At 43.9% G+C, this 72,089-nt stretch overlaps 1 protein-coding gene and 1 pseudogene across 2 annotated transcripts; both read left to right on the top strand.

The window, feature by feature from the left end:
- The first annotated feature begins 27,953 nt into the window (after positions 1-27,953).
- Positions 27,954-28,109, top strand: LOC145714075 (large ribosomal subunit protein eL39-like; annotated as a pseudogene).
- Positions 28,110-43,951: 15,842 nt separating this feature from the next.
- CCDC160 (coiled-coil domain containing 160) lies at positions 43,952-52,981 on the top strand. Of its 2 annotated transcripts, none has more exons than XM_081794322.1 (3): positions 43,952-44,132; positions 46,072-46,129; positions 51,938-52,981. In XM_081794322.1, the coding sequence occupies exon 3, from the start codon at positions 51,962-51,964 to the stop codon at positions 52,928-52,930; it is 969 nt and encodes a 322-aa protein (XP_081650448.1). In that variant the 5' UTR covers positions 43,952-44,132; positions 46,072-46,129; positions 51,938-51,961; the 3' UTR covers positions 52,931-52,981. The 2 variants fall into 2 exon arrangements, with proteins under 2 accessions (XP_081650448.1, XP_081650447.1); XM_081794321.1 differs by lacking the exon at positions 43,952-44,132 and adding an exon at positions 44,876-44,960.
- Positions 52,982-72,089: the final 19,108 nt, after the last annotated feature.

The following is a 72,089-nucleotide window of genomic DNA, read 5'->3' as shown; positions in this document are numbered from 1 at the left end:
TTCCCGATCACCTAGGTTCTACTACTGTTAACAGCTTGCTCTAGTGACTTAAGCCTACATCTATCCATCAATCAGCCCATCTTAATGTTGTATGCACTTCAAAGTAAGTTTCAAAATAAGCATTCATCCCTACATGCTTTCACATGCTTATCGTTAACTATTAGCTATTAAATTCAGTATTTAGTTTGGTTTTTAGGTAAATTCAACGTTTAATTTGGTTTTTAGGTAAAACGAACATATAGTGAAATGTGTGACTCTTAGGTGTACCCTTTGGTGAGTTTTGACAAATCATACACCCCATGGAGACCAAACCTCTGTGCAGGTAGAGAATATTTCCATAACCCCGGGAAAGGTCTCTCGTGCCCCTTCACAATTTGAAATGATACCTTAGTGATCATCTAAATACTTATACGTACTTTGATCAGTGGATCAGGATAGAAACCTCAACAACAGACATCTATTTCTATACTGGCATCGTTTCTAAAATGTTGCTTTATGTTTTCATATCTGTTAATGCAAGTTCCATCCACTTCACGATTCCTTTTTTCCACCCTATTTTCTTGACCGTCCCTCCATATTTATTCTTACAGATGAACTTTAGAGTCATTGTGAAGTTTGGAAACTATCCCTCCAAGATATTGGTTGGAATCGTATTAAATCTATCTGTGAAGGAGAAAGCTGCCTCTCTGTCTTATCCTGCTACTGCTGTCCCGATTCGAATCTTCAGGTCCCATCTGTAAAAGAGCCTCCTAGCTGGCTTCAGGCTCAGCGCTCACCAAGCCAGACCCTGACATTGCTGTCAGAGTGATCTTAAATGGGCAAATTTGGCTTATGTCACTTTTCTGCTTAGAACTTTTAAGTGACTTCCCTTTCTATTCAGAACAAGGCTCCGTGATTTGCTCCTAATCTACCTGTCCCCTCACACACACCAGACATTCTGAACCAAGTGCAGTTCTCCGGAGGAGCCTTGATCTGACCTCCTCCTTAGCTCTTTGCATAAACAACTCTCCTCCTAATAAAGACCCTTCTTTGGCCTTCTTGCTTGTCTTGGCTCCCCTCGGGCCCGCTCCCCTGGGAAGCACTTCCTGATCCAGCCACACTCCCAATCCCAACCTGGGCCCTGATCCCTGCTTGCAAGCTTCTCTTACCAAAACCTTGAGCAAGTCACTTCTTCCTGCGCTTTAGCTAAAATTTTAGCATTATTAGCTATTTTCCTATTTGTCCCTTGTTTCAAAGCTAAAATAAGCGAGGATTGCCAAAAAAGCAACTTCCAAGTCAACATATGTTTGGGCTAATTAAACCTATGCCACATCAAGTCTTCTGTCTAGGGAAAATTAATGTCCACACTGATGACCTTGAAAAACCGTAAGATATTAAACTACCCTCTGAAGCAAAGACAGAAAATATACTTGGTAGCATTACTTACTTACTGAACTTACTGCAATTCTTTAGAAATGAGTAAGCTATGCATGGTATATGAATATATTACTAATTTTGCCCACAACTAATGATTTCAAGTACCACTTTCCCCCAAATTGCTCAACAAGTGGATTAGGTGCAAAGCACTTTTAGATTTGAGACATGTCACTTTAACAAGGACAGATCAGAACTTTCAAAGCCAGAGGAGGCCCCAGAATCATCCAGCTCAGCCCTGACTTTAGTCGAAGGAACAGGGACTCTAACAGGGAGACTGGCCTACCCCTAAGCCTTAGAACACGGCCCCTCCACACATGCCCAGTGAACCACTAGAGACAATAAACTTGTATTATTAAAGCGGAGGTTTGGTGGTGTTAAGGATTATAACAAATAAGCTTTAATCCCCTCTTTTACTGAGCTACTTTATGAGAGGGGAGGGAGACCTTTGCTTTGCTGCCACATCAAACTTAACTATGATTAGGCACCAACAAAGTAGTAAGCATTAGACAGCACAGGAAATATCTGTAGAGTTCTTTATGCTTGTATAATTGCCTCAAGCATTAGTCACTTAAAAAAAATCACACACACATACTTAATACTGGAAGACAGACTTTACTACCGAAAGTCTCTTTTCATTAAGATTTCACTTCATCACTCAGAATTAAAATCCATCCCCCCAACCACTACCGCCAGAGAACGTACTTAACCTGCAGATCCTCGAGGTAGGCCGTTATCACTGCTTCTCCTAGTGAGAAAACGGAAGACCTAGGCAACTAGCTCAAGGCCAAAGTGCAATTCAGCAAGGGCCCCTTTTACTGATTACATTGGACCGCTGAAGGGTTTGAAAATCCAAATTCCACAGCAGCAGGAACGACACATACATTGACCCTCTTTACTTTGCCAGCATCTTGCTGCTGAGAACCAAAGATTGAACATGAAATTAATGTGCAGGCAACCGCCTTTGCGAACTTCATTTGCCCTGGAAGCGGAGGTCTCCGACTCTTTTTAAGCAGTGGTTCTCCAAGTGTGGTCTCCGGGCCGGCAGCGTCAGCACCTAGGTTAGCAATGCGGATCCTTAGGCCCCATCCCAGACCTGTTGAAGCTATCCTGGAAGGACTGGTCATCTGTGGTCATCTGTGTTTTAACACGTGCTAGAGTCTGAGAACCACTAGACCATCCAAACTGCCTGATCTAGGTGGCAACTGGCCGACTACATTGAGGACCGTGTAGTTTGTCAATATTCGCTCTTTCTACCTTGAGAGGTCTCAGACAGCTAACCAGCAAGGCGTGAGTCATTTCTGCTCAAGGTTAGTCACCCCACAGAGCCCCTGAACCCCAAAGCTAACAACAGGCTCGCATCCGGGTTTCCAACACATACTAGCCTCCAAAGCAAAGGCAGTAGCTCCCCATCCAATGGCCTTCATCAGAATCCCAAACCCTGTTTGACAAGTTCACTCTTCCCTCAAGTCAGATGTCAAGTGTGCCCAGCTCCTCAAGGGCAGGCATCCCATTGGTTCACGACTTTGCACCCCCTCATATGGATAAGCACACGTGCTTTCAAAATGAGCACATTTCATCCGAAATCTGTTAGCACAATCAAATTCCCAAAACTAGGGGTCTTGGTTCTTTCTGTAGATGCAACTTGCAAAGCAGCTATGCCTAACTTTTCCCTTAGGCCTGCCACCAGAACCAGAACCACCACCATCAGGAGATTTTTTTTTTTTAAATCCTCCAGCACTGTTAATCTTTAAAAAAAAAAAAAAAAAAAAGAATCCAATTTTGCAGATTTTAAAATCTCATTTATTTTGCAAGCTTGAGGCCCAATTACATTCAGTAACAATCTGATCATTCACCAAACTGCCAAAACACACACTTTATAATTGCAAACATTTTATTTAAAAATCTTAATACTGTTTTTTAAAAAAAAAAACAAAAACAAAAACCAAAACCCGAGATGCATTCCCAAACATTTGTCCATAGCAGTCACTCGAGAAAGGATTTTACCATCTTACTTCAGTACTTATGCAGACTGTCGTCAACAAAGGTCCTGCGGTTTACAGATGGATACCGTGCAATTTTTCTCCTATTATACTAATCAAAATTGCATCGTGATCCACCCGACAACAGCAAAACAGGTCATTTTTCAATTACCAAATATCGGAACATACAGCCTTTACAACCGAAAACGAGAAGACGATAAAATCCTCCTTTCTTCCACAGGCCGGGACAAGTGCAATACTTTATACAGAACACAAGTAATGCCACAAATCCCCACCCACGGATGAATGGGCACGAAGGCTAGAGAGGCATGTGTAGAGTCCCAAAGCCGTAGACAGCACACAGGATCACAATCAGTTTTGCATGGATTTGCACAGCTGTATGTACATATATCCGCTGAGATGCAAACCTGCAAAACTAACCGTAAGTGGCAGAGTCTTTCCGTATTCTCTCCATCACCGAGAGATTCATGATCCAAGAGTACTGGAAGTGCCCACACTACAGTAGAGTAAAGCCAAAACTACCTGCACTATGAGCACTTTGGTACCGCGAGGACCCGATCTTCTCCCTGGGACACAACTGTATGCTGCACACAGTCCCCACCGTCTGGCTCCCAACGAGCGATGAAACAACAAAGGACAAACCTTTTGGAACCTGTCCTGGTCAAGTGACTACTCAAGGCATACTTCTGAATGCGGAGTATGAGGCAGCCTGTGCCGGAAGGGGCATTTAGGGCAGTAGATTCTGAGTTGTTACACTAACTGCACTAGATGCACCTTAACACAAGACACACATTATGAGGAACAGCTCAAAAGCATCCACAACTTAATGGTGCACAAACGACAGTTCCCAGTGGTCATTGATTAAATCACCATGGTAATGTAAGAAGTGCTTGCATTGCAGTAGATCTCAAAAAGCTACCTGCACTGTAAGCACTTTTACATGGCCAAGGCCTATTCCTGGAGCAAAATGGTCTTCGGCGAGCTCTTCTTTCCCGTCCTCACAGATCTATTCAGACTCACCTAGTTCAAAAACAAACACAAAACACAAAAACAAAGAACACAAAAAAATTAGTCACCGAGCAAGGAACTCCTAGCCAAGATTCCTGGGACAAGCTTTTCTTGGGCTCCGAGAGCCCCAGCTAGGTATTGGGACTTGCGGCCAAATCCTGAGAAATATTAATAACCTGAATTATTCACACGGAGTCGAACACAAAGGACACTGGCAATTTCAGAAGTCCGATTCTTCAGTGTGAGCGGACTGTGGACTTTCCCTCACCATTTAAGAAAACATCTGCGGGCCCATTATATCCTCCCTGATTTTAGAAGAGGCGGATCCACAGCAAGATGCGTGTAAAAATCGGGGATTTGCTTCTGGAGGTAGGGCCTCTATACAAAGTGCGACTGTTAGATTAAATGCATATTCCCTGCCCCCACCCCATTAATAGAAAATGAGAGAAATTTTAGAGCTGCTTTAAGAAACCTAGCCTTCCGTGCTCTTCACATAATGCACAGATGGCCCCGAGATGTCACATTTTGATCTATTTCAAAGGGCTCTTGTTCTGTTTAAACATTTATGGACCCATTTTCTCCATTAAACCCAAAGAAGGCAGATTAGCTCTCCTCTCCTTCATGTCATTATCGTCCATAAGAAAACCTTCGCCCATTTTCAAGTGCTTATTTTGCCTAAGAACGTGCAGCAAGGAAGGTTGCCCCACCTCTTCCACGATGAGTGAGGTTTTGTCAAAAAAGGAAAAATCCAGAGACCCAAATTTGTAATAGGTTTACCTAATGAGGGAATTTTCCATGTAGGGCTTCCGAAATGGTACCTCATGTACCACGAATCTAGCGTTGAAAGCTCAACGGATTCATTTTAATTACATTTAAATCTAAAATCAATTTCCTATAGGCGAGGAAGGCTCAAGTGAATACGGGGGGAGGGGGGGGAGAGTAGCCTTTTCCCTCTTAAACTGAGTTTCTACTCCCACAAAGTTATTTCGTCTCCGTTTAAAAAAAAAACCAAAAAAACAACTACTCCCGACTGGTCTCCTAATGCATGGTATCTGCCGACTCTACTTGGCAAAACTGAGCCCCACGAGGGTCCCAGAGCGCGCCCTGCACACTTAGTACCTTTCTGGAATTAACCGGTCATCTGGTATACATCGCGCACGCCGGGGGGCCACTGCGAGCTCTTCGAATCGTAAAGAGAAGGCGAAGCCCGCAACACCGTCCACACGCGCCTCCGCGGACCCCCGGGCCCCTTCCCGCGTGTCGCACACGCTCACCTAAGGGCCCGGTTTGAAGGCCCGCAGCGCCCGCGCCCAGGGTGTGCTCCAGCTGCTCGCACCACGCGCTCCCGTCCTCGTGCTGCAGCCGCCGCCGCCGAGATTAAAGAGAAAGAAACAAAGCATCATGGGAAACGGAGTTCTCCATTCAAAGCACCAAAAACGCGCCAAGCCCACGCCTCCCTCCCCCTCCATTCCCGGGTTGGTGGGAGAGAAGCCAAGGGGGAGGGGAGTCCTTTTCTCCCTCCACGTGCACCCCCTCAGCCTGCGCGCCCCCCCCCAGGTCCTCCGGGAGCCCAAAGGTCAGCGACGGAGGAGAGAGGGGCCCCCCCCCCGGCTTCCCGCGCGCTCCCCGCTACCCCTCAACTGCGCTCTGCTACTTTGCTTTTCTCAAGTCCCGCCCGCTGTCCCCCCCCCCCCGCCCCGTCCCCTCCCACCCGGCAGTCAACTCTCCCCGCTCCCGGCTGCCCCCACGGAGGTCCCCGCTTCTGCCCGCGCCCGGCCCTCGCAGGTGGCACGCGCGGCGACCCCGCGCCGGCCCGGCCGCTCCGGGCGCCCGCGCGACACGCCGCCCGAGCGCTGTGGGGGCCGGGGCGAGCGCAGCCTCCCGCCGAGCCCGGGGAGGAAGAGGAGCCGGCAGACGCGTCCGGGCCACTCCTCGGGGCCGCGAGCGCACGCCTCACCCGAGCGCCCCCGTCCCGACGGCGCGGGCCACTGGCCCGGCGGCCACCACTTGAGGAGCGCTCCGTCCCCTCGGCCCTCCGTCCGAAGCTATATCCCTGGGAAAAGCCCGCCCCTCCGCCTTTAATAGCCCAGGGAAAAAAGCCCGCCCCCGCCCACCCGGCCGCACAGGAATTAGGAAACGGAACCCCCACCCCGCCACAGCGCAAACCCCACCGAATCGCAGTTACCCACGGGCCGGGCGCAGCCGGCATTTTCCCCTCTCCGCCCCGAGCTCCAGGCTTTAATTAAAGGAGCGCCCGGGCCGGAGCCGGTGCCACTGGCGCCGAGCCCAGGGTGGCGCGCTCGCCACCACCCCGTCCGCTCCGGCGGCGCTCGCCCCATCCCCCCACCGGAGACAGACGACGAGGCCCACGGAGCCGTGGGACCGGGGTGTCCCCCACCCGGCGCGCGCATGCGCGCCGCCTCGCCGCTAGACTGAAAGTGTTCCGAAGGCCCGAGGAGGAGAGAAACACATCCACGGCATTTCCACCGTAGGCACATGTGAAAGTTTTAACCTCTGGCACCTTGTGCTACTGTTAGGAGGGTTTCGCCTCTGCCAGGCGCCCCCCCCTCCGCCACTAAATCAGGGTTTCCTGGCAGGCATCGCTAACAGTAGCTGCCACCGAGTATACGCACGAATGCAAGGAAGATACGGTGCAATTATCTTGCTTTCTCTTCTCATTCCGCGGCTAATGAGAACCAATTGAAGGCGGACTACTTAAAGGCCAAAGCCCAAGTACACTGTGTGAAAAGTAAGACGAGGTCTCCGTTTCACAAGCACAATAAACATGGAACGGTGCATGCCAGACTTTGAGCACTGGGCAAAATGCAATAGTCAGACTGGATCTCCTCCACGTCGCAGGCGGGCACGGGCGCGGGAGAGAGTTTGGGGGGCAGGGGATAGTGCGGGAGAGGAGTTACAAATCGGAGGGGGCAGTGAGCGGGGGTCTGGGGAGGAAGGCACTGGAAGGCGAGCGGGGGTAAGGAGGGAGCGGGATGCCAGATGAAGCCGGATCCCTCCCTCCCCACTATTGTTACCGCGGGAGACTGTGGCAGCCCAAAGCCCAGAAGAGGACAAGGGCGCCATGTGACTCTCAACCTGGTGCACAGTAGTAGCTCAGGCAAGCCGATTACAAAGCCTGGCTCTCCCGCCCCTAGCCCGAGATGGAGTCCAACCTGAAAGGCCAGCGCCCCTGGGGAGTCAGCGGAGGACGCGACGCAAGACACACTCATTTCCCCAGCAGGAGTCACCGCTACAGGTGGGCTTTCTCCTCTTTTCATAAAACGCGCAAACGGACCTTGCAGCCCACCCTGGGGCGTCTGATACTTTCTGGAAACTACGCAGCCCGAAGCTTACCACCCAACCAGATCCCTCCTGTGTGATGGCACCGACTGCAATGCAACTTTCGACCTTTAATGGTAACCGCTGGCCGTGCAAAGAAGAGGAGGGGGAGGGAAGAGAGCTTAAACCCGACTTTAAGAAACATTGTATTAAAACAAGATAAGAACAGTACCTTTGAGCTCGAGCAAAACCTGGAGTAAAAAAAGGGTTTTTGCGAAAGTGGCGCGAAGATAATATCATGTGATCCGACCCCAGGGCGTCTCCTTCCCTTTTTGCCAAACTCCCCTCCCCCCCCCCCGAAAAAAGGGGGGTGGGGGAGTTACATCCGCTCCTCACAAACTATTAGCATAATTAATTGTGTCCTGCAGCTGCAGCCAGAGCTCCCGGTCAATGAGTAAACATATCCTCATCCTCTTCACCATCAGCACAAAAAGACCCATTACCCTGATTTGGGAAAATGTTCCCAAATAAATCTCATTATCATCAAAAGTCTTAATTTGGCATTCCGGCTCTATGTGTCTGGGTTGAGACGCAGAAGAGAGTCGGAAAAGATGAAATCATCCTATTAAAAGAGAACAAGCAGAAGAGTAGCTCCCCAAAAGTGAAATGTTTAAGTAGAGGCTTTCAAATGGAAGTACCATATTGAGGGACTTCACCAGCTTCAAATTTTCCAAAAGTTTTAAACAGTTCATTAAACAAGACATCCTCCCAGAGTCTTTCTACTCGCCCCCCCCCCCCCGAACTCCTACCCCTCCTCCCAGCCCTCCTTCCCTTTAAAGCCAGAACAATACCCGGAATAAGGTATTTTGAGATTGCTTTACCAGGATATTTTCTTGTTCTTAACTTTTTTTTAAAGGCTTGCAACATATAGAATGTCTGGATCAGGTTCCCAACTGGCGAAAATAATTTATTCCATCTCAGTACCTGCCTAACGCAAGGTAAAATTAAGAACAAGATATAGGCTATTTTAAAAATGAAGACATTTTGACACATGAAGTAATTTATTTTTGTCTTTTTTTCTTTTGGAAAAAAAAAGTGTAATCATCAGCCAAAATACCGAGACAATTAAAAAAAAAAAAAAAAAAGCTGAAGAACAAAGCATTTCACACACACACACACACACACACACACACCCAAAAAGTCAGAATAACTAACAGCTCAAAGAAAAGCACGTGATCCCTTCATGCTTTAAAACTTGTGGTCATGCTGAGGCTAAAAGCTAAGAGCTTGTGACCCCGCAACCCCGTCCCCTCCCCCAGACCACAGCCCAGGGCTTAAGGCTCCAGGCTCCCACCAGGCTCCTGCTCCGCTCCCAGTATTGTGAGACAAACAATACTTAGGCATTCTGCAAAATAAAGGAGCCACAACTCCTAGCCCCAGGCACATCATTTACGCCCAAACAGATTGGCCTGTGTGTGTGTGTGTGTGTGTGTGTGTGTGTGTGTGTCTGTGTATCTATATATATCATATAGAACATATGCTTACACAGAAGCCCAGATGTTCTATAAGAATGTGTGAGAAAGGTATCGAAAGTGGCCCGAGGGAGAGAGAACTTATCTTTTGTGAGCCTAAGAAGTCTCATCACAATTTAAAATTCTTGCCACTATTTTGAGTTTATAATGAATTTGAAAAGCAGATATCTTGTCAAGTATTCCCCCCAAGATAGAGACTTTGAGCTTTTATCTGCCTGAAGAGGGGAGGAGGGGCCCCTCTATATTGACCTCTAGATTTAATTGTGCCACACAAAGCGGCAATCCCAAGTAGTTTGGATTTTAGCACCTTTAAAAATGCTACCAGCAATTGACATTTTACCCAGTTGAGAAATCATTTCACTTGATTTAGAAATAATATTAAGTGGCTCTGTTAAACCTAATGATTGGTATCTTAGAACAAAAAGGTCCCCATGGAAACCAGAAAGTAATTTAAGAGTATTATGTTCCTTGCACAACTAGAATAGAGCTTTTGTTCTATGTGTATTTACTACTTTAAATTTTTTGGACTGCATTTGCAGTTGAGGCCTCTGACGCTCTAGTTGTGCCTGGGATCGAGAATTCAGTGTCCTCCTGCAATACGTGTTCTGTGACATTTGTGTGGTTCTGTGTTCATGTGTGAGTGTGCATGCCCATGAGGCCCAAAACAAAGCCAGCAGATGAGAACGCTCACTGAACACAATGGGGAAGCGTCCAAGGAGAAAATATTTCAAACGTTATTTTGCTATTGGATCCTAGAGCAGAAACTGTAATTTCACTAGATTCAGATAAAACTGGTCTTCACTACCTCTGTTTTTATAAAAACAATACGTATTCTTGCATTTACAAACATTTTGTATTTTCAGAAATGAATCAGTCTTGTTTGGAATGGCAGCAATATTAAGATCAATCAACCTAAAAGAAGAAGTTGGAGTATTTTTGTTTCCAAACCTCCATTTGCTTATGCAGACATGTCAGCAAAAAAAGGGAAAAGTTAGAGTTAATCAGGAACTTCTGAATGTTACTTGTTTTCAATAGCACATACCAACATAAATCAAGTAAATAATAAAGAACAATACACCTTCAACTAAATAGTGTCAATGTGAGTTAACTATCAATTTCAGGAGGTGTACCCCTTGGTAAGACGCAGAAAATTCCACTAACTGAACACGCACAGTTACTATAACCTGGTTCCAAAATGCAAAAAGTAGAAGTATATTTATCCCAATCTCAATTTGATCGTCATGAAACCCGATCAAATGGCAGCAAGGTGAGTGAGCTTTACTTCTATGAACTGGTCTTTGCTAAGCTTGATTTCTTTTTAAAGAGTAAGCACTTTCGTTATTTACAAACATTTCTTAGGTTTATTAGTGAGTTAGTCTCATTTTGAACGGCAAGAATAACTAAATTACAATAGAATGAAATTACATCTTACAGAATTCGGATGAAGTGTGTTGGTACTGACACTTAAAACAGGGAGGTAATTGGTTAACGTGCAGTGTTTTAAAATTTCACTGTTCTGTGGCTCTTTCCTACTCAGTAGTATGCTAAAACTGCATCCTCTCACTAACAAAGTATTTTTTACAGGTCAGATATTTTAAATCAAAATACTTATGCAAATATTGAACAGATATAAAAAGAGCCTGCCTTCCATCAGTAGAAAAAATTTTCTCAAATTAATCCTCCTCCTACCTTGAGAATAGACTCCGTAGACGTTACAGTGATTCACTATTAAGATTAAATAGTGTTAAAGGTATTTTTACACTCTGTTTGAAACACTTTGATTTTCCTGTTTATGTGACCTCAGAAGTGGAATTTCTGGCATTACAAACCATAAAATTGCTAGCAGACTGTAATACTATAATCAAAGAAAAAGCTATAAAACAAAAATGTTTTACACACATCACTTTTTTCAATTACTTTTCTGATTAAGTTTGTCCATCTTGGCTCCATTATACATTCCGACGTGGAAATAGTCACAATATGGAACGCAACCTCCACAAACGTGTCATCGTACCATTTTTTTCCAAAGCAAGCAAATCGTCGTGCTAAAGATGATCCAATTATGCAACCATTTTACATTAGTAAGCGTGCGATTTGAAATTGTCGTGATTAAGAAGCAAAAGGTCTGGATCACAAATATTCACTGCAAGTGAGAAAAATTGAAGTCATTCCATATTCTCTGTGCTGTGAGTGAACTAAAGCATGGTCATATCCTACGACCTATGTGGAAAGAGAACACAATGGTATGTTTTAGAGCTTCTCTCTCTCTCTTTTTTTTTTTCCCCTCTCCTCAAAGATAACGTTTATCCTCAGCTTGGTAGTCCTCTGCTAAGCTGAGAGATTCTCTTTAACTGTCTCCCGATTTGTGATTGCTGAAGGAAGTCGAGCTATTGTCTGGCCTTCTTCATGCTGAGGAGGAAGGCGCAGTGAAATGTGTTGAATTATCCAGATGCCTGAAAGGACTCCTCTGAAAGCTTGGAACAACCTAAATAACAGGGCGAACGCTCACTGTCAAAGAGAATCTTTCAACAGATACAGCCTACGGAGGACATCTACTTTAAAAATGAAAGAGAGATTTTCTTTTCTCAAAACAAATGTAATCTAGCTTACTTTTGAAATTTTTGAAAGGATGTCTAAGTCCACAGGAAGGCTCAGGATTTAAAAATCAAACATGGAAGGACGTAGTTTTATTTGTTTAAATCATGTAATTCATCACCCTCTTTGGAGCTCTGCGTGTATTTTTCTTCTTGCGGAAAAGAGTGATCTGTTCATATCATCCCACACTTTTGCAAGTCCTCATGAATTTGCTTGAAACTTTACTCCCTACGTTTAAAAACGAAGTCACATCCCTGAGACAAACGGCTCCTTTATAGCTGTTAGTGATCCCTTTTCTATAGCTGCTACTTATTAAAACATCTCTAAGAATTAAAACAGTTTGTGCGTGAGAAGATTAAAGCAAGGAGAAGATGTGGAAGTTATGATTCAGGTACGGGCTGCGTATTTGCGGAACTTTTTAGGTATCGCATTGATAAACTCGCTGAACTAAATAACATTATTGGAGGGTATGTTTTAAGCATTCCAGAACTCAAGGTTAAAGGAGCAAACATGATATGTTGGTATGTATTACCAAAAAAATACTGTATGGCAGCATGCTAAGGCTTTTTATGTTTTTTCTAATTAATTAAGTAGACCAAAGTTCAGTGTTTCCTTGGAGGATAGCAAGGCTAATAAACAAAGCCATTTTAAATATAGAGTCTGCTTGTTGATTTTGGAGGAACAGCAAGACAAATAATCCCAGTGAATATCTAGGGTTAAAACATATTTTTAGAATGTAATACTTGACTAATCTGTAAATCCTCTCATATTTGTTCCATTAGCAATTTTGCTTTAAAGATCCTTTAAACACAAGCGTGGAACCCACTAGATCTTGATGAACAGTAGTAAGTAGCTTCTTCACAGGAAGACTAAGACGTACACCTTGCAAATGTCAACAGCCTCCAGATCCAATTATACTCTTTAAGGCTTTCTTTAATTTGATCTGAAATCCAATTCGGTTTCTTCCTTTGCATATTTTAATCACGTTTTTTCAGTTGTCACACGTACACTTATTCTTCCGACATCGTAGCACTTCTTAGTGTATTTGGATGTTGCATCCAAATGTACTGGTAGCCTTATATTTATTCCTCAAGCCAAATTATTTTCAAAAATCTAACGTCTAAGGATAAGCGACAACCTAGAAATTAAATGGACCCCATCAGCTTGGTTAAGCACCTAACAAAAGCAAGACCAATTTTTATTTGCTGTAGTCCCACTCAACTAATTACCCCCTCCTCATTAAGCTTCAAAAGGCTTTTCTTTAAATAGTAGTTTATAACATCTTTAAGATCTGCTGGGGGAGGGAGGAAATGTCATGCATTGACTTGAGCTTTAAATGTAAGCCTAAAAGTTAAGAGAATACCTTTTATATTTTGGTTCCTAAACAAAGTGTCCTGCTTACACTTGTTTTGGTCAACAGTGCCTTGGTTTCCTGCAATTTCAACTATTTCATTTACAATTCAAACCCACCGTTCTTAAACTAATCTCTATATTTGATTAAACTCCAGTAACAGAGTTCCAAGTTTACACAAAAGTCTTAATCGTTAAGATATAAAGCTCTTGGCAAGTTAACTCTAAAGTTAAATAACTTGCCTAAGATGCCTCTACTAATTGCCACCTGACCGGAATAACGAAAACCACTATTTTGGGTCAATTTTGAAGGAAACTGAAGTAGCCCTTGACTTATTTTCAAACTCCATCTTCCCATGTGGCTGTTGGGAAAATTCAGTGACGTCATGTGTGAAAGCAGCAGAGTGATGAGCGTGCTGTGGTGCTTCCGGGCGTCAACCCACATTCTTCCTCTTTGTTCTTTCCTGCTGATGCCCTGTGCCTATTTTTCAGACTCCTTCCCAAGACCCTGACTTCTTACTGCCAGGATTTGGAGCACGAGAGTTGCAAGCAAGACAGTGAAGGACGGTTTGGGGGAGGCACGCTATCAAAACTGTAACGATCTAAGTTACGCTAAGTTACACATCCTCACACTTCAACTTCGGTCCAATTATACCAGCTGAAAAGACACATAAACTACCACCCTCCTACTCAAGTGTTCCGAGGAACCTGGCTGTCTGTGGCACAGGGAAATGGGTATCTGCTTTCCCACCACCCCCCGCCACACACACACACACACACACCCCTGCTCCAGACTGGGATCCCAAATCATGAAACCAGATAATGACCGTTTGACCATCCGAATGCAGCTTTCTGTTCAAATTCATAACCTGCAAACTGAAATGTTCCTGACGTGTTAATCGCCCCTCAGATTTTTCTTCAACTGTATAGTTAAGAAGGAGAAACACACTCGCTCTCTCTCTGATGCCTTTATATGTGCTAGCTTGACATTAAAAGAGCTGTTAATATTGTATAAACTGTTACACCATCCTCATCAGGTTTTATGGAACACCCCCCTCCATTTCCTTCATTCCACCAGGCATGTCATCAAAGGAGAATAAATTAAGTATTGTGCCAGAAAATGTGGTCTACTTTCTAAAAGGCATCTATCTCTAGCTTTCAGAAATGCCTCTCGGAATGAGCAATGTGGAAACAGTGTCCCCATTGTTGTATAGGAATGTCATGAATTGGATCCCCACCCCAGCCTTTTATAGGGAAAAAGAATAAAAAGCGTTCATCTGAGTTTAAAATTATCATATTTTATAGCATATGCTAACATGCTAATGAGATGAGGTATTATCGCATCTCTGCTGAGGCCATTATGGATAATTGAGCTTTGTCCACCCGCCCAACCAGATTGTAAACTCTGTGATGGTGGAGACAACTTCAACTTTGTAGTTTTAGGAGCCCCTTTCAGAGTGTGTTGACACTTCCATTGTTGGTCTAGTGACTAGGTTGAATATTTGTATTGGGGGACATCAGAAATGCCAGCCCTTTTCCACTTGGTAAACTCTATTTCAACACCAAGTGTTTACTAGCGTCCAAACACCGAATGGAAGGTACTAGATAACGTGAGCGATTCTTTAACTCTGTCGAAAAATATATAACTGAGAGATCAAGCAATGTTCCCCTAGGAAATAAAGAGAGGTCTAGGGAGTTTCTCTGTAAAGAGTTAGACAGCTCACAGAGAAGTTCCTTTTGGTGGTTTGGAATAGAAAGGGGTAGGAGAAGATTAAGGGAAGCCAGTTCAAAGTGTAAGAGAGGGGTTTTTGCATCTCAAAAGGGGGAGGGGGGGGGAATCTAAGAAGACCCGGGGCTGGGATTTTGGGCCTTACCCTTTCCCCTGACTGCTCGGTAAGCTTCCTCTCCCCAAACCATGTGGTGGTGTGGAAAGGGACCTGGAGAGAGAGAGGGTCAGGAAATTTCTGTTTCAGTCTGCGCTCTGTCACTAACTAGCTGAATGACATTTAAGCAAATCACTTACTAGATTACCTCTGAGGTCTCTTCCCACTCCATAAATCTTTGCTCTTTATCTCCTTCCCCCCTCCTTTATGTTCTTCCTTCTCCCCCCAACCCCCACCCCTTCTTCCTGGTCTTCCTTTTAACTGCAATAATAGTAATAATGAATTAGTTACCTCTGGAGAGAGAGCTGAGACAGTGTGTGGAGAATTAATGGAGACCTGGCCTTTTTATCTCTGGCGTGAACTTTTTTCTTTATTTCCGTGCGTTTGCTTTATTGATTGAATTACAATTTCTCATAAATTTTAAGGTGCTTTATTACATTTGAGTATTCAATAATCTGCCCAAAATGTTCCCCTTTTGTGGATATAAACGTTAACACAAAACATTTGGTCACAAAGAGTGCCGTAAATCAGGGATTCGTGTGGAATTATTCCACATGGACCTACCATATAGGAAAATACTGCACAAGAGTGAGCCTTGGAACCTGACTCTCAGGGTGCACCCTACCTGATCTTTTATGCTATGAATAAGGGTTTCCATTCATGTAAGTCAGCAGAAAGGTTCTGGGAAGCCCTTTGACTATGATTGTGTCTGAAGTGGATTCATACTTTACCTCCCGGCATGGACATGTGACTAGCAGCCATTTGGGCAGATCAATGGTCTCTGGTTCTCTCTCACTCTTGAAGGGCCATTTCGAGTTACGCCTCCCGCAGAAAGCCTTCCTGTGAAATCAGCACGCCGTGATCTCTGCCTTCTCTGAACCAGCACGGCGCTTGAATTCCATTTTGTTTAAACTGAGTACTTGGGTATTTAGAAAGAGAATAATGATTCGTGGCCTCTGCTTCAGAGCTGGACGTTTTCCAAAGCACATCTGTGTACCTACATTATTTTGTCTGATAGTCACCAAAACGTGGGAGGTAGGTGGTCGAATCTGTCCCTATTTCCGCTGGCAGAAGGCGGGACCTACAAATGCCACAATTCCATGCAATCTCTGTCCTGTGTGCACTTCACATTCACGAAGCCTGCTCCTCACTCCCACCTGGCCCTTGAGAAATGATCTTAGCTGCTCTCTCCCCTCCATCAGTTCCCTCAAACAAGGGATACCAGTACCCAAGATGCTAAATCTTTGGTGATTCTGTAGCTTTATCATTCATCAGCAGAATAGCCTGGGTAGATTTTTCACCGAAACTCAAAATACACTTATTTATGTATTGATTTTTAATTTAGAAATTTCTTTAAGTTTATTTATTTGGAGAGAGACAGAGACAGTGTGAGTGGGGGAGGGGCAGCAAGAGAGAATCCCAACTGAACCACCCAGGCACCCCTCAAAACAGATTTAATAATTCAGACCCCTCTCCTCAAAAAACACTCCAGGCAAAGTTAGGATGAACAATCTGTGACCTCGATTGAGGGCTTACTATGTACCATTACCACTCTAAATACTTTATATAAATATCTCACATCATGACCCTATTAGATAGGCAGTTATTAGCGTTACCCTCCTGTTCTAGATGATGAACTGAGGTTCTAAGAGGACACGTAATTGGACATGATGCAACCTGAGCTCCAGGCCAGGTGCTCAGTACTGTTTCAGAAATCTCCACTCGTGTCACAAAAGAGACCCAGCAAAACCATGATGGGAGCGTTTGGATTAGTAATCAGTTAATTCCAGTGTTAGTGCCAGCGATAGATTGTGGCTTCCTTCAGAGCTTCTGAGACGGAGGGAAATAGCGTTTTCTGGAACAGAGTCAAAGAGTGGTTTTACCCACCGATGAGAAACTTAATGGGCTAGAGTTTAAGGACAGGGACGGCTGGTTCCTTTAACACTTTTGAGCAGCGCTATCCCATAGAAAGATAATACAAGCCACACATGTGATTTTACATTTTCTTGGAGCCACATTACAAGAGTTTTAAAAAAGGATGAAATTAAGTTCAATAGTACATTTCATTCAACCCAAAATATCCAAAGCATACTCATTTAAACATGTAATCAACATAAAAACTAGTAAGGAGATGCTTTCCTTTTTTGTATTAAGTCTTTCAAATCCCATGTGTATTTCATACATGGTGCACACCTCATTTCAGACTAAACGCATTTCAGGTGCTCCACGGCACACGTGGCTAGCGGCGACCACGTTGGACAGCACAGGCTTAGGGGATTTGTGCTGCCTGCTGGCACCGACCAGTCTATTAATAGCACCAGCTACTCTGTCTCCCTCTTTCTTATTCATCGTCCACAGCGTGGCTGTTAGCAGTTACTATTGCTTTGCCAATGTTTCCAGGTCATCGAGCTATCTCCGTTGATAAAGGGTTCACTCCATATTCATCTTATAATAACAGCTAACATTTATTGAATGTGTATTATGTGCTAGGCATGCTTCTAAGTGCTTTTGCTTTATATATATAAAGTCATAAAATCCTCACGGCAACCCTATGAGCTGATCTTTTTACCATCTCCCCACTTTCCAATTGAGGAAACCAGAGTTATTTAACTGCCAGCCCGGGTTGGGGTGGGGTAGAGAGGTGGTTAAGCTTGCGGGGCTGGAATCATGGCTCCACCACTTAATTAACAGTTGTGTGGCTTTTGGCAGTTAAATAACTTTGGTTTCCTCACACACATACGCACACGCACACCCACACGGTATCAAACACAAACTATAGTGTTCATAAAAACCATAACATTGTAGAGCTAGAAGGGGTCTTAAAGACCATCTCGTCAACAAAGTGCAGCTCAGCACGGTGAGGAAGGTTACTCAAAGTTACAGGGCGGAACTAGAACCCAGATAAACTGACTCCAAGCAACTTAATGTCTACTAGATAACCCCTATGGTAGTGCTTCCTGCTTGAAACGCAGGATCCAACAGTGCAGCCCGTCTTGTCACTAACACACACTTTATCCAGTATTTATCTTCTCTGCCAAAATACCATGTTTTCTTGTGTCCCAATTTGCAAAAAGGCTTTTTAGAAACTTAAAATTGGAGAGCTCAGAGTTAAAATGGATTCCTCTTGCCTTACTCTGTTGTGCCTCTGGTTTAAGCATTTACATTGTTTTCTAAATGCTTCACCAAGCCAACAACATATCAAGTTCTTTAAGGATTGAGACCCTATCATAAACACTCATTGGAATTCCTACATACTGCCTAGTTCTTGAGACTAGATGTGTAATTAACAAAATTGAAATTGTACAATTATCAGTACGAAGAGGTTGAGCTTAGCCCTTTCGTTTCAAAGATTTATTTTTTCATGATGTTAAAACGGGCTCCTCGGAAAGCATTGTTACCAGCTTGACCTTTAGGATTAGTGCAGGTCATTATTTCAGCCAAAGGGACAGCAGTAACATCTCACCAAGATTCTTTCTTTCAGCAACAAACTAGCCACTGCTCTCTCCTCGGATCCTTCTATTTCAAAGTGGAGAGTCTGATGGTAATTTAAATGTTGAAATGTGTCCCACTTAAGTCCAAAACATACGTGATTTCGTATTTAACCCCCCCCCCCCACGGCTTTTATATATTATGTTTCAAAGTGGAGATGGCTGTGAAATTTGACCTCAACCTGACTTTTTAGAAGTGCTCAGAAAACTGTTCTTCTAACAAGCATGATGAGAGCCTGCTCTTTAATGATTTTTTTTGGCCTGCCTACATAATTTATTCTAAATCATTAAAAAATAAAAATAGTTTACAGTAAATAAATACTTGAGTATGAAAGAGGATGGTCTCACCCATTGTTGGATAAAGACTAAAAAGCCTACAAAGGCAGTCCCAGTGTAGAATAGTGTAGCAACAGCTTAATTCTCAGGAACTGTTACTTAACAGAACTTTAAAAAGAAAAATGACATATTCTCAAATTATTTATAAAATCATGCAAAAAAAAAAAAAAAAAAACACCCCACTTCAGGGACCATGGGAAATTAATTTTGTTCTCGCTTTTAACGTTTTCAGAGCCTACCTCAGTGAACAAAATGCTAAGTACAAAAACACGTGAATTAACATTTAGGTGGTTGAGCAAGACTCCTGGTTTTTGTTTATTGCTCTTTGATATTTTTTTTAGTAGCTCATTGTAAAAGCCCTGGGGCACACCTTCAGAATACATGAATAATGTCAATAATAACTAATACAGCCTGCTATGGAAAATACTCTGTTTTCAAAACCACAGGTTAGTTCCTGGAAGTCAGCCGGTCAGAGAAAGGATGTGGTGTAGCAGCAAGTTGAAATAGCTTGTACAACAAAGGAAAGAGATCTGGTGACTTCTGCCTCCCAGAGGGTGGAAATCGGAAAGAACTATACTTAAATAGCTCATTCAGAAAGCATCGAAGGTGAAAAATTCATCCCATTTTGAAAAGCTTCACTAATCACTTTTGGGAAATCAGGTGAGAAAGGAACTCCTGTATCAGGATAACACAATGAAAATAAGTGTTAACTCCGGATTCAACAAATCAGTCCGGTTCATTTTGCTTGTTAGATGGAGGGCATGGACATCACTTTTTGAACGAGCCCCCAAATCCCAGTTCTCATTGTTGTGAACTGAAAGAGTCATTGTAATTCACCTGGCTTGACAATTTCTGTGCAGCCGTGGCGTTCTGAAGCCAAATAAATTCCACAAAATAAACTCATCGCAGGCTCAGGAAAAGCAGCTCTTTTGCAAATACCTTGTGATCAGGCTCTAGGTCACGACCTGGGTCTTGAGAAACTTGAGTTAGTAGATGTTAGTTTTTCTTAGCTCTTTGTTTACCCTGGACTTAGACATTTTGTATTATTAAAAACCTGTGGCTTTTAAGGACATTCTATTTATCTTTCCAGGCTTTTTTGATGGAAATGCCTGGATTTTCTTGGAAACAGGGATTTTATTGTGGATTCCTGGTGCCCCTTGGAGAGGCTTATTTTTCTGGACAATAGTTTTCCTTAGTGTCACTACTCTTTTCATCTCCCAATGGTCACAAGCTCCCAAGGTCGAGAAAAGTGCATCCTTTTGTTCTAAGGAATCTGAAATTCCATTTTAAAAAGTGCTGCAAAAGGGGCACTCGGTTAGTAATTCAGGGCATATTTCCACCACATGAAGTATCCAGAGGGGCTGGAGACCTCAAGACATTTGGAGAAAAAGAAAATCCAACTCCATTCAAAGTCAAAGAATCCAGCAGGAGGGTTCATACTTTGATTATTGCCACTTAAGAGTTTTAATCTATTCTTATCTATACTCAAAGTATAGGCATGCTTGCCTTCATTAGAATAGGACCCGGCGAACGAACTTTGCATAAAGAAGTAAATTACCGTGGCCTCTGACATTAAGTGGGATTTTCATGGCGTGAAAAGTTCTGTTGCTGCAGAGGGCATCTCGCCCTCACTATGGCATAAACATGACAGTGTTTTGTGCGTTGATATGTGCTATTGGTGTATGTTAGTTTCATCAATAACCTCATCCGTCAGGGAAAAGTGGTCAGCATTTTTAGTTCAAATCCACACCACTAGCCAATAGCCGCATGAGCTATTGAATAGTTACAGTTTAATTAGCGAAAATTAAGCAACATGTAGTTACATATAACTAGTCACTTTCTGTTTTGGACAGTGAAGATATAGAGTATTTCCGTCTTTGCAAAACGTTCTGCTGGACAGCATTACTTCAGAGGGTACTTATTCTTTGCTATGAATCTTAATACCTGGCAGCAGAAAATGCTGATTATTGTTGTAGCTTGCCATTTACAGAAGCCCAGCCTTCTAGAAGATGAATGGCATCTCTTCTCCCCAGTCACAATGTGGAGAAATTCACTGAGGCGGGTAATTTGGTGTGATTTTTAAGAATTCTGAAAATTTCCCTCAAGAGTTGTTAGTTACTCTAAGCTATAATTAAAAACAAACAAACAAAACCCCTCAGCGCCTCAGTGCCATCCAGCTTTGACTAAGCAAAGAAGACATGTGGCTTCCTCTATTATTTTTTTCCTAGCCAGGCTGTGCAGAACACTGTAGAAATTGTATTTATGCACATAAACATTAAATGCACATAAAATTATCATTGAAGACCGTTAAGGGAAGATGTAATGGTAACACGTTGTAAAGAGATTGCTGTTCAAAAATCCATGTGATTCTGTGTGTGTGTGTATGTGTGTGTGTGACATTTAAAGATTTTATCTTCAGGTAATCTCTACACCCGACGTGGAGCTGGAACTCAAAACCCTGAGATCGAGAGTCACATGCTCTACTCCACGGCCCAACTGGCTTGCTCGGGATTCCTTGAATCTATATCATGCTGTTTTCATCTCCTCCCCTTTGTTCGTGTTCTTCTTGCCCTCTGGAGGCTATCTCCACCTCTGCCTTTCTGAGACGTCTCCATTCTTCAAGGTCCGTTTGAAACGCCACCTCTTTCTGATTCCCCCAGTTGAAGTGACCTCTTCTTCCACTGCATTTTCACTGCGTTGTAAATTAGTGTCTCGATTCCCTTTCTGGACCGTAAGTTCGTTGGCACAAAGATCTTGGTCTTTGTCATCACTGGATCCCTCCACACACTTGGCAGGGAGCCGATGCTCTAGACGGGAAATTCTACCAGTTTCCTAAACAGACACACAAGATTTTTTAAGCTGCGTCTGTACCGACAGACCCAAGGCATTAGCACCACACGCGTGGCTTTATGCTACATGTTAGCAGATATTTCACCCATGCCCATTCATTTTGGTTCATGCAGATCATTTGTATTCTTAAAATTAAAAGAAGGCACACGCAGGGGCACCTGGCTGGCTCAGTGGGTAGAGCATGCGACTCTTGATCTCAGTCAGGGTCATGAGTTCAAGCCCCATGTTGCGCGTGGAGACTACTTAAAAAAAAAAAAACCCTCAAAAGATGACACATGCAATTTCACTTAGAGGAATTTATCCAACAGTCGCACTCCCACCTATATAGAAGAATGTTTATGGCTTCCTGAGGGAAGTGAGCAACACCGTCTAGGGGGTGTTCTTGCCAAAGCATTAAACCTGAATCTAAACCTGAATCTAATGAAGTCTTCTGATCAAACCACCAGTTTGCAGGAAATACAAGGAAGAGAGAGAACGTGTTAAATAACACCATGCAATGCAGTCAGAAAAACCCAGAACGTGGGAAACCGTAGGACAAACAACCCAGTTTTGCCAAGAGATTACAAGGAAAAAAAGGGAGGGGGGTTCTAATTTAAACTTAAGAGGGTGACTTAAGTAAGAGGCACGTCAATCAAATGCAATCTTGTGGACCTTGTTTGGATTCTGATTTTTAACACATTAGCTTTAGACAACTGTCCACAGGGGAAATTTGAACACTGACAGCACATTATTGATATCGAGAAACTATTGTTAATTTTTCAGGTATGGTAATGATACGCGTTTTTTTGAGAACGCTTATCTTTGTAGATACATGATGAAGTATTTATAGAAGAAGTTTGCCTCAAAATCCTCTCGTTAGGGCAGTGGAGGAGTTAGAGCGTTGGGTGTTCAGTACATAGATCACTGTGCTATTTTCTCTATGTTTGTGTACCTTCTACAGTTTCCTCTTAAAAAGAGGGAGGTGTGATGTTTTATGGCAGCATTGTTTGTAATAGGAAAGAAACCTAGAAACAACCTGTATTTCTAGAATAAGGACTGGCTCAATAGGTGAAGGTAGAGTCACACATCAAAATACTATGATATTGTTAAAGATACGACAGATCAATCAATCGATCTCCTGATATGGAACAGTCTCTAAGATATAACAAATGAAAAATATTCATATTTATATTCATATGAATAATAATACGCTCCCATTTATGTAAGACAGGGGATAGATCTACACATTCGTGCTTGTACGTGTATAGGTTATCACTAAAAGTATTTGTAGGAAATTGCTAACCGTCGGTTGCCCCTGGAGAAGGGGCTGGGTGTTACAGGAGAAAGGGGTGAGCGACAGGCACTCGCTACTTTTACTGTTTAAAAAATACTTTTCACTTTTTAACACTCGAAAATATGGCCCAGACCATATTAAGAGCTAAACTTCTTGAGTGGACTCGTGCTCATTGACAAATAGATGGCAGAAAAATCTCTGCTGGCTGGTGAAAGCACGGGGGTTAGGGCACATTTTGAAATTATCTGCAAATTGGCATGCATTCATCTGTCCTCTGTGTCAAAGGAAATACAGGCATTTCTCACTCCCGAACGAGAGAAACATTCCTATTTGGAGGTTCCCCAGAGGAACCTATGTTTATAACTAAACACATGTTTTCAAGGGCTACGGAGCTGCGGAGGAAATTTGACCCTCCAGAGCAGTGGCAGAGATAATCTGAAACAGCAGATAATCCAAACTTCATAATATTTTGTTTTGAAATGCACAATATTATTTTTAGAAGCGGTCCATTTGTGTTCTTAATTATGTTTTGCCGAGGATAACGGACAAATTAAAGTGAATTTGTAGTCTCTGAGCACCCCCCAACAGAAGGTGGTGGAAGACATATGGGCCAGAAATATGCGTTGTGGTATAGGGGATACTGATGACCTATAACTAGGTCAGGAGGTGGTGACTGAGGGTTTTTATTTCACTTCCCACCACCATTCAGACCTTCTGCCTTTGCCTTCGTATGACCTCCCCTCCAAACCCTTTCTGAGAGCATTCCATCTAATTTTCCTCCTCAACCGAAGTTTAAAATAACAATACCGGCCTGGAAGGAGAGAAGAAATCATTAGCATCCTTCCTATTTATAAAGTAAAAAGATTAGGATCTTTTTCCATTAATACGTTCCACATGGACAGCTCCATCATTCCTGCCTGGTGAAAGGTGAGTGTCCTGTGCACCAATTCTGCCAGGTCTGCGGTTTACCAAGTAGGGCAGAAGCTTTAGGTGGACAATGTGGAAAGCCGTGGGTCACTGGTAAGAAGGCATCGCTCCCACCAGTGTTGTTGTTCTTGTTTGGGTGTTGCCGTGGTGGTCCGGGATAGAGCCGACGACGGCGAAAGCAAAAGCTGAAAAGGCAAAAACGAAATCTCTGCTCCCGATCACCGCCTGCCTGACATCGTGCTGGGTGCTTCTGGACCCGGTACCACGTCTCATCCCCACAAAGACCCAGGGAAAGAGGTGAATGTGGGGAGCAGCTGCGTGGGGCAGAGAGGGAAATGGTGCCGCCCCCTCCAGATTTCTGGCTTGGCCGGCTGGGTAGATGTGATGCCTTTAACAGAGATGGGGAAGTCAGCAGGAGCTGCAGATTGGGGCGAAAGTTACGAAGAGTTAGTGAGTTCATTTTCCACAGGATAATTGGTGGGTCAGTAGGTCCTGACGGGTCACGTGGTGCATGTGGGTCGTAACCTTTTAGCCAGTGAAAGAAACAAGCCATCCTTTCTATCCCTCTGAAAATCTTAATTCCCACCATATGTTTTACTGCCCATGGCACATTACAGATCACTGATCTATTTTTTAAATGCCAGAAAACTGTATTTCTATTGTTCTTATCCTTAAACGTTTAACACTTCTATTAGCAATAGAAAAGTTTTATTTTTCTTAAGTGCAAATAACATGGAAGTATATTTCGTTCACTGTAATAGCTGTGCTCCCCTAAAGTGGCATATTTATCCATTCGTTTTCAACTCCCTTGAGCGATGTACTTCTTTAAAGAAATATGAGTATCCAGTAAAACATAAGAACATGCTCGACCTCGCTCACAGTTTAAGAATGCACGTTAAGACAGCATTATTCACCTTCCCGTGTTGGCAAGGGTGTGGGGAAATCGGTAGATCCTCTCCAAACAGTAATAGTGGGAATGTAAATCCCCAAAACTTCTTTGGGCCCAACAGCCACGCATTTAATCGCTCCACACCACCTTGCAATCCAAGTTTTGTAACTTTTCCCTACAAATACATGCCCACAAGCAGAGAAAACAGTATTTAAGAACGTTCATTACAGGGGCGCTTGGGTGGCTCAGACGGTGAAGTGACCGACTCTTGATTTCAGTTCAGGTTGTGATCTCGTGGTTTGTGGGATCGAGCCCTGAGTCTGGCTCTGCACAGACAGTGTGGAGCCTGCTTAGGATTCTCTCTCTCTCTCTGCCCCTCCCCAATTGCCAATCGCTCTCTTTCAAAATAAATCAATAACATTTTTAACAAAGACATTCATTGCAATACTGAAATAGCAAACAGCTAGAAAGAGCTTAAATATCCATGACTGAGTAGTGAAATAAATGAAGGTACATCAGCCAGAGGAATAGCATGCAGCTGTTAAAGAGAATAAAGGAGGTCTATTTGTACTGGACCTTACCTTCCATGTAATGCCCTTGGCGTCTGAACAAAAGTAAACAAAAAAATTCTTTCTCTCTCTGCTTGCATATTGTAGAAAATTTGAGGATGAGTTTGCAAGAGACTACTAATGATGGCGATGCCTAGAGACAAGATTAGGGTATGACAAAGACAGAGGAAGACTTTTCCTTTCACTTTTTACCTTACTCTATTGTTTGCCTTAAAACCAAAACCCATGCCTAGGATCTGAAACAATAGAAAAAGATGCTGAAAATTTTCCCTGCAAATAAAATATATTAATTGCGTAAGCTTTTTTTTTTTTAAATTTTTTTTAATGTTTATTTATTTTTGAGACAGAGAGAGACAGAGCATGAACGGGGGAGGGTCACAGAGAGAGGGAGACACAGAATCTGAAACAGGCTTCAGGCTCTGAGCTGTCAGCACAGAGCCCGACTCGGGGCTCGAACCCACGGACCGTGAGATCATGACCTGAGCCGAAGTCGGACGCTCAACCGACCGAGCCACCCAGGCGCCCCTCATTGTGTAAGCTTTTAAAACCTATGCCTCCTGGGGCACCTGGCTGGCTCAGTCAGTGGAGCATGTGACCCTTGATCTTGGGGTTGTGAGTTTGAGTCCCACGTTGGGTGTAGAGATTACTTAAAAATAAAAATTTTAAAAGAAAGAAAGAAAGGAGTGCTTGGGTGGCTCTGTTGCTTGAGCGTCTGACTCTTGATTTCAGCTCAGGTCATGATCTCACAGTGTGTACGATGGAGCCCTGAGTCAGGCTCTGTGCTGGCGGCATGGAGCCTGCTTGGGATTCTCTCTCTCCTTCTCTCTCTGCCCCTCCCCTCACTCTGCAAGTGCGGGGAGAGGCAGAGAGAGGAGGGGACAGCAGTGAGTCTGATGGGGGGCTTGAACTCACAAACCGTGAGATCATGACCTGAGCTGAAGTCAGATGCTCAACGGATAGAGCCACCCGGGTGTCCCTAAATAAATAAACAACAACAGCAAAAATATTTCAGTATCATTTGTTGAAAATACGATCCTTTACCCACTGAGTTGTATTTGCGCTTTGTAAAAAATCAGTTGTCCCCTATATATGTGGGTCATTTCTGAGTCTGTATTTTGTTACATTGATCTATTTGTCTTTACTCTAATACCACACTCTTGATTACTGTAGCTTTATAACATGTCTTGAAATCAAATAATGCTAGTCCTCCAACATTGTCCTTTTTTTCGAAGTTATTTTCACTATTCACAGTCTTTCAAAATTCCATATGAATTTTAGAGCCAGTTTATTGATTTCCACAAAAAAAATATCTTCTGAGATTTGGATTAAGACTGTGTTGAACATGTAGATCAATTTGGAGAGAACTGATAACTAAGTAGAAGTGAGTCTTTCTTTTTGCAAATATTTTTTTAAAGTAATCTCTACCCCCAATGTGGAGCTCGAACTCATGGCTCTGAGATCAAGAGTTGCATGCTCAGTAAATTGACTGAGCCAGCCAGGCATCCCTACAATTGAATTTTTTTTTTTTGATATTGATCTTGTATCCCACAACTTTGCTAAACTCAGTTATTTGTTGTAATAACTTTTTTGTAGCTTCTAGTGGGGTTTTCTATAAAGATGATTATGTCTCAGAGAACAGAAACAGTTTTACTTCCTTCTTTTCTATCTCAAAAATTTTTCTTTTTCTTGCCTTATTGCGCTCATTAGAAACTCTAATAATACATTGACTATAAATGGAAAGGACAGACATCCTTACCTCGTTCCCAGTCTTAGAGAGAGAGCATTCAGCCTTTCACCATTGACAATATCAGCTGTAGGTTTTAGTAGATGCCCTTTATCAGGTGGAAGAAGGTTTCTCCTATTATTAGATTTCTGGAAATTTTTATCAGAAATGGATGTTGGAGGGCATCTGACTGGCTCAGTTGGTGGAGCATATGACTTTTTGATCCCGGGGTGTGGGTTCAGGCCCCACTTTGGGTGTAAAGATTATTAAAAAAAAAAGCCTTTAAAAATTGTTATTAGGGGCTCAGTTGGTTAAGCATCTGACTCTTGATTTCTGCTCAGGTCATGACCTCATGGTTTGTGAGGTCCAGCCCCACTTGGGCTCTAAGCTGACAGCAAGGAGCCTGCTTGGGATTCTCTCTCTCCCTCTCTCTCTCTGCCCCTCCCCTGCTCATAGTCTCCCTCCCCCCCCCCCCTCTAAAATAAATAAACTTAAAAAAAATAGTTTTAGGGGCGACCGGGTGGCTCAGTCGGTTAAGCATCCTACTTGGGCTCAGGCCTTGATCTTGCGGTTCATGAGTTCAAGCCCCGCATGGGACTCTGTGCTGACAGCTCAGAGTCTGAAGCCTGCTTTGAATTCTGTGTCTCCCTCTCTTTCTGCGCCTTCCCTGCTCATGCTCGTTCTCTCTCTCTCTTTCTCTCTCTCTCTCTCAAAAATAAAAAATAAAAAAAATAAATAAATAATTAAAAAAATTAAGAAATAGTTTAAAAAATTGTTATTAAAAAAAGAGCCTTTTCTCTGCCATTGTAGTGTGTGTGGTTGACTGTTCCTCACCATGTCTTCTAACAAGACTTTCAGGATCAAGCAATTCCCAACCAAGAAACAAAAGCAGAATCGTTCCATTCCCCAGTAGACTGGGATGAAAACTGGTAATAAAATCAGGTACAACTCCAAGAGGAGGCATTGGAGAAGAACCAAACTGGGTCTATAAGGGGTCGCACATGAGAGGGCACACGTTTTTATGCTGCATGAAGGTCACGTGTTCCTCTCCTCTCCCTCTGTAAACCCCCCTGCTACCTGAACAATAGACACGTTTTATTGGGGAAATAATGTTTCTTTGTTACTATGCTTCTGTATCAGTAGGTGGGTTCAGAAATAAACATGTGAGACCCTTGTTTGAAAAGAAATCGGTGTTGGATTTTATCAAATAAGTTTTCTACATCAGTTGTGATGATCATATGGGATTTTGTTGTTGTTGTTGCTGAGCTACATTGATTGATTTTCTTTTGTAAGATATTTATTTATTTAAGTAATCTCTACACCCAATGTGGTACTTGAACTCACGACCCCAAGATCAAGAGTTGCACCCTCCTCCGACTGAGCCAGCCAGGTGCCCCCTGCATTGATTGGTTTTCGAGTGTTCCCAACCTTGGTGCATTGTCCTTTAAATAGTTGGCTTAATTTGATATACTAATATCTTATTAAGAACTTTTGTATCTGTGTTCATGAGGGATTATGGTCTGTAGTTTTCATTTCTTGTGATTCCTTAGTATAGTTTTGGTATCAGATTAATACTGGCTTCATAGAATGAATTTGGAGGTATTCCAGCTTCTTCATTTTCTAAAGGCGTTTGTGTAGAATTAATACTTCTTTTCTAGATGGCAGGTAGAATTTACCTGGAATGTCATCTGAGCTTGGAATTTTCTTTGTGGGAAGCTTTTTAGTAAGTTTAATTTCTTTAATAGAGAGCTATTCAACTTATATACTTCTTCTTGAGTGAGTTTTAGTAGGTGGCTTCTTTGAAAGAAGTCCACTTTATCTAAGTTAGTGAATTTTTTTAAGAGAAGCATTTTATTATTTCTGTTTCTTTTCTGGCCATTATTATGATCATTTCATGAGTTTTTTAACTTAAGTAATCTCAACGCCCAACATGAGACTCAAACTCACAACCCCGAGATCAAGAGTTACAAGTTCCCCCGACTGAGCCAGCCAGGCACCCCCTAAGTCATTATATTTATAGACATAAGTTGTTCATAACATTCTGTCTTTTAAATATCTGTAGAACCTATAGTGGTGTCATCTCATTTCATATTAGTAATTTGTGTCTTCTCTCTCTTTTTTAAATATTTATTTATTTATTTGATTTACTTATTTCTAAGTAATCTCTACACCCAAAGTGGGGCTTAAACTCACAACCCCAAGATCAAGAGTTGTATACTCTACAGACTGAGCCAGGCAGGCACTTCCTTCTCTCTTTTTTTGCGATCCATCTGGCTAGAGGTTTATCAGTATTGTTTAACTTCCCAGAGAGCTAAATTTTCATTTCATTGATTTTCTCTATTTTTATTTTTTAAAGTTTATTTATTTAAGTAACCTTTACACCCAGGGTAGGGTTCGAACTCATGACCATAACATCAAGAGCCACAAGCTGTACTGACTGAGCCATCCAGGTGCCCATGATTTTCTCTATTTTCATATTTTTCTATTTTACTGATTTCTACTTTAATCTTTATTATGGCGGGGGGGGGGGAGGTTGCTTTCTTGGAGTTTTATTTGATCTTCTTTTTCTAGGTTTTTAAGTCGGAAGTTGAAGTAATTGATTCAAGTCCTTAGAACTAGCTTCTTTTCTAACATAGACATTTATTGCTCTAAATTTTCCTCTAAGCACTGCTTTAGCTGCCCATCATACATTTTGATGTGTTGTGTTTTCATTTTGATTCAGTTCAAAATTTTTTAGGTTTATTTATTTTTTTAAGTAATCTTTGCACCCAATGTGGGGCTCAAACCCACCACCCTGAGATCAAGGTGCCCCCAGTTCAAAATATTTTTAAAATCCTTTTGAATCTATTTTGACCCCCGTGTCACTTAAAAGTGTGTTATTTAGTTTCTAAATATTTGAGAATTTCCCAGATGTCTTTCTGCTATTGATTTCTAATTTAGTTCCACTGTGATCAGAGAACATACTTTGAATCCCTTTAAATGCATTGAGACCCATTTTATGGCCCAGGATATGTTCTATCTTGGTCAATGTGTGTACTTAAAAAGAATATCTATTCTGCTGCTAGTGGTGGAGTGTTCTGTAACTATCAATTAGGGCAAATTAGCTGATAATGTCGTTCAGGTCTTCTATAGCCTTAATGATTTTCTGTCCACTTGTCTTATTTATTGAGGAAGGGTGTTGAAGTCTCCAACTATAATTCTGGGTTTGTCTATTTCTTTTCGCAGTTCAGTTTTTGCTTCATGTAATTTGAAACTCTGTTATTAGGCATATAAATATTTAGGCTTTATGTTATCTTGAAGAATTGACCCCTTTATCATTATAAAATGATCATCTTTATCCTTGATAATAGTTTTATTCTGAAATCTACTTTGCCTGATATTAATAGAACCATTTCGGCTTTCTTTTGATTATTATTAGCACAGTATCTTTATCTGCTCATTTAGTTTTAACCTATTCATCTTTATATTTAAAGTTTCTTTCTTTTTTTCTTTTTAGAGAAAGAGAGAGAGAGAGAGCACAAGGAGGCGAGGGGGCAGAGCGAGAATCTTATGCAGGCTCCATGCTTAGTACAGAGCCCAACTCAGGGCTCAATCCCATGACCGTGGCTGGGATTACGACCTGAGCCGAAATCAAAAGTAGAATGCTCACCTGAATGAGCCACCAGGTGCCCCAAAACTTTCTTGAAAGTGGCATTAACTAATCTCGTTTTGTTATCCAGTATGACAATCACTGCTGTTTTTATGTTAACATTCTGTTCTCAAGTAATCTCTGCTCCCAGTGTGGGACTTGAACTCACAACCCTAAGATCAAGAGTCCCATGCTCCACAGACTGAGCCGGCCAGGTACCCTGAAAAGCACTGCCTCTTAATCAGGGTGTATTAACCATCTCTATTCCATATGGTCATTGATAGGTCTGAGTTTAAGTCTACCTTTTCACTATTTGTCATCTATGTGTCCCATATCTTCTTTGTTCCTTCTTCTGCATTCCTTTGGGTTAACCGAGTATTTTAAATTATTACGTCTCATCTCCCTTGTTAACTTATTAATTATAACTCTTTGTAGTTAATTCTTTTCATGCTCGCTTTTTAGGGTGTATAGTACAGGAAGTTCTCTCTTTGCATAGTAGTGTTGCACCGTAAAAATGACCATGGGAGCTGAACTGTGCAAAGAGATCTTAATGATTCACGACAAAGTAACGATGTTCTGTGCTCTTAGCATTTTTTACCAAGATATTAAAATTCCTTTTACTGTTGTTTATAAGTGCATAAAGAAATTTAAGAAATAGAGTGATCTGAATATTTATTTAGCACACTATAATTTAAAATATAAGAAACTTTGAGAATTAAAGTTCCTTTGTTTAAAACAAATTTATCAAGAAGACTTCCTCTTCCAGGAATATGGTGTAGGCATATTTTTCCCTATTTCTCCCTCTAGGTACAAATGAAAATCCTGTACATTATGTATAAAACAAACATGAGAAGACGCTGACGGTTGAATAGAAGCAGACATATCATACGGGCTAGGGATCTCAGGACCTGAGGAACAATGTGGCGCTGAGTTCCCTGGGTATTATTTTGCCTCATATATCTCAGACATGGAGATGAAGAAGTTGGCAACCCAGAAATGCTAACAGGAACAGCCCCAAAGAGCCCCAATAAACATGTGCCCTCTTTAGCCAAAAAAAAAAAAACAGGAGAGAGGCGACCTAGCAAGACAGAAAACATTTTGTGTTGATGCTCTACTCTAGCCAAACATCACAGGAAAAACTGTGGTCCCGCCCCCCCCCCCCCCCGGCTCAAGGTGGTGTCAGAGAAAGCCAAATCGGGAGCCAGGATTAAAAAAAAAAAAAAAGTTTATTTATTTATTTTTGCGGGGGGAGAGGGGCAGAGGGAGAGAGAGAATCCCAAGCAGGCTCTGTACTGTCATTGCAGAGCCCAGTGAGGGGCTCCATCTCACCAACCGTGAGATCATGACCGGAACCAAAATCAAGAGCCAGATGCTTAACTCACTGAGTCACCCAGGCGCCCCAGGAGCCAGGACTCTCATCTCTGCAGGCCCATGGCAAGCTTCGGCTCTCTCTCCCTTCCCCACTGAGGTATCCATGGAGGGGTATCAGAGGGAATACTGGCTTCACAAAATGAATTGGGAAGTGTTCCCTCCCCTTCTATTTTCTGCATGGGATTGTGCAAAATTGGAGTTAAATCTTGAAACATTTGGTAGAATTCTTTCATGAAACCATTTGGGCCTGAGGCTTTTCTTTGGGGGAAATTTTACATTATGGATTTATCTCGTATGTAGAATTTTTTTTTTTAATTTTTTTAATGTTTATTTAAAAAAAATTTTTTTAATGTTTATTTTATTTTTGAGAGACAGAGAGAGACAGCGTGAGCAGGAGAGGGCAAACAGAGTGAGAGGGAGACCCAGAATATGAAGCAGGCTCCAGGCTCTGAGCTGTCAGCACAGAGCCTGACGCGGGGCTGGAACTCACAAACCGGAGATCGTGACCGGAGCCGAAGTCGGGACGCTCAACCGACTGAGCCACCCAGGCGCCCCTAGAAAATCTTTTAAAAATCACACAAAAAAATAGGGGCGCCCGGGTGGCTCAGCCGGTTGAGCATCCGACTTCAGCTCAGGTCATGATCTCACGGTTTGGGGGTTTGACTCCCACGTCGGGGCTTGCTGCTGTCAGCACGGAGTTCGCTTTGGATCCTCTGTTCCCCCTCCCTCTCTTCCCCTTCCCCACTCCACTCTCTCTCTGTCAAAAATCAATCAATAAATAAACAAACAAATGATGTTTATTTATTTTTGACAGAGAGAGAGTGGGAGTGCTCATGAGAGCAGGGGAGGGCAAAGAGAGAGGGAGCCAGAGTAGGATACTGGCTATCTGAATTCTTTTAATATAAATTTTGATGGTACAGGTAGGGAACTGAAGGGATCTTTTTTGCCACTTCCTTACGTTACTGACAATTCAGTTTACTAGAAAAGCTCCTCAAATTAAGTATTTGGGGGGATAGAATAACAAGGGAAACGTTATACAACTGTACTATGCCAGATAAGAAACAGATCGTGGTCAGGAACAGTCATAATTGTAGGGGACAAATGACAGCCAAGTAGCAACTGAATAGTGGGACTGCTTGTCCACGGCAGTTCATACCATCAGCAAGAAGTGTGCCTTCCTTCTTGACGCCTTACTTCTTCCTTCCTGGAATTTCCATCACTGCTTTGGGCCTCTTACCCTTTCCAGCCACAGCCTTTTTGGAGACCCCGTCCCAGGCCGTGAGAGCTTGTCAGTGACTTAAAAGTCTAAGTCGTTCTTTGCCTGTCCTACTGCTGTAGAGAAGGAAGTATGTTTTTATACACTTTCTCAGTTGACAGTCTTTTCTGGTATTATTTCATTTATGATCATTAGGTTCTATAAATAATTTCTACCTCAAATCCTTTTTTTAACACACTAGGATACAGATTCCACTAACGATAAGCTAAGTCGGCCCTCCCCCATCCCCTCTCTTGGTCCTTCATTCAAGGGAGCCTATATCACCATCTACCATTCCGGATATTTTACTTCTTTCTTTTCTGTCTTATCATATGGATACAAGATAGAAGATACCCTGAGGACAGGGAGTTTTGTCTATTTCATTATTATTTATTATTTATTATTATTATCATCAGGGTTAGAACATTTCCTGGCACAAATTAGAGCTCAATTAATTTTTTTTTAATTAAAAAAATTTTTTAATGTTATTTTTGAGAGTAAAAATTTTTTTTTAATTTATTTATTTTTGAGAGAGAGAGAGAGAGAGAGAGAGAGTGAGCAGGGGAGAGGCAGAGGGGGAGGGAGACACAGAATCCGAAGCAGCTCCAGGCTCTGAGCTGTCAGCACAGAGCCGGACATGGGGCTCAAACCCACGAACCGTGAGATCATGACAAACCGAAGTGGGGTGCCTAACCCACTGAACCACCCAGGTGCCCTGAGTGCTCAATGTATTTTTTTAACATTTTATTTTATTTTAGGGGCACTGGGGTGGCTCAGTCGGTTGAGTGTCCAGCTTCCACTCAGGTCATGATCTCGCAGTTCGTGGGTTCAAGCCCTGCAACGAGCTCTGTGCTGACAGCTCAGAGCCTGGAGCCTGCTTCGGATTCTGGGTCTCCTTCTCTCTGTGCCCCTCCCCTGCTGGCTCTCTCTCTCTCTCTCTCAAAAATAAACATTAAAAAAATTTAAAAATATTTTAAGTTATTTTAAGTAATTTCTACACCCAACATGGGGCTCAAACTCACAATTCTGAGATCAAGAGTCCCATGCTCCACCAACTGAGCCAGCCAGGCACTCCAATGCTCAATTAATATATTTTTTAAGAATTATCTTTTTAAAATAATTTTTTAAAATTTATTTATTTATTTTCAGATAGAGAGAGAGCATGAGCAGGAGAGGGGCAGAAAGAGGGAGAGAATCCCAAGCAGGCTCTGTGTGATTAGCACAGAGCCCTATGCAGGGCTGGAACTCAGGAACTGTGAGATCATGACCTGAGTTGAAATCAAGAGTTGGATGCCTAACTGACTGAGCCACTCAGGCACCCCTAGAACTATCTTTTTTTTTTTTTTTTTTAATTTAAATTCAAGTTAACTAACATACAGTGTAGTCTTGGCTTCAGGATAACCCAGTGATTCATCTCTTACATATGACACCCAGTTCTCATCTCAAAAGTGCCCTCCTTGGGGCGCCTGGGTGGCGCAGTCGGTTAAGCGTCCGACTTCAGCCAGGTCACGATCTCGCGGTCCGTGAGTTCGAGCCCCGCGTCGGGCTCTGGGCTGATGGCTCAGAGCCTGGAGCCTGTTTCCGATTCTGTGTCTCCCTCTCTCTCTGCCCCTCCCCCTTTCATGCTCTGTCTCTCTCTGTCCCAAAAATAAATAAAAAAAAAAAAAAAAAAGAAAAAAAAAAAAAAAAAGTGCCCTCCTTAATGCCCATCACCCATTTAACCCATCCCCCCATCTACCTCCCCTCCAGCAACCCTCAGTTTGTTCTCTGTATTTAAAATTCTCTTATGGTTTGCCTCCCTCTCTGTTTTTATCTTATTTTTCCTTCCCTTCCCCTGTGTTCATCTATTGTGTTTCTCAAATTCCACATATGAGTAAAATCGTATGATATCTGTCTTTCCCTGACTGACTTCTTTCACTTAGCATAATACACTCTAGTTCCGCCCACATTTTTAAATGCATAAATGAGTTATGCGTTAAACATTATGTACTAAACAAAGGAACCTATCCAGTGTGTATAATGTTGGATCTGTAGGAGAATGTTTTCAGAGTTCCAAATAATGAAATTCAGAGCCAATATGAGAAATACACTATTTGTAGATGATTATTTTTTTGCTTTAACGAAAGTGTAGATAACAATGAAAAGCCGTGGGTTGAGTTGTTGAGGAAAGGGGAAAGTAATGTAGGCTATATGGCTTTAAGCATTATAGATCCATTGACAGATGTGTTTTATTCTAGCCTGATCTCTATGAGGATTATTGTCATGTAACTCATACCTCTTGGTTCTAATTCTGTGAGCAACATGGAATTTCTCATTATAATTGTGCTTTTCTTTTTTTAAATTTTTGTAAAGTTTATTTATTTATTTTGAGAGAGAGAGAGAGGGAATGGGGAGGGGCAGAGAGAGGGAGAGAGAGAGAATCCCTAGCAGGCTCCACACTCCCAGAGCAAAGCCTGACATGGGGTTTGAACCCACGAACCGTGAGATCATGACCTGAGACGAAACCAAGAGTCGGTGGCTTAACCGACTGAGCCACCCAGGCGACGCCATAATTGTGCTTTTCATGTAGGTCTGCTTCTTGAACGCCTGTTATGTGTCAAAAACAGTGCTAAGTCCTGGGCATAGAGTGGGAAGATACCAAATAGGGTCTCTACCTTCCTGACAGTTTTTAAAAGTAAGCTCTACTCCCAACATGGTGCTTAAACTCAAGACCCTGAGATGAAGAGTTGTATGCTCTATGGACTGAGCCAACTGGGCACCCTTACCTTCCTGACATTGAAAGATAATTGAGGGAATAGACCTCAAATAAATAAACTGACAATAAATATTTAATCACAAATCATGATACATTTTCTAAAGGAAAAGAACAAGATGCCTTTGGATTAGATGCTCAAGGAAAGTCTTTGAGAAGGAAGAGTTAAAGTGAGATGTGAATTATGAATAAGAGTGAGCCATGCAAAAAGCATGGAACAATGTTGCAGAAAGAGGGAACAGCAAGGGTCAAGGATCTGAGGCAGCAGGGGGAGTGGGGGGGCATCTGGCTGGCTCGATGGGTAGACCATGCACCTCAGTCTCAGGGCTGTGAGTTCAAGCCCCATGTTGGGCATGGAGCCTACTTTAAAAAAATTGCAAAAAAAAAGGGGGGTCTGAGATGGAAAAAAAGTGTGACATATTTGAAGAACTGGAAAAAGTCAGTTTGTCTTCAGTATCATATAAAGGGATAATTATGGATATATAGGCAGGAGTTAGATCATTCAAGGTTTTGTGGGTAATGTCAAACAGTTCGGAATTTACCTAAAGTTCAAATGCAGTATTTTGTAGGGTTCGACTTGAGCAAAATGACATGATGCAGTTTTCATTTTTTAAAAGATTTTCTTTATTTCTTTTTCTTGTATTGTATTATGTTTTGAGAGAGAGAAAGAGAGAGAGAGTGAGCAAAGCAGAAAGAGAGAATCTCAAGCAGGCCAGTCACTGGCAGCTCGGAGCCTGATGCAGGGCTCGAACCCATGAACCGTGAGATCATGACCAGAGCTGAAATCAAGAGTCAGAGGCTTAACCTACTGAGCCTCCCAGGTGTCCCCAGAGTTTCATTTTTAAACGATCACTCTGGTTGCTATAGTGACAATGGATTGGTTGAAGAGCAGAATGAGCAGAGGCCATCCAGTGACGGGGCTCAAGGCAGAATGGTGGCAGAGGAAATCTAGACATGAGAAGGCCCAGATCGGAGCCCCGAGGAATGGTCCTTCAGGAGGCGTGTAGGGAAGTGAGGTGTTGTGAAAGCCAGAAGCCAGTTCCAAGAGGGAAGGAATAATCAGGTGTGTCAGAAACTGTGGAGAGGTTGAATTAGATAGGAATGAAAGGTATGTCAAATTGATATGGCAGCTCAGTGATCTTTTCTGACCTCTGTAAAAGGAGTTTTAGTGGATCCAGAAGCTCTGTCGAAGTGGGCCAACGAGGGAGTATAGGCTTTCAATGCCGAAGACAACAAAAAGGACTGGTTAATAGATGAGAAAACATCTACTTAAAAGTCTCAAAGACCTGCAAGGTAAGGAATTACCAGGATAAAACCTCAGCGACTGTGAGAACACAGTGAAGCGAAGCAACGAAATCGGCTTTGTGCTAAATACAATTGTGGTATTTGGGGGAGTTTGAGGATTTCAGCTTTGCAAAAGCCACCCAAAACACAGGGGTAAAAGACACAAGCTCAGGGCCCCGTCAAAGGTGGAAAGTCTAATAGAAGTTCTTTTCCCATGAAATTCATGTCCAAAAGGAAGAAACCCTCATGAAGGAGACCTTAGCTTGCTCTCGCACTCCCCCAGGGGACTACAAAGGAGTATTTCCTAAGTGGTGCCAAGCAGGACACAGAGGAAAAAGATTGGCCCAGAAGCTGTCATCATGCAGCCCCAATTCACACCGCCTGGGTGACTCAAGAAATCTCTAGTCATAAATTTAAAGTGATCCCGGCCTGCTAATGTTTCTTAGCAAAAGCAGACATAGATCCTTGGCTGAAGAAATTCACCTTTGTCCTAGATCTGAAAAATTTATTCAGCTGATTTTATAAGGAAAGTGAGCAACTCACAAAAAAGTTAAGAGCCAGAGAACGGAATTACCACCAGTGAGAACTGGAGTTATTAGACACAGAATATAAGAACTACGTTTATTATGTTTAAATAAATAAATAATGTGTGCAGCGAACAAGGATTTCTAAGGAATATTTGAAAACTTATTTCATCAAACTTCTAGAAGTTAAAAAAAAATCATGATCGAAATTAAGAACTCAATCAATGGAAGAGATTAACAGCAGATTAAACCCAATTAATTAGACAATTAGTGAATCCAAAGACATTGCCAAAGAAATTCATTAGAAAACGGAAAGTTCTTTTTTTTAAAATACAATTTATTGTCAAATTCGTTTCCATACAACATCCAGTGCTCATCCCAACACGTGCTCTCCTCAATGCCCATCACCCACTTTCCCTTCTCCCCCGCCCCCCCCATTAACCCTCAGTTTGTTCTCAGTCCTTAAGAGTCTCTTATGGTTTGCCTCCCTCCCTCTCTGTAACTTTTCCCCCCTTCCCCTCCCCCATGGTCTTCTGTTAAGTTTCTCAAGATCCACATATGAGTGAAAACACATCACAAGAAAAAAAAAATTTGTAATTGTGTGGTAATGACAGATATTAACTAGACTTATTGTGGTGATCATTTCACAATATATACAAATATCAAAAAGCATTATGCTGTACATCTGAAACTAATATCATGTTACATGTCAATAACACCTCAATTTAAAAAAAGAAATTATTCTGGGTACCTTGGTGGCTCAGTCAGTTAGGTATCCAATTCTTGATTTCGGCTCAGGTCATGATCTCATGGTTGTGAGATTGAGCCCCGTGTCGGGCTCTGTGCTGGGTGTGGAGCCTGCTTGGGATTCTCTCTCTCTTTCTCCCTCTGCCCCTTCCCTGCTTGTGTGTGCGTCACTCTCAGAAAAGAAAGAAAGAAAGAAAGAAAGAGAGAAAGAAAGAAAAATTATTTGGAAATCAGCACAGAAAGACAAAGAAATAGAATGTATGAAAAAGGCACAAAATTATTTCCTAGGTGGATTTTACTATTTGATAAATTTTTAAAATGTTTATTTATTTATTTTGAGAGAGAGAGAAAGAGAGGAGAGAGAGAGAGAGAGAGGGAAAATCCCAAGCAGGCTCTGCCCTGACAGTGAGAAGCCCGACACGGGGCTCGATCACACAAACAGTGAGATCAAAAAAAGTTTTAAATCAAGTTGTGTAACACAGGATCTAGTAGATGGTGCAGGGACAATTGGATGTCCACATGCAGAAGAATTGTTGGCCAATTCTCTCTTTTTCTTATCATTTTTTTTTGTATAAAATGTCACTTGGATTTATCACTGGGATTCAAGGAGTCAACACAACCACACACTTTGCTATTTGTGGATGAACTGAGTAACAGCCGTGGAGTGATCAGTTGCCAGCAAACTTTGAATGAAGTGATGTGATTGGTTAAGGATCGTGAAACACATCTGTCATTTACATGTTTTTTTGTGGCCCAAAGAGCTAGTGGCAAAGTCTGTACTTTATCCACTCCCTCACAGGTAATACACTGTGGTGACTAAAATTGAGAGACTGATGTTATTTAACTAGACTGTGGTAACTGAAATTTGTGTATATTGGAAGGAAGCAAAGGGAAAACTATTTGTATACATACTTTGCTTATTAGATTCTACCTTCAAGTGATATATAACACTCACATATAGTATAAGAACCATGCAATACTATGCTTCCATTTATTCCCTCCCAAACTTTGTGCCATTTTTGTCATATATTTTTTTACATATGCTACAAACCCACAAAATATTGATAATTTTTAAAATCATTTTTGAGTAAGAGAGAAGTCTTCATACCAATACACATACTATTTCCAGTGTTCTGTGTTCCTTCATGTAGAACCAGGTTTTTAAATTTATTTTATTTGTTTTAATTTAATTTTATTATTTTTTAATGTTTATTTATTTTTGAGAGAGAGAGAGCCAGCGGGGGCATGGCGGGGGGTGGGGGGGGAAGGGGACAGAGGATCCGAAGCGGGCTCTGTGCTGACATCAGAGAGCCCATCACGGGGCTCAAACTCAGGAACCAGGAGATCATGACCTGAGCTGAATTCAGATGCTTAACTGACTGAGCCACCTAGGCACCCCTAGAACCAGATCTTTTAGAAGATTTTATTTTTGAGTAATCTCTACACCCAACATTGGGCTTGAATTTACAACCCTGAGCACAAGAATCACATGCCCTTCCAACTGAGCCAGCCAGATGTCCCTATAAAGATCCAGATTTTCATCCTATATGAGGCCTGAAGGACTTCCTTTAACATTTCTTGGAGTTCAGATCTTCTGGGGCTGAATTCTTTTAGCTTTTGTATATCTGAAAAAGTCTTTATTTTGCCTTTGCTTTGAAAGATCTGGTTACCTGGCGAAGAAGTCTAAGCTGACTTCTTTTTCTTTCACTAGTTTAAAGATGTTCCACTGTCAGCTGGCATGCCTTTTTTCTGATGAGAAATCTCCTATCATCTGTATGTAATGTGTCTTTTTTCTCTTCTGGCTGTTTTTAAGATTTTCTCCATCACTGGTTTTAAACAATGTGATTATCATATACCTTGGTGTAGTTTTTCTCATGTTTCTTGTGCTTGGGGTTCATTGATCTTACTAATTTTTGGGTACCCAGTACTTAGCACACTACCTGAAATGCTGCAGACAAATCAGTAAATATTTTCTGAGCCAAATGGAATGATTTCGTAAGGTAAATCAACTGTATGAATGCATCTATTTGGATCTTCAAATATTTTAATTTGTTCAACCAAAATAATTTTCACTGACAAGTATTACCTTTTTCTGTGGGCTCTTTCTCTCTGGCTCCTCCCATCCACTGCCCTGCATTTTAAACTCCAGGAAATGTGAATTATTTTGGATTTTCCAAACTGTCACGTTGTTTCATGCTTCTGTGCCTTTGCACATGCTGTTCCCTCTGCTTTTATCTCTTCTGTCTGCCTGGGGAACTATTATTCATCTTTCAAGATCCAACTCAGATGGTTCAACTTCCAAGGAGGTTAAGACTTCTTGACTCGAACCCTTTTCGCATCTGATTGACCACTTCTTCATCTGAGCCCATCCTAATTTTGTAAGTACTTCCATCACTGCGTTTATCACATTTGGCTGTCACATTTGGCTATCTCGCATTTAGCCCAATTTCAGGCACATTGAAGTGCACAGTGATCATTACATGAATAAATAGGAGTTGGGAGAAATGTAAGAAAAGGAAGAGAGAGGGGCGCCTGGGTGGCTCAGTCGGTTAGGCGTCTGGTTTCAACTCAGGTCATGATCTCGCGGTCCATGAGTTTGAGTCCCGCGTTGGGCTCTGAGCTGTCAGAGCCTGGAGCCTGCTTCCGATTCTGTGTCTCCCTCTCTATCTACCCCTTCCCTGGTCACCCTCTGTCTGTCTGTCTGTCTCTCTCAAAAATAAATAAACATTAAAATTAAAAAAAAAAAGAAAGAAAAGGAAGAGAGAAAGTAGCATTAGCAATGCAAATCCTATAGGGCCTTATAGCTATCATAAGGATTTTAATTTTTACTGCAGGTCAAATTGAGACCCTTTGTAGGCTTCTGAGTAGAGTGGTAACATGATCCGACTTAATTGTTTATTTTTTAAATGTTTTATTTTTGAGAAAGCACAAGTGGGGGAGGGGCAGAGAGAGGGGAACAGAGGATCCGAAGCGGGCTTTGTGCTGACAGCAGCGAGCCCCATGTGGGGCTTGAACACACAGACAGGAAGATCATGACCTGAGCTGAAGTCAGACGCTCAACTGACTGAGCCACTCAAGTGCCTCCTGACTTAATAGTTTATAATGGTCTGTCTGGATGTGTGTTGAGAATCAATGGTTGGTATGTGTTGTGGGTTGCACTGTGTCCCCCCTCCAAAAACAAGATAAGCTCGAGTTCTTACCCTTCAGTCCCTATGAATGTGCCTTTATTAGAACTAGGGTCTCCGTGGATGTAATCAAATTAAGGTGAGGTCATATTGGATTAAAGTGGGCTCTAATCCAACATCTGATGTTCTTATTAGAGGAGGGGAATTTGGGCACACAGACACACACACACGTTTGCCAGCTTTGTGGAGATAACACAGACACATAGGGAGAGCACCATGTGAAGACAGAGGCCGAGATTGGAGTGATGTGTGTATGAGCTAGGAAAGGAAAGGCCACTGATTGCTTGCAACAATCGGAAGTTAGGAGAGACAGATGATGGTCTCTCAGGGTCTCCAGATGGAATCATCCCTGCCAGCACCTTGATTTCAGACTTCTAGCCTCCAGAACGGTGAGAGAATAAGTGTCTGTTGTCTTAAGCCTCCCCCCCGCCGCCCCAGTTTGTGATACTTTGATACAGCAGCCCTAGGAAGCTAATACAGTGGACAAAGGTAGAAGCAGTTAGGAGGTTAATGCACTGGTTCAGTCGGGAGATGACGGAGACCAGGATCAGGGTGGTAATGGCGGAGATGGTAAGAAACCACCAGATTCTGGATACATTATGAAGCTAGAGCCAAAAGAATCTTTTGATATACAGGTGATGGGGTGTAAGAAAAGTTAGCTATTGTTATCTGTGTGAATAATTTAAATATTATCGACATACAACATATACCCGTAAGTGTGTATTTTTTCATTGCCTTGGGGCAAATATCCCAGGTTTGAGGTTCTTCAAACAAGGCTCATTCATCGGCGAAATGAAAAGAAGCTTATTTTGCTATGTGATTCAAAGGGTACATCACATGATTTCTCTGGGTCTCAATCTCCTACTTGATGAAACAAAAAAGCTGAGCTTTATTGTAAGACTATGTGATTCTGTTATCATCATGTGCCTCATTGCCTCGATATTGATAAAGTTTCCAGAGGATAGTACCCTGTTTTCCGACTTCCATATTTGAAAACCTATCTACAAGTCTGCAGTATCTTCAAGTAACAGAACTCTCTGTCCTCTCTGTTGTTGATTGTCTGCCATTTGATACTTTGAGTAGGAGCGACCTACCATATTTAAAAATAGAATTACAGAAAGACCAAAGTAACCCTTTGTGCATTCTTTCCGGGATATGAGAGTGGAGTGGGGTTGCCTAATGGGAGTGTGGAAGTCCATTTGAAATAAAGATTTGGAATTTGAGTCTCGAGACTTCAGATTCCACTTCTCGGAGCACACCCCGAGTTATCACCCTCCGCATGTTTATATTTTAGGAGGTTAATGAATTTATAGGACAAGATATTGTAATACTAACAGGAAACATTTATATAGGGTTTGCTATGTGTCAGGCCTTGCTGTCAGGGTTTTGAAAATATTAACAGTTATTTTCCCCATTATACAAACAAGGAAACTGAGGCACAGAGCTATTAAGATTCTTTTATTCCGTTAATAAGGGATCTCATATCAAGCAAAAATAAATGGAAACCTTTCCAAATAATTAAAACAGAAATGACAAATGCAAGGCACTTCGGAGACTTAATGTCAAGAAAAGAGGTTTTGTCACGACCCACAAACTAATTCTGACGGGGTCCATAACAAAACACCCTTGACATTAGGCCGCTTCCTGCCTCCAACCCTTGTTGACTTTGGATCTCTAAGGAGGAAAAAGGAGACTGAGAAGCAGGCCTCAGGGCATCTGAGTGCCACCTCGCCAGCTCCCAAACACCTGTTAGATCCGGTTCTCAAGAAGTTTCAAAGTTTTGAAATGTATCCTGGTATTGTTTCTAAGTGGGTCCCTCGCTGTCGCCTTGCAAACGTGCTTTAATCTTTCACTTGAGATTCCGGAGTCAATGTTTCCTTTCACCTTCATGCTTGCCAGAGGATACGAGCTTTCCTAAAAGGCGCAATTATTACCCTGTTGGACACCCGAGTTCCGCTCTGTTGCGGGCCCCACAACCCTCGCCAGGTCTATCTTTTGGTCAGTCTCAGCTGGGTCCAGATGAGAGAGACTATGGCCACGCCGTGTCATCAGTGTGGGTGACCAACGCGGTGACGGAACAATCGGCGGTGGGCAACCAGGCTGATCGATGACTGAGGGGGACATTTATGTATTCAGCCAAATACCGTGACCGGAGTCTAGTACCCAATGAAAGACGTGGGCTTGTTCCCCCAACCCCATCCCAGAAGCTGGGGGCCAACTTTGAAGCTGGTGTCGAACTGAGTGCCTCCACCTAGAATTTAGCCTCAGGTGGGTGCAGCGGTGGTTTGGGGAAGTTCCCGAGTGATAAAGAGGAAACCCGAGCTACCTGAGACACAAGCCCGGTCTCCCACAGGGGCACCACGGGGGACAATGCTCTCCCGGCGCGGGCCCTTCGAACCCTGGCCAGAGGCAGACCTTCCCGCCAGCCCAGGTGCAGAGGGGCAGGGGCGGGCGAGGGGGCGGCGGCGGCGGCGTGCCGTTCCCACATTGTTAGGGACGCCGAAGCACATCCCGGCTAACCTTCCACGGCTAACCGTCCTCAACGCCATGCTACTAAAGGACAGGCCTAGGGATCAGCCCCGTGCCACTCCCCCCTCCCCCCACAGTCACGGCGTCCAGGTGCCTTTGTGAGTCACCGAGACCCTCCGTAATAAGCCCACAGTGGGTGGGGCCGCCTCACACTTTCTCGCCTCTTCCCACCCTGACCCAGTCCTCCGCCGATTGAGCTCCCCAGGACGGCGGGCAGCAGCAGCAGCAGCAGCAGCCGCCGCCACCGCCGCCACCGCCGCCGCCGCCGCCGCCGCCGCCGCGCCCGCCCCACCGGGCATGCTCAGAGCCCGGGCGGGCCCTGAGTGGCGGCAGGCAGCGCCCTGAGCTCCGCGCGGGGCCCCCGGCGCCCGGGTCCCTTTAAATCCGGCCGGCCGGTTGCTAGGCAACGGCGCGGCCCGCGCTGGCGCTGCACTGCGGAGGCTCTGCCCCGCGCCGGCCGGGCCGGGTCGCGGTGGCCAGCGCCGAGCCCAGGGCTGCCGGCCGCCAGTGGTGGCTGGCTTCGGGGAAGGGGAGCCAGAGCCCGCCGGACCCCACCCACGCTTTCAGGTACGTCTGGGCGCGGGAGCGCGGGGGCTCCCCCGGACTCGCCGCAGAGTCACCCCGGGCCCGGGGCGCCCGGTCCCCCACCCCGACCCCCCGCTGCGGCTTTCCGCTCTCCTCCGAGGCCCGGGCCGGGAGCTGGCGAGCGCCGCGGAGCCCAGGGGACGGGGCGTGGGCGTCGGGGCGCGGAAGGAGGAGTGGGGTCGGGCCTCGCCCGCTGCCCTCCGCCCGCTCCCCCACCCCTCGACCCCCCCCCCTCCCGCCACGGGGTAGGGGGACCGGGGAGGTGGCAGGTAGCGCCCAGACCCGAGCCCCCTTCTCCCCACTGGAAGCAGCGATGGCAGGAGTTTGTTAACCATTTACCGAGAAAACCCCCTAACTATGCATGCATAGATACAGCTTTATAGCACGAATGTGACTTCCATACTAATAAAGTACTCAGCCTTTGGAATTAAGGTGACTCCGTACCTTTTCTTCTAGAAGGAACAGTTTCACACTAATAACAAAGAATTGGAGGCTTGCAAACCGTTCACCGGGGCCCACTTTTCAATGGTACTTTGCTTCACTTTCAGTATCTGCCGAACAATAGGGAAGACAGTTTGTCCCATGAAGTGGACGCTTGGCTCAAATGTTAGGACCCTGGGAGACGAAGGCAAAAATCGAGGTCACTTCCCATTTTGATGATTTTACAAATTAACCGCACTCCGAGGGAGGGAGGCAGGCAAGGCCTGGGCTCCAGCCCTTTGCTAACGTGGCTCTTGGCACGCTCATTAGTGACAAGCATGCTGCTGCGGCCACCAGCGGTGGCTCATTTGTTTGGTAGGTGCTAAAGGCCGGGAGATACCGCGGTGAATAACACGCCACCATGATTCTTGTCCTATTTGATAACTTCCCTCGCTCGGGGACCGGAGACTTCGCGGCATAACAGTTGGGAAAGTGGGCTGACAAGTTAAAAAGAAAACTTGCTTCCGAGTGTCTGGCATCACATTCTAGATAGGCCACACGGCATTCTAAGTATATCGCTTGTCATTTTAAGCTACATCTCAGATATACACACGGATTGGGGTATTCTGGTTAATTATATTTCCTAATTATGCTGTGGGGATTTTATTTTCAGTTCAAGCTGGGGAAGGAGGACAACGGCATCCAATAGAAGACCCTGGATCACAGAGAGTGTAAGTTGTGCTGGCTGGTAACTTGTTACTGTTGGTGTTTACCTGCGCAAAGCCTCACCCCAACAGAAATCTTCAACTTTGTAGCTAGATCATCAGTCTGCGTTGGCAGCAGGCTATCAGAAAAAGTCTCATGAAAATACAAAACGAAACAAAAGTGTCCTGAAGACTTTAGCTAAGCCAAATAAACTTTGGGGGGGAAATAAAAGTCCATTTCCTAAAATGTTACCCCGAAGACTGTAGAAACCAGAGGAGAAATTATAGATATTTACAAAAACTCACTTAGAATCAAAGCATTAATAGAATTTTCGGAAGGAATGTTAAAGGTCATGCATTCAACAAATATTTATTGGTGGCTACTGTGTGTCGGGAGACAGAGGTGAATAAGATGCCAGGAGATCACAGCACGTTGGTGAAATAAAACTATGATGAAAGGCTGTAGAACAAGCATGGGAAAAACCCAGAGTGCAGAGTCATCCTTGCTAATATTCAAACTGGTAGTCCGATTGTGATATTTCTGAGAAGTTATTGGTGGCTCTGAAAAACACTGGGGCATTTGGAAAGTTCTTGGTAAAGCAACTGGAGATAAAATGCAAATACCTTCAGTTGCAGAAAAGACTCCCTTAGAATCAGTTTAGCTTCGGAAATGTGGAGGCATCAGCCACTTACAGGCCTCAAGGCTAACCTTCCCTGAGGATGCAGGTTAAATTAATGTAAGATTTGACTTCACGTTCCCCACTGCTTGTTTTAATTGTTTTTTTTTTTTGTTTGTTTGTTTTTTTTTCTTTCCAAACTGACTTTGTCTGAGATCTGATGATTTCAGGCTGGCAACTTGGGAGAAGGAGTGGGTTGTCTGACTGGCTGGTTTAGGTCCCAAGGGAGGGTAAGGAATGCCTACAAAACAACAAAACCTATTGTCTACAGTGGACTTTAAAATTGCTTCCGTTTTCATTTTCATTCATTTCTCTTAACCACCTGTGAAATAGGTATATTTTCCCTATTTTACACCCGAAGAAACCGAAGCTCAGAAAAGGTAAGTTTTCCCCGTAGTTCTCAAGTGTGGGAGTCAAGGAGATGTGCCGCCCTCCAGTCTTTTCTCCCTATAGTCCTTACTCAGTTCCTTTCTCAAGAACTTCCTTTTCCTTCATCCGCACAGTGTTGCACACTAACACATGTCCCCCCCACCTTGACTTCAGACACTTCATTTGGGTCCTCATTTGGGTGTTTAACACGTTTCCGTGAGCCAGTGATTCTCAAGAGGGTGGAGAATGGAGACCTCCCCTGGAGGGGGCAAGTCACAGTCTTCTCAAATAAGGAGAGATGGTTAACGACGAGAGTGTTTTGTGTCTGGGAACAGTGGAAGCAGAAGAAAAAGGTCGAGAACTACTGCTTTTAAGTGAGAACAGATCGGACAATTGAGCAAAGAAGCCAGGCCAGTGACTTTCTTTGTAGCAGGCTTTTTTTTCCTCCTTCCTTATTTTGGCCCAGCCGTTTTTCTGAGGGTTGGGAGAACTGAAACCATCCAAGAATAATGGGGGAAAGTTCCCTGGGCTAAGAAGGGGCCTTTTGTCTTCCCCTCACTGCTCCTGGGTTGTGACTAAAAGCCCCGCCTCTAGCTGAGAGGGTGGCTGAGGGGCTGAGTGTAATGACAAAAGTTTGACCGTCAAAGGTTGCGGATGACCTTTTCCAACCGGCATTCCCAATTGACAAACTTTGGGATGAAGCACTCTCGCGAGGTGGGGGATAAAAGCCTCTGGAGGTTTTCCAGAACTGTTTCCCACTCCCTGCCTGCCCCTGCCTGGGGGAATACTTGCATTTTGCGGACAGATGTAGATTTATGCAAAAGAGATTGTCCTGAAACTTTGAAATCAAATTCCAATATAGATGAGATAAGGCAACAGAAAAAAGATCTTTGATTTTGAGCTTATCAAATTTCCCTAAAGCGTGTGATTTTAAAAATGAATATTTTAGAAAACAGCTAATTGGATTTAACATATTTGATCACTTACCCACCTTAATATGAGTGTGTTCCCCAGGGCCCCATACCTTGAAAATGAAAATGAGATGATTTTGTGGGTTTCTCCCTTCACGGTAAATAGTGGTGTATTATTTTCTGGAGCTATTCGAGGGTAGCTGTGCATTTACATAAGTTTTTTTATGGAATGGTTTGCCTAAAGATCCGTAATAAATGATTGCTCTTTGCTTAGCTCTCAACAATTAGGTTACATGACATTACATTATAAATTTCTTTTCAACTTATCGTATCAGTGGTTCCCAAATTCTCTAGAAGAGTCAGGAGATCACTTACTCCAGCAAAATGCCCTACTGCTTTGCCACTGGAGAAAGAAAGTCACCGGAGGAGGAATAGCGATGTTTTCAGAGAGACACTAACTAGAAGGATCGGGAGTCTCATACTAATTCACGTCGGGCACAAATGAGTAGATGTAACCAAGTCCTCGACACCCATGTCTTACCAGCACGGTCCCAAGGACTTCTGGGGGATCGCTCTCTTAGAGGGCTATTAATGTTATTTTTGTCATGGGACTTTATATTGTTTTCCTGTGTTCTGGCTTGTTTGTTTCTTTCAAATTTTCATTTCTCTGGGACCTCCTTCCCCTACCCTTTAGTCCTTCCGTAACCGGTGTAGCGGTGGGTAGGCACTTCCAGTAATAAATGCTCACAATTGACCCGCTAGAAAGGCCTGCTTCTCCTTTCAGTAATGACTCCCGCTTTGATCTGCCTTCTGCTGCCACAAATTACCCAATCATGTTTATTGAGAGCAAAATGGCTGCCATGGCAGGGTAGACGAGCAGCATTGTCTCAAAGCATATTCCTTGGCCTTGCCAGAGAATACTAATGTCATACTCGTCCTGCATAAAAAAACAAACAGTGCAGTTTGCGAAGAGAAAATGACACTGGCAGCTCTTACGCCCAGTCTGGGCTTTGCCATACTCTGTGACTAGATTTGGGAACAGGCCTTTAAAGGATATCTTGCCAATGAAAGAGGCAAAAAAAAAAAAAAAAAAAAAAAAAAAGAGAGAGAAAGAAAGAAAGAAAGAAAGAAAGAAAGAAGCAGCTCAGAGCCCCCTTGACCCTGTCCTGTGTAAACCATGGGAGGGAAATTCCAAAAGGCTTTTCAAACCTTTCTCTTTCTGTCCTTTGATATGTGACATGCGATTCTCCTTACCCTCCCCCCTTCATTTTTCCTCTCTCCTTTTGTGGCCCTTTAAAAATTACCTAAGCTCTGGAAATAGTGGGGTTGTTTTCTTTCAGTTTGTGGAATGAAACCTAGCAGAAGAATAAAGAGGAATTTTCAAACAAGCGCTGACCTGGGAGACAGGGTCTCAGTTTTACCAACACAGCCTGTGTGGACTTGGTCAAGTCACCTGACTTCTCAGAGCCTCAGTTATAAAATAAGTGGACTCTTCCCAGTTCTTTGAAAAGCACTGACTGTATCAGGAAACTGTACAGAGAGAGGCTCGGAAGAAAGGTAGTGAAATTGAAGAGGAAAAAAAAAATATGTTTCTGCCAGAGATTTATCAGAGGGTTGGAGATAGAAGTCGCCTTTTCAAGGTGCAAAATTATCAATGAAAAGAGTTTCTTATTGTAACCTTTTTCTACACCCAGATTTCTGTCTCAGGTTTGTCATTATTGCTACCTCCAGGTATACGGTGGCCTCACCTCACTTGCCCCTCTCCACACCTCCTTCCTGACCAATCTCACCAATACCTTTCATCCAGAAATAGGTAGGAGGGATAGTAATCTCTCTCCCATTGCTGCCCGATGAGAAACATTTGTATCTGTTACAGAATTGTCTGGTGAAAATTTGACTGCTAAAAAATGTGACTGGCAATTAGCATCACTGTTTTCTCTCTTTCCTCTGTTCCTTTTTTTTTTTTTTTTTTTTTCTGACCACTATAATAACTCCCAGTCGTCTTCATTCGTAGTTCTAAGAGGAGAGAAACCAGGATTAGGATGATCTTCCCCTTTAAGAAAAGACAGAGCCTAGATGCTTCCGGGTGGTGATTTAGTAGGATCATAAAAGTCAGAAAGGACTGTTTGACGAGAAAGGAGCTGATGCTCCAATGGCAAATATATACAATGAACTTCCAAGTCTATGCTTCTTACTGTGGTCTTGTTAACTAAACCTAAGTAAAGCTCGGCTTATGGCTTTTGAACCGATCATTTTAACACCTTCACTGAGTATTTGTATCTTTCCCTGTCCTCAAAGCCCAGTGGTTGCCAGTGGGGAATGCACCCTTTGGGGATGTTGAATCCCTTCCCTCTTTTTTGGAGGAGGGTGAAATTAGGCATGTTCAGTACACATAGATACCAAGTTTACTCTCTCACCATCGCAAGGAAAATCTAACATTTAAACTGTTTAAAAAACTCCTGGGGAGGGGCGCCGGGGTGGCTCAGTCACTATATTACCATCTTTATATTATATAAATATATATCACATACTAAATAATAGAACATTATAATCTTTAATAATATTAAAGAAAATATTACTTTAAAAAGAAACACAACAATGGCCATTTTCTGTTACCAAGATAAAATTATATTTGTGTGCATGAGAAAAATCAGTGGTGATGCTACAAATATATTGTAGCAAATGAACATATCAGCAATTGCAGTTGCTGGTTTGGTCGCTTCAGATGTCAGTGGCCTTTCAGCGTGTTGCTCGGGTCCTTCTTTCTCCCTACTCTCCGGAGTAGTTCTATTTGATCAAATACTTCTGTCCCTTAGGAAAGCTGTTATGTTATGGATTCTCTTTGAATAGGGAAGACTCCTCTTGACACAAAGAAAATATCCTTTAATTTTTAGAAATGGAGAAAGTTGGTTGTGATTTAGCCTGTGACATTTTTACCTAAAAACCACACTTGGAGTCAGTGTCTCGAGAAAAACCCATTTGGTGGCGTTAATATCTTCAACTGTTGACATTCAGTTCTCATCACGAAATTGCTGTCAAAATGGATAGAATTCTGTACTCTTGGCAGTCTGGCCTAAAAGCAAAGCCCAAGACTGGAATAGCAGGAATTTGCAGGTCAAGACAGAAGGGCAGTTGGCAGAGTTAGTCGTAAGGAAGTCCGCATGGTATACTTTACCCAAAGCAGCTCACATTGCATTAAGCCCTGATGTTTTAGTCACTTTAAAGAGTGAATAAGCGGTAGTCCAGCCCAAAAGAACTAGAAAAAAATCAGGCACGTCGGAAGCACAAGTATTAACCCACTCTTAATATTAACCTGTTAATTTGAAATCGCATTTACTCTTTTGAAGCAGTTCATTTTCGTGTGTGTGGTTGCTATCTCATAGAAACGTTTTCTCAGTCTACAATAAATAGCCAAATGTGGCAATTGATGGGTTATACTTCGTAGCATCAGAGAATTTGAAAGCTGGAAGCGCCTGTGGAACTTAGCTGGCTTCGTTTATTTATTTGTTTTGAGAGAGAGCGTGTATGCACATGTGTGTGTAGGGGATGGGAGAGAGAGGAGGGAGAGAATCTCTTAAGAGGTTAATCTTAAGGGAGAGAATCTTAATCTGACATGGGGCTCGAACCCATGAAGCACGAGACCATGACCTGAGCCGAAATCAAGAGCCAGACGCTTAACCCACTGAGCCACCCAGGCACCCCTGGTTTGTGGCTTATCAATGAGGGGGCCTAAGCCCGCATCACTCAGTGAGTTAAAGGGAGAGCTAGCCCTCAAATATTTAGGTCCTTTCACCTGTGAGCCAACACAAGTGGTTTCTTTCAACTGCACCAGCTGCCAGTGCAAACAGTGTGCCTTGATTTTGTATTTTGTTTTTCAGGAATCGGAAGACGTACCAGGAGAAATGGATGCTAGAAGAAAACACTGGAAGGAGAATATGTTTGCTCCTTTTTTCAGTGCACAGGATGTTCTAGATGAGGATTCTCAGCCTGAATCATCTTCTGAACAAATGACTTTAGATAAGGCCAATAGAATAGAAGGAATTTATAATTTGTCTAGTAGAAAGTTTCAAGAAGAAAATAAATTTAAGAGGAAAGAATTTATTTCTCAACGAAATGAAAAAGAACAAGAACCAAATTTAAGAGGGAGAAAGGTAAACATTTCAAAGAATGAAGCAGACACAAATTCTGTCTCCTGTGAATCATCTAATTTGGATGTTGTGACCGAAGAAAGGGTTATTAGCGTGGAACATCATTCTACCTGGACTACAAAGGAATTACCAACCCTCCCGTGGCACGACACGAAGAAGAAATTTACCGAAGGAATGTCTCCAAAACTTCGCCTGAATCTTTTGAACGAAGAACTGGAAGAACTTAATATGAAATGCAGAAAAATAGAAGAGGAATTTGAAAATGCCGAAAAAGAACTCTTGAACTCCAAAAAAGAAGTCTGTGCAAAATCCCTGAATTTTCAGGACACAGGGACAGAAGCTTCAAAGAAAGACTGGGAGCTCCAAGCTTTAAGAAATGACCTATCTGAAAGAGCAACAAACGTCCAGAACTTAACTGAAGAGCTCCAGCAAGCCAAAGAAGTCATCCACAGGCTGAGCCGAGAGAACAGAGATTTAAAAGAAGCCATCAGGAAACTAAAGCGTCAAACTGAGATTGGAAACGCACTCCTGAAGGAAGAAATGAAACTGTATTATGAATTAGAGATGGAAAAGATCCGCGAGGAGCTGGATGCCATCAAGAACGAACTGAGAGCTGAGAAGACCCTGCAAGCAAGAAATAACAGGGCCCTGGAGTTGCTTAGGAAGCACTTTGCTTCTGTAACATCAAGTACCCTTGACAGCTTGACAGAGGAGTTTTTTTAAAACTTGAAAAAATAAAAAAAAGCCTTTCACGAGGCAAATCTTGGAGCCAAATCAGTGTTTCTTGTGCTTTCTTTGTGTGCCACTTAAAATGTGTGTAATGGGACGTAGTTTTTCATTTGGGTGGAAGCAGGATATCCATAAAATGTGTAAGCGTTCCCTTCAAAGCTTCTGCTTCCTCTTTCGAATGATGTTATTGCAAGAGCCCAAATGGAAATGAAGCTTCAGAAATCTCTTTATATATATATATATATATATATATATATATATATACACACACACATATATATACACACATATATATACACACACACACATATATACATTTCACTCAAAGACCTGTAGTGATTCACCAAATCATTTATGAATACAAATCAACAGCCATTTTGTCATCTTGTGAGCAATCTGTCCTTGGCACGTCAATATCGTTCCATCTGTGTTCGCTGATATTAACAATAAAAATCCTGTTTATGTGTGTAAGCATAGCATGTCTTTGGGTCTTATAGCTGCCTGTTCAGACTCCATGGGATACTAAAAATGTATCTGCTTTCTTTGAGATTCGACCTTAATTAGGCACATATAAACATCTCCGGAAAAAATGCAGTTCTCCACCCCCCCCCCCCCACAAGCCCTGCTGCTTTCCCTCTGCTTTCGCCCTTGACCTGGCCGCAGTTCCCATAGACTGGAAGACGACTTAAGAGGCATGGCTGTGACCTTTGCTAGAGCCCTGATTTTGTCAGCAATAGCTTTTGCATTTTCTTGTGCTGACCAGCAAGGGGCGTTGTTGAACACAGCTCTTCCAGAATTCTACCGGGGAAAATTTATAAGCTTTGTGCCCAGTTTATGTCACCAGCTGGCTGGGACCGGAGTGAAAGGAGTAAGATGTCACCTTAGGTAAGCTGTTGGTGAGCTGGCTTCATTTGTATAGGAATCCAGTCCCGTCAGGGGCCTGGGCAGTGACAGTTTTGTACTTACGGTGAATAAAAATGTACTGCTTCAGTCATTTGGTGGAAATGATAGGCCAGTTGATTCTATGCGATTGTTTGTATCAATCACCAAGGTTTATTGTAACCGGAGTTCTATTTGCATGGCATTTTTAAGTCCAGTGAGCCAAACGTAATGACAGGTACAATGGTAAGGGTTTAGGTGTCTTCCCTGATGGGAAATCCCCAACCCGGGAGTGCAGACGCTTGAGTCCTAAGACCTGTTTTGCCATTAACTAGCTAATTAACCTTCTCGGCCTCAACGTCATCATCTGTAAGACGAGGGAGTACATCTATCATCCAGATTCTGCTCAGTTCTAATGTTCTGTGATTTCACCCTAGCGGTTTGATTTGTAAGTGTAACTATACCTGTGATGAGGCAAAACTCCAGCACTGGATCCCTTCAGTTCTAATACTTTGGGGACCTACTTGGCAGACGCCCCGCCTTCAAAGGAAATATGCACAGCCTCTTGTTTTTTGTTTTTTTGTTTTTTTGTAGTTTGAACACCTCCACATACTATGTAATTAAAAAGTCAGGAGAGGAAGTAAATGAGGTTACTTGTTCTCCTTTCTCTTGTTTCCTTTACTCATTAAGGTCGAGGAAGGCACTGAATGAAGGCAAACCACGCTATCCTGGGGGCCGAGCGGGGTGTGCCTGGGCTGGGAAGATTGGACTAAATTGGAAGATAGCAATCTTTGGAGCTTTCGGACTTGGCCCTGAGAACTTAACCCTGGCGCTGGCAGCCCGCTGGGAGAGGAAGATGACTTTCAGGTTTCTGGCGGTCCCTGGCTTCCCAGCAAGGTCCAGGCACAAAAGCAAACGAGGAACAATTGGCCCTGCTTGGCTCTCTTCCTCATCACCCCCTTGAAAGTTAGCCCTTTGTCCTTGCCCCACGAAGAGACTCAGCCCTGACCGCTCTTCCGCAGAGCCGCTTATGTGTTTAAAATATTTCACAAATTGTATTAAGCCACTGGGCCCAATTTTTCTTAGTATATTTCCATTTAAAAAAAAAATTTTAACGTTTATTTATTTTTGAGACAGAGAGAGACAGAGCATGAACGGGGGAGGGTCAGAGAGAGGGAGACACAGAATCTGAAACAGGCTCCAGGATCTGAGCTGTCAGCACAGAGCCCGACGCGGGGCTCGAACTCACGGGCCGCGAGATCATGACCTGAGCCGAAGTCGGCCGCTTAACCGACTGAGCCACCCAGGCGCCCCTATTTCCATTTTTAAAAAGGAGTTTTCACTCCAGGAGAATTTCTGTCAACCGACCACACGTCTGGAGTCCTCAGTGACAACTTGGTTTATCTTGCGTGAGTGTGTATATGTGCTTATGTGTGCTTCGGGGGCAGGGAAGGAGCGTGTCTAGAAAAGTGCATGGCCTAGCCCAGCTCCGGGACAGGGGGTAGAGTTGTATTTCTAGGAGGGAATTAGAACACAGATTCTTGATGAGATAGCCTTGGATGCTGAGCCCCAGCAAGGCCTGCCCTCTGGAAAGGCCCTATGGAAATCCTAGGTCCAGACACTAACCAGGAGAGAATTACAACCACCAGGTCTAGAGGGCCAAGGAGAAATGGAAGCAAAGGTCACAGAACCAACAATTTGGAGCTGGGAATGGGCCACATTGATGCTTTTTAAAAATTAAAAAAAAAATCTTTTTAGATGTTTATTTTGGAGAGAGAGAGAGAGAGAGAGAGAGCAGAGGACGGGCAGAGAGAGAGAGGGAGACACAGAATCCGAAGCAGGCTCCAGGCTCTGAGCCGTCAGCACAGAGCCCGACGCAGGGCTAGAACTCACAAACGTGACGTCATGACCCGAGACGAAGTCGGACGCTTAACCGACTGAGCCACCCAGGTGCCCCATATTTATTTTTTTTTAAATATATATTTTTGAGTTTTATTTATTTTGACACAGAGAGAGAGTGTGTGAGCAGGGGAGGGGCAGAGAGAGGGAGAGACAGAATCCCAAACAGGCTCTGCGCTGTCAGCGCATAGCCAGACATGGGGCTCAATCTCATGAACTATGAGATCACGACTGGAGCCAAAACCAAGAGTCGGACGCTCAACCAACCGAGCCATCCGGGCACCCGATGCTTTCATTTTTTAAAGCAGGGATATAATGAGCTGGGAGAAAACTGGGCTGTTACTGTTCCCCTTCACGAGCAGACGTGAACAGCACTGGGTGGAACTGCCTTAAAGAGGCAGGATTAAGGCAGGTGTGAATACTGTGCCTCATTGCCGCCATAACCACGTTCACTTGCTGCATTGGGTGGCCTCCACTTTTGATTAGAATATGTTGTCACTGAACCCTCCAGTATATCAAATGGGAGATGTGGAGGTGTTTTGTTTTGTTTCTACTGGGAACGGCACATCAGGCCACCCATCCCTTTAATCTGTTGGATTAAATATTCGAAGTCAGCAATGCAACCGCACACCAACCCCATCAACTCCCAGATCCTTCCTTCCTAAGAAGCATGGGCTGTCACAGGGCCCTACGAGTCTCTGTTCCACCTCGGGTTCACAATCCACTTCTAGAAACATTTGCTAAGCACTTATTACCATCATTCATCACTTCTGAGACACACTTTTTTTTTTTAAACATTTTGACATCCCTGAATAATTTGGGAAATGTCCTCAAATCAATGGCATATCATAGTCTAATTGTCAGTTTTAAAAAATCTTTCTTAGTGGTTCATAAAATAATGGTGTATCTTACAATCAATAGGGTTTTAGATTTGATGAAATATGGCATGCGCTAGGCTGGGGATATGGGGATAAAAGGATTTATGACTAAGACAGGTCTCTGACCTCAAGGACCTTACTTATGCAACTAACTAAAACAATGTGGTAAGTGCTATCCTAGCAGTGCTAACATAAAGTGCTGTTGGGAGCACAAAGGAGGATCAATTAATTCTGCCCGTGGGGCCGGGAAGGACTTCATAAAGGAGGTGACATTTGAGCTGAGCCTTGAAGGATAAGAAGGATTTTTCCAGGCAAAGCATGGGGGCAGGGGCAGGGGCATTTCTGGAATGCGAATGTGGAAGATTCATTTGGCTTCAAAGAGGACTCTTAACAACAATGTACAAGAACACTGGGATGGTGCATGTTGCTGATTCTTCAAGTCCCGTTGGAGGTTCTGCTCTGAAGACTGTGATTCCAACGCGCTTGTTCGTTTGCAGATAGACTGGAGAATGCAGATCTCATGACAGAAAGACCAGGTTCCAGATAGCAAACAGCAGGAAAAATTTTTGCTGGTGCCACTGTGCCTTGGCTGCCATCACTTTTGTTTTGGACACAAAAGACCTAAGAGATTTGGGCCATGATACCCAGCTAAGTCCACCGTGAGGGGTCTGGTTTCAGAGATGTGTGAAAGAGAAACACCACACTGCTCCTCCTTGGAGGCAGTATAAGCACAGAGCTTAAGAGCACAAACTCTGCTTACCCGCTTACTAGCCGCGTGACCTTGGGCAAGTTGCACAATCCCCTGTAACTCAGTTTCCTCATTTTGTAGGATGGGGTTAATAATTGGTGTTGTTGGGAGGATGACGTGAGATCCCATAGTCCATACGCATCACCATCGTTGTTATCACCATTATTATTGTGTAACTGACAAGGGGAAATCGACCAAGTCTATTTGTCTCCTCCCAGCTATTACTCTGGCCAACCTTTTTACCCTTATTGTCCCTCCAACTGTGTTCTCTGGAGAGGATGTGGTCAACTCATTCACGATACGTGTCTCGATGGTGGGTGACATGTCTGAGAAGGTGCAACAAGTTGCAGAGAGGATATTTTTACTTTGTTGGTATGTGAAGCCTTAAAGCCAAAGTAATGAATCTGTCCTGATGGACTTTCTGGCCTCCGTTCCAGAGGGGAATCAGAAGAGTTTAGCGGGACTAACTACAGCCCCGACCTGTGCAGCTGGCCTTGGGCTGCGATGGATACTCAATACCTCCTTCCTTCGCTCTCCGTTCTAGGTCACTCTCTCCCTTAGCTACTGCCCTCTGGTGGCCTCGGTGGACCCTCATCTCTGAGGAGACTGAACCCCTGGTCATTGCGCCCTTCTCAGCCTGGGGCTGCTGTACCTGCCCACTTACAGTGACCATCGGGCAAGAGAGTACTAACACATGCCCAGGTGGCGACATGTTTCCACACGTTTCTCCACACCTCCGTTGCGCAACGGCAGCCCCACCTCCCCCTGATAATCAATTACCCCCCCCCCCCCCATCAGTGAGCTGTCTCCTGGCCTGCCAGTCCCCGGACACAAGGAGGCCAAAGTGCCCAAGCAGCAGCTGTGACTTATAATGCAAGGGGATCCTCGCTGTGCCCCCAGAGAAGGTCCCCTAGTCCTGTAGAAGTACAGGGGTGGTTAGCCCAAAGTTCCTGCATTTGTCAGGATCCAATCAGAGAAGAACCATTAAGAGATTTGATTTTTATATCGATATAATGGACATCTATCTGTTCCTTATCTATCCATCTACCTAGGTATCTATATATCAATAGACATCTAGAGATTTCACCTTACTCAGTTGTGGGAGCAGGTTAAACAGCCTCTGTAGCCTTCACATCTAACACTGGAGCTTGAAGTCTGCGGGGCTGTCAGGAGGGGGCAGCGGAGAATGGAAAAGAACAAGGACGCGCTGGAACCCGGAAGCAGGAGCTGGAACCCAGCAGCAGGAGGAACTGAAGTCTCTATCAGTCCCTCGTTACCTCCAGCTTCGATAACGTGGCTATCCTGCAGGGGAAGCTGGCGCTGTTTGTCCATAACCACACACACACACACACACACACACACACACACACGGGGCCTTGGTGGGGGGAGGGGGGTCTGAGACGCTAAAGGAAGGTTGAGGAGTGGGTGTGGCAGCAGCTGCAGCCTGGTTGCCGGCCCACACCAGTGAGATGAGCCGGCAGACGAGTGACAATGTAGGTGAGCTGCAACCACACCCGGTGCCCCTGCAGGAATCGCCATCACAGAAACGAGTTGTTACGCTCCTGCTTCGGTAAGGCCCACCACATCCGCAAAACATCCCACCGGTAAAGGAATCGGGCAGTGTAGTTCAGTCTAGGCCAGTCGGCGCTTTACACACCCACCGCAGTCCTGTGCCCGGTCGTTGCAGTGACAGTAACTGAAACCACTCCCGCTTTCACTCGTGGGTTCCCAGACTCGGCATTCTTTTCATTGAGAAGGCAGTGCTGTACAAAATTCTTTGATTCGGTGCGGGTACCGCATTCCGGAAAATGGCACTCCTTTCTCCCAGAGTATTGCCTCCTTCAGCGGGCTATCTCAATGCTTTATCAGACCAGCAGCTTCTGGACAGTGTGATATGTACTGTGACCAGTGGTCCCCCTGGCCCTGGGCCCACTCTTGTACCCCCTTGCTGCAAAGTTGGCCATTTTGGTCTGGCACAGTGTCATCTGGGACCCCATGCTAGGGGATCAAATACTCCCTAATTCCTGAGAAAGGTGCCGGTGGAGGCCCTGCAGGCAGGCGACCAACATCACTGATCATGTGCCAGTGTGGGCGCTCTGTTCACGAACGCATCGCGCCTCCACTGGTATGGCCAATAATAAAGACCGAGGCCAATGTGGCCGGGTTATTTCATCTACGTGGTTGCAGAAGGAAATGGCCAGAGGTTAAAATATTTACGAATCTATGGCGAGTGGCCCGGCTAGCCGGTTGGCGGTTTAGAAGGGTGCGTGATGAAGTCCGGCACCCAAAGCTCTGCCCACCGGGAGGATCCACCTGACTGTCGTTCCGTGCCCGTTCCCCAAACGAGCTTACAGTTCGGTCACTGCCCAGGTTTGCCTTGTACCCACACACTGACACATCCCATCCATAAACCAGGCCTTTTCCTCCTCATTCAGTCGATCTGTCGGGGTCCCCGTAGAGCTGTAGGCACAAACTGAAGGAGGGGTACCAGTACAACAGGGGTGCATGCGATGGACATCTGAACTACCTGACCTTGCAGTTTACCTGTGCCCTTTAGTCTTGTTCATAATCGCTCCTGGGTACTCCCTCTTCATCTTTTGATGGATTGTTGCCGGGTCCTCCTGACCTGATGATTTAGTGGATCTGACAAAACCCAGTTCACGATAGTTACGGTTGCGTGTTCCCTCGGTGTCCCGTGGTCAGGTGTTTTACCTTTTCTGGGGCCCAGCAACGTACCAGAAATCGTTTTTTTTTTAAAATGTTTATTTATTTTGAGAGGGAGTGTGCGCGCGTGCACGCACGAATGGGGGAGGGGCAGAGAGGGGGGGGGAGAGAGAACCCAGAGCAGGCTCAGGGCTGTCAGCATAGAGCCCCACGTGGGACTCGATCCCTCGAACCGTGACATCATGACCTGAGCTGAACTTAAGAGTCAGATGCTTGGGGCGCCTGGGTGGCTCAGTCCGTTGAGCATCCGACTTCGGCTCAGGTCGTGACCTCACGGTTCACGGGTTCGAGCCCCGCTTCGGATCCTCTGTCCCCCTCTGTCTCTGCCCCTTCCCCGCACATGCTCGCTCTCTCTCTCTGTCTCTCAAAAGTGAATAAACATTAAAAAAAAGAGAGAGTCAGATGCTTCACCAACTAAGCCACCCAGGCGTCCCTGTTAAAAGGCATGCGATTGTCTTCTGCAGATGGCACGGTCTTGCTCCAGAGCCCCACGACCGGCGCTGTGATTCTCCCACGAGGGTTTGCCAAGGATCCTATACTGCGTCTCTTCCCCACCGCCAGTTCCTACAGCACCATAGATGAGCCAAATTGTAAGGCCCGAGGGGCAGGGCAGTTTGCATGGTGGCCTGGACCTGCTACACAGCCCTTTATTTCTCTGGGCCCCTGTTACGGCGGGGAGCCTTCCTCGCCACCTGCTATGACAGATACAGTAGAATCCTGAGATGTGAGGTAGGCTGCCTCCTGGAGGCCCGCTAGGTGTCTTGATTCACTCGTCGTGGCAAGAGGTGCGATCACAAGGAGCTGTCTTTGTGGGCTCGTGTGGCACCTCTTGGTAAGACACACGAACTCCTGGGGGCGGGAGATGAAGCCCGCCAAGATTCAGAGGTTTTATCTGATCAACAAAATACAATAGGCTGATAGCATATTCTGGGGGTGTCCAGATGGTTCTGAACTCCTCAGACTAAATTAAGACAGGGGGTTGGAGAGCTAATACAGCCCTGGGACAACGCTGTAAATGTTTACTATTTCCCCGTCCATTTAAATGCCAACTCTTTCTAGTTCTCTTTTCCGATTGGGACAGAAAATAAACATTTTGTCAAATCAGTGGCATGCCCATGTATTTGAGGTTATATTAATCTGCTCCCACAAAGATATCATATCTAGCACAGCGGCTCTGATCAGAGCTACTGCTTGGCTGAGCTTGTGGTAGTCTATAGTTATCTCCCATCTGGTTTCTGGCAGGCACGAGACTGGTGAAATAAATGGAGATATGACGAGGATCTCCACCCTGATCTTTAAGAGTGGTGCTAATCTCCCCAACCGCCACCGCCCCCCTGTGATGATTTACTATCTTGGCTGCGGGTCGTGGTAGCCGTGACGGTGGTTTAGTATCAGAGACTTCCACTCGGCCTTCCCCACTGTGACAGCTCTTATCTCACTGGCCAAAGATACAAAGTGGAGCATTTATTACCTGGTCCTCGTATGTCCCCACTCTCACAGGGGGCCGTGAGGATGTTTTGGGTCTCCAGGTACCTGGGTCAACTCAGACTCTATGACCAATAGTTCTCAAACATGTCTAACTAGACCCTTTCTCTACTGCTTAGTTACCCAAATAACTGGCCGGAAGTCCCTCTGCGGAAGGACAAAAGGGAATCGTTACAGGGAATACTTGCTGTGGTATTGCAGGGTCCTTTCTCCTCGGCACCCAGCCACCTGTTCTGTCGGTGAGTTCTGGATCCGAAAACTGGCTCAGGTCTGGAAACTGGACAGATCATGAACATTTATGGAAAGGACCGTCCTCAGCCTCCCAGATTTTTTCTGCTATTAAAGTTGAGGAGTACCCTTTTTTCAGGTGCCCATAAATTTTGCCCCTACGGACGCCATGTTCTTTGAACTATGGCCAGAACTCTGTGGGTCCGGCCGCTTGGCTGCCACATGGACTTCACCTTGTAATTGCAACCTCCTGGCTTCTGGAGATTAAGCACCACCACCTGGGCTCTGTTGTTTTAGGTCTTATCATATACAATGTTTTGAGCGAGCTGAGATTGTAACAGGTTTTTCTCTTGTCAGTCCCCAATCGCAGAGGAGGCCAGCACTGAACTTTGCAATGATGCTAACACCTCTCCTTACCAGTGTGTTCCTGATGGCCTGCTTGAATAGTGTTCTCCGGATCTCCCTGTGGAAGCCAGTCTTCTGGTGGCTCTCGTGGCTGTATGTAGTCATATCCATGCCAGCATGGCCACCTCCTCGAGCCTTCTAATCTCATCCTCAACTACTTGCCATAGCAATTCTGACATTTCAACTCTGCTCAGCATAGGCTGTGACATTTTCCTTCTATCAGCCATCCTAGCAGAAAATCTGCACTAATTCCTGCAATTAACAGAGTGTTACCTCCTGTGTTTCTGGAAAGCACTCAATGAATTAAATTCAATAACGTCTTCTAAAATTTCTCTCTACCCACCTTGATCAAACACCCCATCCTGTCTCATGTATATCACCCTTCTCCTTTCTACAAGCCAGATACTTCTCGCAGATTCTTTGGACTATAATCCCCTTCCTCCCTTATCAGCACATCGCCAGCTGGGTTACGCTTTGACTTTCCCTATCTATAAAGCTAGTGCAGAAAGGGAGGTGAGGTTGGGTGCTGAGAGGCAGTACATGTTGCCTTGTGGGGGAAAGGCCTCTGCATGGTCTGCCAGCATGAGAGGAGAGAGGGTGTTAGCTCTTGATAGGGATGGGGTAGCCCACGTCTATCAGCTCAGAAGGTTCAGGGAAGTCTGGGGAGTCGGAATCTTTGTGTGTACTCACTTAGAAGACCCCATCCATGCATCGGTGTGCCAGATTTCCGCAGCCAAGGGTCTAGGCCATGCACCTAGACAAGGGTCTAGGCAAGACCTCAGTTGAAGTTCAGCCACTCTGACCATGAAGTCCTGGGTTTGGTTCTCTGCCCTCCCCATGCAGGAGATGAGAGCTCTTCTGTATGTAACCTGTTACCCTCAGCAGTTCATTAAATCTGTGGTCATCTGTTCTTGTTAGCCAGGCACGCGCGCACACACACACACACACACACACACACACTATATTATTATTTGTTTTTTTTTTAATTTTTTTTTTAGCGTTTATTTATTTTTGAGACAGAGAGAGACAGAGCATGAACAGGGGAGGGTCAGAGAGAGGGAGACACAGAATCTGAAACAGGCTCCAGGCTCCGAGCTGTCAGCACAGAGCCCGACGCGGGGCTCGAACTCACGGACCGCGAGATCGTGACCTGAGCCGAAGTCGGCCGCTTAACCGACTGAGCCACCCAGGCGCCCCTATTATTTGAATAAAATATAGGCGTTATTTTATTTTGTCTTGATTTTTCATTTCGTAGGATAGACAACAGGATGCTTTAATATGTGTACACATTGTGACATAATTACCACAACCAGGTTAATTAACACATCCATCACCACACACGGTTATCTTTTAGGTGTGTGGTGAGAACAATTAAGATCTGCTCTGTCAGCACATTTCAGGTATACGCCACAGTATATTGACTATTGTCACCGTGCTGTGAAATATATCCCCGGAAAAAAAAAAAAAAAAAGAAAGAAATATATCCCCGGAACTTATTCATCTGATAACAAAAAGTCGGTGCACTTTGACCAGCACCTCCGCATTTCCCCCAGGCACCAGCCCCTGGCAGACACTATTCGATTCTGTTTTTATGAATTTGACTTTTTTTATAATTCGTATGTACATCAGATCATACAGTATTGGTCTTTCTGTGCCTGGTTTATTTCACATAGTATAATGTCCTCTGAATCCATCCATGTTGTATCTGTCAATGGACATTTAGGTTGTTTCCATGCCTTTGCTATTATGAATAATGCTGCGTTGAACACAGCTGTGTAGATCTCGAGCTACTGATTTCGTTTCCATTGGATTTCTTGTTATCTCTTCTCTCTCTTTAAATTTTTTTCAATGTTTATTCATTTTTGAGAAAGGGAGACACAGTGCAAGTCGGGGAGGGGCAGAGAGAGAGGGAGACCCAGAATCCGAAGCAGGCTCCAGGCTCCGAGCTGTCAGCACAGAGCCCGACGCGGGGCTCGAACCCACGAAACATGAGATCATGACCTGAGCTGAAATCGGACGCTCAACCGACTGAGCCACCCGGGCACCCCCACCCCTCTCTTTTTATTGTGTGGCGCTCTATGGAGCAAGTTAAGGAGATTGGATTTTATCCTGAGAGTGATGGGATATCATTTTAAAACAGCTCTACTGAGGCAGAATTATACAATGAACTGCACAGATTTAATAACATGATATATTTGATATATTTTAATATATAGTTGATATAATATAATAATTTGATATATTTTAACAGAGGAATATGCCTACTACACCATCACCACAATCCACAATCATCTCTTCTTCACCTGATTAGCTCAGGCCCACCCGGAACAATTTTCCTTTTAGTTAACTTAGTCAACTGATTAGTGATTTATTTATTTATTCTCAAATGTTTATTAATTTACCTTGAGAGACAGAGAGAGAGAGAGAGCACGTGCACACGAGGGAGGGAGGGGCAGAGAGAGAATCCCAAGCAGGCTCTGCAGTGTCAGCGCAGAGCCCAACAGGGGGCTTGGACCCACGAACTGCGAGATCATGACCTGAGCCCAAATCAAGTGTCGGTCACTCAACTGACTGAGTCACCCAGGCACCCCTCATTTATTTATTTTTGTGTTAGATGTTTTTATTTGAGTATAGCTGACACACGTATATCTTCTCTTGTTTTAATAATAGTCCTAACAGGCATGAGGTGAGATCTCCTTGCAGTTCTGAGTTGCATTTCCCCGATGATTAGTGATGTTGATCACCTTTTCATGTACCTGTTGGCCATGGAAAACAGGAAAAATTTCTCTTTGGAAAAATGTCTATTCGGGTCCTTTGCCCGTGTTTTAACTGGGTTATTTGGAGTTTTTTTTTTTTTTTTTTTTTCAACGTTTTTTATTTATTTTTGGGACAGAGAGAGACAGAGCATGAACGGGGGAGGGGCAGAGAGAGAGGGAGACACAGAATCGGAAACAGGCTCCAGGCTCCGAGCCATCAGCCCAGAGCCCGACGCGGGGCTCGAACTCACGGACCGCGAGATCGTGACCTGGCCGAAGTCGGACGCTTAACCGACTGCGCCACCCAGGCGCCCCTATTTGGAGTTTTTATTTGCTTCTTTGCTGTTGAGTTATAGGAGTTCTTACATATTTCAGATATTAACTCCTTATCAGATATATGTTTTGCAAACATTTTCTTCCAGTCTGTAGGTTTCTTTTTTACTCTGTTGATGGTTTCCTTTGCTGTGCAGAGGCATTTGAGTTTGAGGTAGTCCTACTTGAGTATTTTGCTTTTGTTCCTATGCTTTGAGTGTCATACCCAAAAAATTATTGTCCACACTAATGTGAAGGAGTTTCCCCCTACGTTTTCCTCTGGGCATTTTATGGTTTGAGGTCTTACATTTAAGTCTTTAAGGGGCGCCTGGGTGGCTCAGTCGGTTGAGTGTCCGACTGCGGGTCAGGTCATGGTCTCGCGGTCCGTGAGTTCGAGCCCCGCGTCGGGCTCTGTGCTGACAGCTCGGAGCCTGGAGCCTGCTTCAGATTCTGGGTCTCCCTCTCTCTCTGCCCCTCCCCCACTCATTCTCTGTCTCTAGAAAATGAATAAACCTTAAAATTTTTTTTTTAAATTTTAAGTCTTTAATCCATTTCAACTTAACTTTTGTGTATGGTGTAAGATAACAGTTCAATTTCATTCTTTTGCCTCTGGTTATCCGATTTTTCCAACACCATTTATTGAAGAGATCCCCCTTTCTCCAATGTGTGTCCACTAATCTTGACAATATATGTATGGGTTTATTTCTGGGCTCTCTATTCTGTTCTATTGATCTATGTGTCTGTTTTTCTGCCAGTATCACACTGTTTTGATTGCATTCGGGGTCTTTTGTGGTTCCATATGAATTTTCGGATAGTTCTTCCTAGCAAAAAAAAAAAAAAAAAAAAAAAAAAATGCCATTGGGATTTCGAGAGGGATTGCATTGAATCTGTAGACTGTGTTAGGTAACATGAACATTGTAATTCTAATGACTAGGAACATGGAATATCTTTCCATTTATTTGTGTCTTTTCCCATTTCTTTCATCAATTCTTGCAGCTTTCAGTGTATAGATCTTTCACGTGCTTGGTTAAATTTATTCCTAAGTATTTTATTCTTTTTGATACCATGGTAAATAAGATTGTTTTCTTAATTTCTTTTTTATATATAGTTTATTGTTCTGCATAAAAATAAAACTGATTGTTGATTTTGTATCCTGCCACTTTTACTGAACTCACTTATTCATTCTGACACGTTTTTGGAGTCTTTAGGGTTTTTTGTATATAAGATCATGTCATCCACAAAAAGAAACGATTCAACTTCTTTCTTTCTGATTTGAATGACTTTTATTTCTATTTCTTGCCTAATTGCTCTGGCTAGGACGTCCGGTATGATATTAAATGGAAGTGGCAAGAGTGGGCACCCTTCTGTAGCTCCTGATCTTGAAGGCTTGTCAGACACGGCCTTTATTAGGTTCCACTACCTTCCTTTTATACCCCATTTGTTGAGTTTTTGTCACTAAAAGAGATGTCGGGTTTTGCCAAATTCTTCTTTAGCATCAGTTGAGATGATCATGTTTCTCCCTTATTCTATGAATGTGGTGTATCACATTTATTGCTTTATGTACGTCGAACCATCCTTGCGTCCCAGGGATAAATCCCACCTGATCACCGTGCATGGTCCTCTTAACGTGCTGTTGAATTCAGTTTGCTAGTATTCTGTCGAGGACTTTTGCGTTTACGTTCATCAGGGATATTGGTCTATCATTTGCTCCTCCCTGCATTTTGAAAGCTTTATATGTCACACCCACTAGTGCATTTGCGATGCGCCTCAGGGGAAAGGGTTAATAACTGGGCTGCCGCCTGGTGCCAGAGGCCAGCTGTGCTCTCCCTACCACTAGTGAGGGGGCTCTCGTCGCCACTGAGACGTGACTGATCCAGCCCCAAAAGCTCATTTTATTGGTTCTCAGATCGGTTCCAGTCCCTATCGTCACAGACTGTGTTCCCTGAAGCATACATGGAATTTGGGACGCAAGTCATTTAATTTCTTAATGTTTATTTTTTGAGAGGGCAGGGGTAGAATGAGCAGGGGAGGAGGGCGGGGATGGAAGATCCAAAGCAGGCTCTGAGCTGACAACACAGAGCCTGCTGCAGGGCTTGAACTCGAGAACCATGAGATCATGCCCGGAGCCAAAGTCGGATGCTTAACCGACTGAGCCACCCAGGCGCCCCGGGGATGCAAGGTATTTATGAGGCATAAGCGTTTGTGCAAGGAAGGGGGAAGAAGCAATATAGGGAGACGCAGGCTGTCCCAGGAAAGGTGCGACCTGGTTGCGAGGTGAGTCTGAAGCTGGGGGGCGGGGGGGCGCCGGCTGGGGGCTATTTGCTGACTGAAGCCCCCTCGGCTGGGCAGCTTTCTCCTCCTTGCGGAGGGGTGAAGGTGGAACTGTCAGCGTCTCACACGGCTAGGAGGGGAGGGTCTGGGGCCTCACTGGCCTCGCTGACTCTCTATGGACACACTTCCCTCATGGGGCACTTGAGAGGATTCAATGGGGCAAGGCACGAAGCATGATAGATAGCACTTCGTAAACTCGAAGGTGTAAATGTGAGCCTTTATTGTAGGAAAAGTTCCCATCAACTGAGATCCATGGGTTTTTCTCTCTTCTCTGGCCTACTTCCGCTTTTTTCAGTCACCTCTATTCAAACAAATGATACATTGCATAACGTCTATGCATTTTTATGGAGCTAGAGTGCATTATGCTAAGCGAAATAAGTCAGAGGAATCGATACCATATGATTTCATTCATATGTGGAATTTAAGAAACAAAACAGATGAACATAAGGGAAGGGAGGGAAAAAGAGAGGGAAGCAAACCAGAAAAGACTCTTAACTGTAGAGAAGAAAGTGAGGAAGATGGGTGCTAGAGGAAGGTGGGTGGGTGGGTGGGGGGATGGGCTAGACGGGGGATGGGTGTTAAGCTGGGCCCTTGTTGGGATGAGCACCGGGTGTGGTACGTAAGTGATGAATCACTAAATTCTACTCCTGAAACCAATTTTACCATATATGTTAACTAACTAGAATTTAAATGAACACTTGAAATTAAAAAAAAAAAAAGGCTATGCATTTGTTTTCTTTATGGAGGGTGTTTAAAATCCATTCATGTGAAGATCCATGTTTGACTTAAATTTGGATATCCAATAGTGCCTAATACAGAGCTTGGCACTCGATAAGCATACATCTGCGGGTCGGTGGCGCAGTCGGTTAAGCACCTGACTTTGCCTCAGGTCATGATCTCGTGGTTCGTGAGTTCGAGCCCCACTTGAGGCTCTGCACTGGGCGTGGAGCCTGCGTGGCTCTCTCTCCCCCTTCCTCTGCTCCCCCTCCCCCCCACTGGTGCACTTGCACTCTTTCAAAAAAAATATCTGTTCACCAAATGAATGAATGAATGGTGAAGATCGTGCTGCTTTTAGAGGAGAAAACAATGTTTTCAGAAAGAACATCTGGAAAATTATATTAAATAATAAATCCAGGATAATTTATGTTCACCATATAGGCACATTAGCAGACCAACAGGTTAGGACATCCTCTAGTTTGAATATGCCATGACCGGTGTACTGAAAATTTCCCATCAAATGAGTCTGGCGCGGTCAGAGACCACAGCCATTTGCTTCCTTGCAACGGGCACAGATTGTGGTCACTTTAGTGTCCATTTCATTCAAGTAAGCTCTTGTTTAGATAGACAATGTTCCCCGCTATCATATGCGGATCAAGTGTGACCATATACATAAGAAGCTTTGTAAGAATGGACACATGCCCTCATTTCCATTAATATTATTCTCTGCCCCATCATCCCCTGCTTTTTTTTTTTTTTTTTTTTTAACGTTTATTTATTTTTGGGACAGAGAGAGACAGAGCATGAATGGGGGAGGGGCAGAGAGAGAGGGAGACACAGAATCGGAAGCAGGCTCCAGGCTCTGAGCCATCAGCCCAGAGCCCGACGCGGGGCTCGAACTCACGGACCGCGAGATCGTGACCTGAGCTGAAGTCGGACGCTTAACCAACGGAGCCACCCAGGCGCCCCATCATCATCCCCTGCTTTAAAAGTCATCTCAAGCCACTGTAAGGAAGTCCTATCCTTAAGGCCCTGCTCAAAAGTGTCACTGTCTCTCTGATGGCTGGACTTTAATTTCCCCTTGCTTTCCTACCAAACAATAAGCTCCTTGATTATCACGGGACCGATATTCGAGAAAATTTGTTGAATGATTGAGCAACCGAATGAAATATTTCTAAAAGGCAATAAAAAGAGGTGGTTTGTTTGTTTGTTTTTGAATGGAAGGCCTCATTTGGCCCCACTCTGGTAAATGTGCTAGCTCTGAGATAACTGAACTTTCTTTTTGCTCTAGGCTTTCCCCAAGTTTGATAGAACTTGATATAGAAACTGTTTTTCTTCTTTCTTTTTTAAAGAATATAGTTTATTTTATTATTTTTTAAAAATGTTTATTTGCTTTGAGAGAAAGAGAGAATGAGTGGGGTAGGGGCAGACAGAGAGGAGAGAGAGAATCCCAAGCAGGCTCCATGCTGTCAGTGCAGAGCCCAATGTGGGGCTTGAACCCATGACTGTGAGATCATGACCTGAGCTGAAATCAAGAGTCCGATCCTTAACCAACTGAGCCACCCAGGCGCCCCTGTTTTTCTCTTTTGCAGTATTATTTTCAGTTTTACTCAGCCTTCTCTCTAGATATAGATATAGATATCATATATATATGACTTTTTCTACTTAAATGTTCTTTTTTAAAAATTTTTCAATGTTTATTTTTTGAGAGTGAGACTGAGAGAGACAGAGTGTGAGTGGGGAAGGGACAGAGAGAGAGGGAGACACAGAATTTGAAACAGTTTCCAGGCTCTGAGCCATCAGCACAGAGCCTGATGCAGGGCTCAAACTTAAGAACCATGAGATCATGACCTGAGCCAAAGTTGGACGCTTAACCGACTGAGCCACCCAGGTGACCCTCTACTTAAATTTTCTATACAAACTCATTGCCAATTAATATGGTCACTGATGGCTAGAACTTAAATAACCAAAATACATTTAAAAAGCTGCAGTCTTGGACCCCTTCCTCTCCAAAACTGAGTAATTAACGATGCCATAACTTTCATGTATAAACAGTATTTGAAAAAAATCATATGTCAAACCAAGTACAAAAATATCCACACCACCTCCTTTGAATTGCAATATTTCCATTACTTTGTACAGTGTTTATATATAGCACTTAATGGCTTCTGAAACACGTGTTACTTAGCTTAATTATTGTTACCTTTGCAGAACAGTGTGACATTATAGAAATTGTTTTGCTTTTTTATTATGGAAAATCTCAAACATACACAAAAGTAGGCAGAATAATTTAATGAACCCCCATGTACAAATCACTCAGCTTCAATAATTCCCAACACATGGCCCAGCTTTTTCATAAATTTTCCCTCCGTTCTTCCTTACCCAACTCCTACTGGACAATTGTAAAGGAGCCCATCATTTCACCTATAAGTACTTCGGTTTCTAGAAGCTGTTTTGAAAGAAGCATTTGCCATGTCTTGTTTACTGGTGTACATAACAATATTAATCCCCTTGAGGAAAATATAAAACCATATAGTCTCAACAAGGCAGTATTGGCCTTTAGTCTTACGTTTTTAAAAAGCAGCTTAAAAACAATGGATATATTTATTATGTCACCGTTTCAGGACCGCTGGCATGGTTTAGCTGGGTCCTTTGCTTCAGGGTCTCTCACAAGGCTGCAAAGTGTTGGCTGCTGCTGGGGTCTCACCTGAGACTCAACTAGGGAAAGATCCATTTCTGAGATCTCATAGTTGCTGTCAGGATTCAGTTCCTTGCGGCCTGTTGGAATGACTGAGGGCCTTGGTTCCTTGCTGGCTGTTTGCTTCATCAAAGTATGCAAACTTTTCTATATTTTTGAGAGAGTGTGTGTGTTTGAGTGGGGGAGGGACAGAGAGAGAGGGAGACAGGATCCGAAGCGAGCTCTGTGCTGACAGCAGACAGTCTGATGTGGGGCTTGAACTCATGAACTGTGAGATCATGACCTAAGCCGAAGTCGGAGGCTTAACCGGCTGAGCCCCCCGGGTGCCCCAAAGTATGCAGGCTTTGAAGGCAATATATAGAGAATCTGCTAGCAGGACAAAAGTTTAAATCTTATGTAATATAATCATGGAAGTGACATCGCTTAACCCCTGCCACATTCTACTGGTTAGAAGCAAGTCCCAGGTCTCTCCCACAGTTGATGAGAGACAATTACACAAGGTTGAATGCCAAGAGATGGGATCATTTCACACCTGAAATGCTTGAGGATGGTTGATAAGATCTAGATTCAAAACAGCCTTCAGTGCTATGTCCAAACACTCAGGAGCATGACTCTCCTAAGATTGGATGTGGCCAAGAGATAAACCAGGTACGATAACAGGTCTCTTGGTCAAACTCCACTGATGTGATCAGCTGAACATACAGAAGCTTTCCAGTGTTTCTGGATGTGCTCATTAATGCCCAGGTGACTGCACAGGGGAGAGGAAAAGTTTCTCTTGGACCAGCCTGGAATAGTTCTATCTCCTCCATTGGGGTGGTATGCCTTCCACAAGTCAACTGAGTTTGTCCCTGTCTTATGCCTTCCACCGGTCAGTTGAGTTTTACCCCTGCTAATAACAAAATACCATGGACTGGGTGACTTATAACCAGTAAGTTTATTCCTCATACTTCAGGAGGCTGGAAGTCCAAGATGAACATGCCAGGATCTGGAGAAGGTCCTCTTCTAAATTGCGGACTGCCAACCTGCCGACTTCTCACTGTGTCCTCACATGGTGAAAAGGCTGAGGGAGCGCTCTGCAGCCCCTTTTATATGG

This window comes from Panthera onca, chromosome X (assembly GCF_046562875.1).
Source record: "Panthera onca isolate mPanOnc1 chromosome X, mPanOnc1 haplotype 2, whole genome shotgun sequence".
Lineage (NCBI taxonomy): Eukaryota > Metazoa > Chordata > Mammalia > Carnivora > Felidae > Panthera > Panthera onca.
The sequence above is the reverse complement of the archived record's forward strand: the minus strand, read 5'-3'. Positions and strand labels throughout refer to the sequence as shown.

Bases quoted from the DNA above. Each gene is read 5' to 3' on its own strand.
- CCDC160 (XM_081794322.1), top strand. From the start codon at position 51,962: ATGGATGCTAGAAGAAAACACTGGAAGGAGAATATGTTTGCTCCTTTT.